Here is a 72089-nt window from a genome sequence, read left to right on the forward strand (position 1 = left end):
CGTCTAAAAATTGCAAATGGTCTGCTTTACAAAAACAAAATACGTGGCCGTCCTATCGGAAACATTACAAAGCCACCAAACAAAATAAAGAATCCGGTAAAAGCCAGGCCGGATGATGAGAAGTCCGGTTTGATAACTTTTTTATTTTTTTTTCCGGACATTTTCCGGAACATAAAGAAAAAGGAAGATGCCGACTATGCAATTCTGGACAAACGTCTGTATTTTGCATAAAATGTGGCCTAAGGCTTTGTTTTACTGATAAGAGAAATTGCTTCATATCATATCACACAAAATAATAGTTTTAATTAGCTTTTAAGACATAATTTTTCATTTTCCATAGTAATTTTTTTTTAATTTTGATTTGTAACAACCTGGCAATGTATCCTATAGGATACAACTCCAAATAAACTATATAAAAAACAATAAAAATATTTTTCATTTGTTTTTGTGAATCTGAAGCCTAACAGACTTCAAATATGTAAAAAAATATTTTTTGTGATGCTTAATTCTATCGGTGCCAAGAAGAGGGTTAAGAATTTGGTTCTTCTAAAAAAACACCACGGCCGAAAATCAAACCCCGACCAACTGGTTGGGAGGCAACTTTGCTGACCACCTCGACCATTAAGAACTTATTTAAAAACTATGATATAAAGATCAGCTCACTTATAATTATTGTCGATAGATATCTTCATAGTTACCATTGATTTATCAATAGATCGATTATAATTATTGTCGATAGATGTCTCCATAGTTACCATTGATTTATCAATAGATGGGTTATAATTATTGTCGATAGATGTCTCCGTAGTTACCATTGATTTATCAATAGATCGATTATAATTAATTCCTGTATTACCAAAGGAACCACAATGTTTCCTTATTTATGATGGATAACCGCAAAGTTATGGCTGCTTTAAAAGTATATATTAAGAACCCCTTCAAATTATTCGTAATCCGGGAAACGGGATTGCAGGCCCTTAACGAATGAATTGATAGGTTTTCTGATAAACTTTTAGTAAAATACGAATGTATTATCACGATGTCGGAACACGTGTTCATTTCGTCGTTATTGATAATATTATCAAGGCAAATACAGGTGCATGAACACGTGTTCCGATATATTTGGAATTTATTAAAAGTTTATCAGGAAATGGCCTGCAATCGAGTTTTTAACCGGATTACTTTTAATTTGAAGAGATTCTTAATACAAAGCAATACACATTTTTCTCTGGGTAAAATAGAATTTAAGGCATGGGAATCGAGAAAAAAATTTATTTACTGTTTATTTATTTATCTTTCACTCTAATTTGATCGATTTTAGGAACAACTCGTATGGCCTCACGGAAATGTTTGTGTCTTCTTTACTCTTGTAGCTAGAAATATGATCTAAACGATGTTAGAAAGAGAAAGGACCACGCTTTGTATCCTTTAAATCCAATTAGAAGAAGTTAACCGCAGAAAATTTAAAATGTTCACCTTTATAAAACCAACAGAATCGAATGCAATTTGAAAAATACTTATCAGACTTTGTGATTTTTTATGAAATATATTTTTATGAAATGAAAAAAAATTTAGGTGAAAATACCGTTTGTAATACATTTGGCTAAAAAAAAGTATGTTTTTTTTCCTTATTGGTAATTTTAGTTACAAAAAACGTAATGTAAATCATTTTTATTATGTTTGTATTAAAAATCTTAATATTTCTAAAATATATGTATATTTCAAATAATAAAATATGAGAGAGTATTTTATCACCTTTCAAAAAACGTTTTTAGTTTTTGGATATGTTCTGAAATATTTCATATATTTGGATTTTATTGCTCAGCGGAGGACTGAAAAGGTAATTTTTTTTTCAAATTTTCTAAATATATTCAGTTGCATTATTGAATATTTATTTTATGTGTAAGATTTGGTTCGGCTTTTGAAAAAAATACAGATTAATATTTTTAATGGTTAACTAATGTTTTATGCAAGACAAGGTTTTATGCATAGCACAAAGGATAACAAATTATTATCAGCAATAATCAGTCGCCTTAAATATCAATACAAATTGAAAATATCTTAACGTCGGCGGCATTTAGTTTTACTCGGCAGATATTTTCAATTTGTATTGATATTTCAGGCGACTAATAATTGTTGCTTATAATAATTTGAAAACATAGGTACATTTTATAAGATCTTCAACTAACTTCGTCTATAAATGAAAGCTTCGTCTGCAGGTGTTTCTGTAATGAGAAACCTGGCAATTTCCCTATTTGGTTAGCCTGTTATTTGCATCATTGATTGTTGTTGCGGGAGCCATTTCCTGGATTTGAAATCCACAGGACGCCCCGTCGGGAGAGTTGCTCACCACTACCACCAGCACCGTCGCTATAACCCGATCAGGGTGTGATGGGCCCGCCCATGAAATAACAGTGCAAAGGTACTATCACCAGTGCCAGTACGACTTACAACGAAGTGACATCATCGTTCTAGTATCTTCTGTCTTTTTTGTTTTATTTTTCTTTCACAATAATTCATTCAATAATATATATCTATACAGGGTGTATCGGCACGTACCCGACAAACTTTAACCAGCTATTCCTCAGCACATTTGGAGTAAAAAATGTTATGGGCACTTTGCTGTCCGGTGACATTTTTTTCCAAAAAAAAAAATCCACACTCCGTCACTGTCATTGACATTGTTTCTCGTGTTCAACAGCTGTTATTAGCAAGTGTGTCAAAAAGCGTCCTCGCTCTTTCATACACACCAAATAATAATAGTTAAAAATGAGACGAATGGTGCCATGCCATTTCATTGTGATTGCAAAAGCGCGCCAATGTAGGTACGTACGTACATTATTTAACGAAACTTGAATAAAATATTGCCAGATGGGTTTTCAAACTTTGACAAAGGATAAAGCATTGTTGGCATGTGGTGAAATATGATTTTTTTATTAAAAAAAATGTTACCGGACAGCAAAGTGCCCATAACATTTTTTACTACAAATGTGCTAAGGAATACCTAGCTGGTTAAAGTTTGTCGGGTACGTGCCGAAACACCCTGTATATATATGCTAAACATAATCATGTATTAATAAAATAAAAATAATACATAGTATACTTGCAACACGAGTATTTTTATCTTCTTTTTTATCACGCTGAAATACATTTTTTTTTTGACCTAAGAACGAGAAATAACAATAATTTACAGTTTGCCTCAAATATTTATACTGGATGCCATTAATAAAAACCTAAGAATAGACAAAATGAATAATTCATATTTCGTAACAATCGGTTTTAAACTTTAAAAAATATTTTTTATTATATAAACGAGATAAATGTGAAGTTACAGTTTTCTTTCACATTCCCCAAACAAAACGAATGTATTTTCGAAATATCGAGTTCTCTCAATTTTTCTACGATTGGAGTAAAACATTAAGTAAAAATGTGGTTAGTGTTTTTGACAACATTTGACGTTTGATATAAATATTTTGTTCTTTAGAAATAGTAATGCGTACACCGGAAAGATATTTTTTTATCTAGTTTCCAAAATAGTATTTGTTTTTACGGAAAATTAAAATAAAAAAATGTATAAAGCGCATTTGAAATATACAGAAAACATTGCATATTGAACAAAAGTGTTGAAAGGGTTAAATTAAGAGAATTTTATGATTATTAATATTTATTACAGATATAAAGTAGAAATACATTAGATACCTTGAAAATTAATATAAAAATGAATTAATCGTAAGTTAGCATTTTAGAGGTGCTGCAAAATTTATTCGATCCTGCAATAGTTTTGTGGACGCTAGTATACGGGTGTCCTGAATTAAACTGCGCTAACTTCGAAGGACGACTTTACGTGATTTTAGAAGTAAGAATGTCATATAACTTTTTTCGACATTCCAATGTTTTAAGGGAGTTTTAGGTAAAAAAAATTAAATTGATTGTATGGGAAAATAAATATTTTTTTTCTGGAAAAATAAACATTGAAATTTCGAAAAAGTTATTTATATTTTTTACTTCTACTATCATGTAGAATCACTTTAAGAAGTTAGCGCACTTTCCTCCAGGACACCATGTAGAACCGAAAGGACATTACAGAACAAAATTCTTGACAAAATGAAATGTTAAAAATCTCAAATAAATTGCAATGACACCATCACTTTTTTTTTTTCTATCGGAAAGTTGGAAGAATTTGATTTCTGCGTGTTGCGGCTGTGTAAGGAATTGTTTTCGTGTCAAGAAAGGATATTAAATGTATCATACTTCTTCTGCAATACTTTATTTTTAGACCTCGGTAAACCCCGTAGAAAACTAGATTACGCGGAAACCGATGTTGCGTGCTCATAAAAATAAAGTGATATAGATAATAATAATATTTCCCTTCAATTTGGAAGGCGGGTTTGCGTACCGCCGCCCCGAGAACCATTTATTGGATAATCAACACTTCTGCCATTGGTCACCCCAAGTTATTCGCAACGTTTGGTGATTTAGCAGTTCATCGGGTGAGGCGTGTTCAGGGTGCGCTTGCCCATCAGCTGTGTGGCATGTCAAATCGGGAGAGACTGGTTTGGGGAGACCCTTTGACCTCTTCGACTGGTCTCTCTTGACTCATCACCTTGCGTCACAGCGGGAAGGATAGATAATTCGTCCATCACTCCTGGACATACTGATCCCTAGATTCCTACCCACCCCTCATATATTTTTACTTCCTAGAACTTTCTCTCCTTCATTACCTTAAAAAAACCCTCCACCATTCCCAAATATGTTAAAGGCTCTGAGGAAAATAATTTCCTCAGGGCCTCCCGTGAATGTTTATTGTAAAAAATCTATATAAAACAATTAGCCTGACCCCCATAGAAATTGTCAAAAAAGTAATAATAAAAATAATACTAAAAAAACCTCGAGACTTCCCCACTGAACGCTTATTCGATGAATTCAAAGTTCCTACATTCAAACACTTATTTATGAAAAATTCAATTATTCAAATTATAAAAGAAAAAGATAAATACTCATTCATAGCTGAAAATCGAACCAGACTTAAATATATATTTGCATGACCTAAAACTACACACTTCTTTTGCCTAGCACCATTACACCTACCAAAGAAAACATCTCTTAGCATTAATGATAAAAAACAAATATTGAACTTTATAAAAAAAAATATTTTAGGGAAATCGTTAACAAAAAAACTGATTCCCCTAGTTTCACTTGAAAATCTCACAAATTATACCACTATACTCTATTTATCCTACATAATATAATTTTTTTCTTCCTTCCAAATACAATAATTTGCATTGATTTTAATTTTGTAATTTTTTTAACTTTGTAAACTAGTTATATTATTTTTTTCGCAAATGTACACTCCTCTTCCATCCACAAGCACATGCTTTTAATGGAAGTGTAGTATTAATTAAAACAGTATGACTTGTAAACATTGTATATTTATTGTAAAAAAAACAAATAATAAACGAATAAACAATAAACAACATACACATGATTTCTTTATGGTCTCTCTAGCAAACTAACAAAACACACTCTTTAATCCTTCAAAGTAACGGATTATATCTACATATACGATTTTCATCAAAGCAACAGATTCCAAACATTTTAAAAACCACATAACTAAAATCCGAGGTACTTCAAGTTCTATTTAAAAGGAATTAGGCTTAAAATTAAATCTGGTTATGTTTTCCCGAAACAATGCGACGGCAACCGAGTTGGAAACTTTTCACACAATTTTGACTTTCAAATCCATTTAAATTCTGCGCAGAACAGAAAACTTCATGTCGCTTTATTCTGAAAATTGCTTTAATTAGACATTTGCTTGGCGATAGTTTCGGCCAAACTTTCAGTGAAAACTTTCAGATAAAATGCATATTCATTAAGTTTTTTTTTTGTGAAGATTCTTGAAATTTTTACGACCGGATTCAGTTTAGCAATATAAATTCATTATGTGCATGGACGTGACTTGATAAAAAATTCTCATTGAAAACGTTATTTGTTGGCTTAAAATGCAGGGAATGGATTTTAAAATGTTATTGATAGCTTCATGATCGTTTTACAAGTAAAAACTAACATCGTTCTAGTGAAGATTCAATAAAGGAAAAGTAAACGAATTTATTAGGTGGAAAAGATCTGAATTTGTTTAAAATGCTTATGAATGTATATTATAACTTGTAAATTTTATAATTTCTTAGAGTAATAAAGCGAACGGAAACACATTTTTTAGAGTAATATAGCGAACGAAACACATTTTTTAGAATAATATAGCGAACGAAACACATTTTTTAGAGTAATATAGCAAGTGCGCCCTACTGTCGAATTTGGCAGCCATCTCTGGTCTGGAGCCCCAAAATACCTGAAAAAAACCCTTGACTCTGTGCAGAAACGGGCGGTCCGTTTGATAGATTCCCCAATCTTAACAAACGGACTGCAATCTTTAGAGCACAGGCGTCAGGTAGGTATGCTGTCCTTGTTCTATCGGTATTACAATGGAAGATGCTCTGAGGAACTAGCGTCATTGATCCCTTCGGCACCGGTGCGTAGTCGGGATACACGCCAAACGCGCGCCCAACATTTGTACACAGTTGACACTTGTCACATGAGAACGGGTCGCTTCTACGATTCGTTCTTAAGTTCAACAGCTCGGCTGTGGAACGAACTGCCGGCCTCTGTGTTTCCTCCCTCCTACAACATGGGACTCTTCAAGACCCATGTTCACTCCTTCCTCTCCAAAAAAAGATCCTCCACACAGCATCCCCAAAGATGACATAGGCCCCGAGGGAAATTATTTTCTTCAGGGCCTCCTGTGTGGAGTAAATATAAAAAAAAAAAAAAAAAAACGAAACACATTTTTAGAGTAATATAGCGAACGAAACACATTTTTTAGAGTAATATAGCGAACAAAACACATTTTTTATACCGAATAAGAGTCCCAACTGCTCCCAACCGTCTGGAGCTATTGAGACTATGGCAACCCCTTATTGTGGGATGTTGCGAGGCTGAAGGAAGAATGAAGAGGGAGAAGGTGGGAAAGAAAAAGGTGGTAGAGTACCTGGACATTTAGATCTGCCCCCCAAACACGGCTAAAGACATTTCATGCGAAGTTTAAATTCTGTATGGTGGTCTGATTAAAAAACTCTATATTGCATACATTTTGTAGTTTAAAACAAAGTTTAATTTTTTTACCTACTTACCTAAACAACAGTTAGCTATTTACCTACTTACAACAGTTTGCTATTTACTTACTTACAGCGGTTACTTGTTTACCTACTTACAGTAGTTAGCTATTTACCTACTCACAGCAATTAACTATTTACTATCTTCATTTAATTTAAAAGCTATGTTTATAATTTACAGTGAATTGATTATTTTATTGTAAACATTATTTTATCATTCAGCTTTAAAATGCATTTAGGTTTAAAGATATAATCGTTTTTTTTACAAAATAAAAGTACTATAAAAAGCCTTCAAAGTTGACATTCTGTTAAAAACGAGACTGCAGGTCTTTGACGAATGAATTGACAGAGTTCACAACAAAGTAGCACTTAAAATCGAATGTTTTATGAGAACGGCGGAACACGTGTGCATACAAGTTCTGATATTGATATACTGAGATTGTCGCATTCCGTCATCAAATTTATTAGGAAAAGAACACGTGTTCTCGATATATTCTGAATGACTAATATTTTCTCAGAAAACAGAAATGCTATTAATTTTTTTAACAAGATCATTTTTCACGTAATACTTTTCTCCCTTTTAAAACTTAATATACCTCATTTTTAAGACTGAGGCAGCATGTAAGCAAAATCCTATTGATAATTATTTTTTGATAATAAAAAGGATTGTATGAAATCAAATAATGAAATCGTGACATTTTTAAATGTTGAATTGAGGTGGCTCTTAACAATGATCTTATGCATTGATTTTTTTCTGAAATTTCCAATTAGTGGTTAAAATAAATAAGGTTAGTTTTTTTTTTGATATTATAAAAACAAACGATTATTCATCAAACACCCAGAGAAAACTTACTGATATAAAATATTTATATTTTCTAAAAATCTGGTTAAATTATTCGCATTGCCGTTAAAAACGGGACTGCGGGCCTTTAACGAATGAATTGACAGATTTTCTAATAAACTATCGGTAAAACACGAATGTTTTATGAGGATGTTGGAACAAGTATACATGAAAAAATCTAATTTGCGGCTGTTTAAACACGTGTTCCGATATATTCTGAATGTACTGATAATTTCTCAGGAAATGGCGTGCTATCACGTTTTTAACAGGATTTAAAAAAAATCTGCACAACTCTTTGTTCTTCGTGTGTCTGTTAAAAATCCCATCAAACTTCATATTATATCAAAGTAAATCAAAGTATGTTTCGCTTCACATTCTGCTGACACCACAAGCAGGCACTTACAGCTATACATCAAAGCAATTAATGGATGAATGAACTACATACCATCGAGCGTTTGAGATTTCCCCAAACAATATTCAAGGTTCTAGGTATCATTCTGCTTAGCCTGAGGCGCGGAATTCCACAGCCATTTCATACCCCTGGCTAGTAGCTACCCGAACTGCAAAGGAGGGCAAATTGAACCGCTTACTCCCAAAAGAGGCGGATATCTTGCCGTAGAATATGCTAGATTGGATTGGTAATAAAAATTGCAGGTTTCTTTAATATTTACCATATGAGGAGGTCAATAAAGCAGTATAAATGCACGCGCCCTACGTGAGGCACCGTATCAAACTCAAGCAGTCAATGTCAACTAATCTGCTGATTTTTATATTTGTAATTCATTGAATTGACGGACCAACGGATGACTGTCATCTGGGAGGAAAATTTTTCCAAAACTGCTGACGAAATGGTTGAGTTCAACAGAGGGCGACGAAACTTCAACGCAGACAAATTATTCGGAGTTCAATAGAGGCCAACCTCACCAGCCGTAGAGTGGGACAACGTATTTGCATACATCGTTTTATTTTATCGTGATTTATTTTTGGGTTATTATGCCGTGTTGATATTTCTCCTTCTATAGCCGACGTTTCGGATAGCCTTACAGTGTTCATAATCAGGGCAATTAGTAACGCTGTACGAATTGTTGGCTAAAGATAGATTACTTTGATATACGTGCAACGAGGCACACCCAAAAATAAAGCAAGATAACATATTTGTTGTAGTAGGAAGGCGTAATTTTAAATCTTTCATCAACTAAAACATTTCTATACTAAATGAATAATATACCTTACCCACATCATTATATCCACCCTTGGCCACATACTAAAACACGTAACAACTTAAGTTCCGGAAGCGTCTATATGCATTCGCGACTCTTGATTTGGATGGTCCAAATCTCTTCACCTTGCTTGTTTACTGGTGTATCGTGCATGCAATATCTTGGATATTAAATGTATACCTACAATAAACCATCTTCGGAAATAGGATATGTACCAATTATTATTATTAAACACCTTTCTCAGATGTTTTATATAATATTATAAAATAGAGCTTATATATTATCTAAGCTCTACACTTCCATATATAACATAAGTCCTATTCTTCACTAAGAAGAAATAGAGGAAGCATAAAATGCAAGAAAAATAAAGGCGAATCAAGAAAGCTAAGAGAAGTCAAGAAGAACCATGAAGATTTGTCAAGAGCCTATATGAGACATGAATGGGTAAAAAGATTCAAGAAAAATAGCCAAGGAGAGTCAAGAACAACCAAAATGTGACAAGGAAAGTAAAGAAGAGCCAAGAAGAGCCAAAAAGAGGCAAGAACAAGGAAAAAACAACATTCAAACAAATCCCTTTATTATCGAAGAAAGCACTTTGTGGCTTGACATTAAACAAAATGAAATTTTTTTTTTGTTTTATTTTACTATATACGTAACTTTATATCACTTTATTTTATTACATACGTCGACCGGTTTCGGTTGTTCCCAACCTTCTTCAGGACAATAAATATAGATTGTTCCCAACCTTCTATATTTATTGTCCTGAAGAAGTGATTTAAAACAAAAAAATCCCTTTATTCCGTGGATGAAGTAGTTCGCGAACATGTATTTAGTACATTCGTAGCAAATCGTGTCGTATCTATTCTTCATATTTTAATTACATTTATTATTTATCTACGCCATTGTAGTTGATAGTTTACTAGGATTCTGATTGTCTCAGCAATATATATTTTTAAGATTCATGTATACTCATTTTACGTAAAATTTCATACGATAAAATTTACACGCGATTATTACTATCACAAAATTGGTGTGAGTTTGACCTTTTTCGATGTAAACACTTTACAATTAGTTTTCAAGAAAATGATAATGAAAACGATAATGGATTTTTTTTTAATCATTCCTTGTTTTACACCATTTGTAGGGCGAGACATATGATATGACATACATATCCTTAAGATGTGAATGGAGCTTTGAAATATTCAGTTAACAGTAAAAAATTGAACATACGTAAACGCCGCCGTTTTTATATTTACAATTACTTAAATATAATACAGTTACAATTACTTAAGAGTAGTCAGACAGATCAGTCTATTTTCGTTTTTGTATTCCCCTCAACTGTCCAGAGCCAGTGGGACTATGGCCTCTCCAATGTTATAAAGAAACGAAAGAGATGGAAAGTTTTGATTAATGTAATCAGAGTACCGCCTACTGCAAACGAATCCAATGCAAACAGGAACAATTCGCAAGCGCAAGATTACAGAATGCATTATATCGGCGGTAGTTCGGTACTGGCTAAAGCGGGCTCCCTGGTCCAACCGCACTCGGTCTTGGCCAGATGGTGTCCGCCCCTCACCTACCCCTTCTCCCTGACACCCTCAGCGCCTTGAGACCCTCCGGAGGGGCGGTTAAATGGAATATGCATCTTAGTTTTAACGGTGAAAATTACTGTTAGAGCGCTCAAATCCCGGCGTTTCAAAGTGTTTGCAACAGACTATAAGTGGACTTCATGAATGTTGTATGATTTGTGTTGGTGAGATGCAGATGTAAATGTTTCAAACTGTCTTGAAATGCTTGGTTTTATACAAAATTAATAGCAAGTTATTTGCCATCCTGGAAATCTCAGGAAAATTAAACCTAAACCAAAACATGGTAAAAATCACGCAATAATAATTCTTTTAGTAGCATCTATGGATATTGACTAAACAAATGAATAAAAAGTTTCCCTTCACTACACCTTAACTAACCTAACCTAATCTAAACTAAACCACAGTGAAATTCACGCAATTTCCTATTTTTTTAAGTAGCATTTATGGAGATTGACTAAACAAACTAGTACCAATTTTCCCTTCACTAAAATGAATTTGTTGACTATTGGGCTATGGAGTTGGTACAAAAACAGTCTTTAGAATTTCAACAGGGATACCCGATATCTCCAAAACTCCAAGTGTTTGAATGCCAAATGGCTTTTAAAATGGACTTTATGTAAAAGAAAAAAGAGAAGTTCAATCTATCATGTTAAAATCACTAAGGACGGGTTGTTTCGGAGTATTTGAACAATTCATCAAATTTCAACGTTCATTTTCAAGTTCTGTGAAAGATTTTTCAAGTTCTGTTTTTATTTAAGTTTTGTCAAGCAATTAGCCTATAATGATATAATAACAGAACTTGAATTGGACTTTCACAGATCCCAGAAATGAACGTTGAAATTTGATGAATTGTTAAAATACTGCGACGATGAGAAATGTAAAGGAAATCTTACCTTATGATGCTATTGTTTTATTTTGGGTCCTGTTTGTTTTTCGCATGGATAACTCACAGTTTATAAGTGCACAAATTATATAATTACAATTTATGTTATTTTTCCACAACACGACTCGGTTCAAACTTACCTCACGACGGTATTGAATTTGGAGATTCAATTTTCACTATTTAATGGCTTTTTCATGAGAATAATGAGATGCACTATACGACGACAAGATTACGATTAAAAACATTTGACGTATGTGTGTTAATAACTATTGAATATCATTGGCGTGGGTTTTCTTTCTTCCGTTATTTTCAGGTTAGACTTTTAGGAAAAGACAGGAACAAAGGAAATGACAATTTGAACAGGACATTAGGTTGTGGATAATTACAATACTGTTTCAATATTATACAACAGGATGAATTTAAGTAGAGACCTTAAGTTTTGGCATTTTTTGTATTCCTACAAAACCATTCGTTTTGAACAAAACCAATACAACATAATCTACAACAACAAAAAAATATCTAAAATAATCGTTTTGCGCGCTGAGACCATACCACAGTTGTTTCCACAATTATATGCGCTCAGTGACGTGCGTAATGTGCGACATTCTCACTCGCTCGCGCTTTTACAAAAAGCTGCATGTGAATTTAAGTAGAGACCTTAAGTTTTGGGATTTTTTGTATTCCTACAAAACCAATACAACATAATCTACAACAACAAAAAAATATCTAAAATAATCGTTTTGCGCGCTGAGACCATACCACAGTTGTTTCCACAATTATATGCGCTCAGTGACGTGCGTAATGTGCGACATTCTTACTCGCTCGCGCTTTTACAAAAGCTGCATGAGGTTGAGTAAGGTTACGTCACCCGCCGTTATATGTGTACAGTTTATTGTTAAATTAATTAATAATTATATTGTATGTTTGTTATTTCAGAAAAAGTGCTCTATGCCCGGACAACTCGGGGGACTACAGGCAGACTTACAGTTTCTGGAGGAACTCCCATTACTGAAGAGGAAGCCATCGTAAGTATTTTTCAGTGTAGCAAAATATATAAAAAAAATGATTTCATTTAAAATAATAAATTCTCTAATGATAAATAATGTAACTAACTTATGTGATACTAAGTATACAGAGAATTAAATATCCTCATGTTTTTAATTGGATTCATTTGGGTTGTTGGGATTGCGGAAATAACCAACGAATGAACAGGTTTTTTAATAAACTTTTAGTAAATCTGATTATTATTACTACGCCAACGTCTGGACGATTTCGACCTTCTGATTGATCAAATTCAAATCTTATGTTTCGAGTAAATTCCGCATTGCCTTCGCGCAAAATAAATAAGTCGTGCCTTATCGGCCGCGGACTTATTATTACCAAGGCAAGTGCAAATGCTTCCGCCACCAAGCTCTTGGACACATCTCATACCGTGAATCCGGGCACCATGCTGGGTCGACCAACGTGGTGCACTAATTAGGGTGACTATGGAAGTGGTGTGATCTAATAAACAGTTCCCGGGGCGGTGGCACCGGAACACGCCTCCCGAATTGAATATTATTGATTAATTTTCATTATTCTTTCATATTTAAAGTGCTGCGTAGATTTATTTGATTTACCATATGTACTTAGAACGACGGAAAATAGATTTTAATACCATTTCGTTCTCACGCGGAAAATCATCACAATACCGACATGTCATGATAGAACTCAAGTCATTATACTCCTTGGAGATGGCTTTTTGAAGGCCTCTATGGTCAAGGGGTAAAGCTGTCGACTAGAAAGCTGAAATTCGCGGGTTCAAATTTTATTTAATTAATTTGTTTTAATTCGCATTTTTTTAATTTAAAATAATACATAGTATATTTGCGGCACGTTCCAGAGTGGAAGATACTCTCAAGATCGCCCTGGTGCAAGACCACCATTCAGAATTGGACGTTGCTTGAAATGGCTTTAGCCATGTTTAGTGACCAGATCTAAATAGCCAGGTACTCCCCCACCTTTCTCTTCCCATCTCCTTCCCCTCTCCACCACATTCATAACTGGATCTAGACGGTTGAGAGCAGTTGTGCGGTATCTATATAAAAAGATTACTAACTTATGTAAGACCTTTTCATCGGAAGTCAAGACGTGGAACCATTGATATCAGAAACAAATGACGAAATGGCAACTATGGGCTAACTTCACATAGCAAAGTTATGTGTTTGGTACATAGGTCGAAACAATGGCAGTGCTCAGATCCAAACTAAAAATTTACCTCTTTAGGCTCTCATTCACGTAAATTAAATACGTACACCTACCTCAGAGTAGCATTCTTAACTGACTTACCATCACACCGTTTAATCGCAGGGGTAGGCAGAGAGGACGGACCGCCAAACCACTTGGTCTTGGCACACATTCCTTGCCTCAAATATTCATTCATGCTCTTCTATTATTCTGACTCTTGACATGGCCCGACTCAAGTATCTGATTCACTTGATAGTTACATGGCTTTCTCGGGCGTCCCGACCATTCAAATTTACGTCATATATTCTCCTTATAATCCTTCCTTTGTTCATTTGCTCTGCATGTCCAAACCATCTAAGCGTCGCATTATTAATATTTCTCGTTACGCTTACATAAGCCTTGCATTCTTTGCGGATCTTAGTATTTCTCAAACGATCGTACATGGTTTTACACACCTACGCCCCGGGGATCTCAATTCTACAGCATCCAATCTACTGCCTAAAATTTATCCGAATCACAGTTTTGTCATTTCACATTATTCAAATTTACATTTTCGAATTTACATTATTCAAAGCCTTACTCCTCAATCTGTTTCATACCGAGGGACAAATCACATTTAGGAGATAAATCCTAATCAAATCCTTGTAATGTTGTACAACCCATTACACAATTTGCTTTACTCTCCTAAACACGCTCTTAGAACATACACATATATTATTAAAATAAATACCAGAATTAATTATAGCATTTCCAATTACATGTGCTCCCAATTATGTCCTCTGCGTGCGAGCCGTATCTAAATTTCTCTAATAAGAGTATTGATTAATTGGTGTCTCAAGTGACCTCCCAGGTAAGTATGGTCCCATATATTTTCTGCCTGTATATAACATAAATATAAACGTTCAAATGCAGAATCAGGTTCATTAGTCAAATACATTGTATGTATAGTTTTGTATTGGTGTTCAACGAACCGGTGGATGCAATCTGTTAATGTTAACATAAGTGTAAAATAGTTAGTCTGGCCTATAGTTTGCTCCAAACCGTCTGGAGCCACTAAGACTATGGCATCCCCAATTAGGGTATGGTCTGAGGCTGAAGTTTGTAGTTAGGGGAAGAGGATGTGGTAGAGAAAGGTGGGCGAGTACCTGGATATTTAGATCTTGTTACCAAGCACGGTTAAAGCCATTTCAAGTAACGTTTCAAATCTGAATGGTGGCCAGGGCGATACTTAGAATATCTTCCACTCTGGAACGTGCCGCAAGTATACTATACAGGGTGTATCGGCACTAACCCGACAAACTTTAACCAGCTATTCCTTAGCACATTTGGAGTAAAAAATGTTATGGGCACTTTGCTGTCCGGTAGCATTTTTTTCAATTAAAAACAAAAAAAAATAAAATTTCCACACTACATCACTGTCATTTGCATTGCGTTTCGTATTCAACAGCTGTTATAAGCAAGTATGTCAAAAAGCGTCCTCGCTCTTTCGCATACACTAAATAATAATAGTTAAAAATGAGACGAATGGTGCCGTGCCATTTCGTTGTGATTGTAAAAGTGCGCCAATATAGGTACACACGTGCATTATTCAACGGAATTCGAATAAAATATTTGCCAGATGGGTTTTCAAACTTTGACAAAGGATAAAACAGTGGTGACATGTGGTGAAAATATGAATAGTAATTTTTTTATTAAAAAAAACGTTACCGGACAGCAAAGTGCACATAAGATTTTTTACTCCAAATATGCTAAGGAAAAGCTGGTTAAAGTTTGTCGGGTACGTGCCGATACACCCTGTATACTAAAAGTCAAGTCAGCATTTATTTAAGTGCAGAAATTCTGGGACTAATTACCATATGTATTCCTCTTCGTCCAGAATACTAATAGAGGGAAACAATTACACCAAGTCAGTGGACATCTTCAATTTATCTTTAAACAAATATAAAATATTGTTAATTAAGCAATTCAGTTATGTTCAATAAATAATGTAAATTTCTTAATATTCATATGTAAAACCCCCGAAAAAGGACGTAATAATAAAAAATAAATAATTTACCCCTCGACCACTGATGCCGAGCCATGTTAGTTTTATGCGCTAGGTTTCATGCTAAAAATGGTTTATTTACCTCGCTGTCTAATTCTCTTCGCTGCCTATTTCAACTTAAGGTGATGCACTACGTCGCGTCGTGTAATATTTTAAATCGAGCCGCTATCAATAACACCCCTTACGTAGATGGCGATAAGGTTTAAATTCCCGTTTAACACCATCCGCCTGTTTTGATGTATGCAAGAAAAAAACATGGCCAAAAAGTGCCTTTTATTTTATTTTGTGGATATTCAGGCATAAATATTTAATTTTTTTCCTATCATTTTATAAATAATTTAATTTGCCACATTACTCAATAAAATCATAACCGAAAATGGGTTCGTAAGTAGGAAATTTTGAACTTTAAAAAAGTTTTCATAGGCCTTATACATTATTTTTTTTCTGGGCTTATAAAAAGACTTATCTAAAAAAAAATCGATTATTTTAAAGGCCAAGATGTATTCTACTCGTAGTATTTAATTAAAGCATATGAAACATTTCTAGGCGACCAAATTTTCAAACCAAAAATACACGATTTTGCATTACTACACCTCGCCTTAAAATGATATTTTGTTCCAGGATCTTCGTAATGTCACTTTCGGGTCGGCAAACTGCCCCCCTCGCGGTGAATGGGTGCGCACCCCGCTAGCGCTGTGCCCCTCCGGACAACCGCAGGCCTACGGGCTGAGCGCGCCCCGGAACGGCACCAGGGGACTGCTGACCGCACTGGGGGCCCACGTGCTGAAACACCTGCTTTTCGGGACTGATAAACCGAGAGACGCTACGGGGAAGTACCTCACAGTTGATCTGTAAGAAACTGTCTCACCTGTTCTTTAGTTTTCTTATATTATTTAATTGATTATTTTTAATCTCTTACTACCATCACAATGAGCGGAAATATTGGTTGTGTAAGGATAGAAGACTTAACTAGCCGAGGATTTTTTTTTTACTGGAAATTTTTTTGATACATACAGGAAATATATATAATTATACAAACGTAAGGTAGTTACAAAAAAATCCTACAAAGGCGAAGCCTGTGCGTGGGCATTATAAGGTATGTATTCAAAACAGTAGTGGTTACATTATCTATGGTTTAAATTAAAAAATAAATATGAATAAAGAAAAAATTATATATATAGTACATATAGTTATTTAAATATGATTTTACTGGGGTTTTTTCGTTTTAAAAAAAAACAGTTTGAAATAAGTTAACTTTTTTTTCCAACCCTCCGTCGGGCGCAGCCGGCCTCAGAGGCCAGCGAAAGACATTTTTTCCCTCTCCAATTCTCAAAGGCGGCCCCCTGCCCCTTCCCTCATTTTACTTGCCTAACTTTAGGAACCTCACACGGGCCCGTCTTCAGTCAGTCGTCGGTCTTTACGCATCTCACTTACACCTTCCCTGGCTTCACAGGCCGCATGCGCCCGATTATGTCACAATTTTGAAGGTGGGTTTTTTAAGGATATTTTTATGTGCAGTTGTTCATTATACTCAATTATGCTTGTTCTGTATGAGAATTATCAGTATCTTGAGAAATAAGTGCTGTATTGGACCCTGGCCTTTCAGGCAGGGTGCGCCCAATTGAATTATAATTTCAGTTTATCTCTTTTCTGGCATTTTATATACATATGTTTCTGCCGAAATGGCTAGAAAATATGATCTCTCTCAACGCAATGATGTTGATGATATGGTGAAGTTTCTTCTCGATGATGATGCTTCTGAAGATCCAGCTTTGGTTGAAGATTTAAGCGATGAGAGCGATATCGGACAACTAGTTCGGCGAAGTCTGAATACAAGTGGAATGCCGATTCAGTTGAAAATTCGCTTGAAAAGGTTTTTCCTCACGAGAAAAAAAAACCCACATCCCCTACAACACCTCCCAAAAGGCGAAAGTGTGGAATATGCGTATTTGAATTAGGATTTAGGAAGATTCACGAATTACGAATGTTTAGGTTGTCATCAACCGATTTGTTTACTCCACGTAAACGCGCTGTGCCAAACTTGTTTTTCGGCTGCTGATTTGGGAACTTCATCGTCCGTATCTGGCTACGACTGTAGTCAATAGAGACTACCACCTACCTTACCTTTAAATTTTTATTACTTTAAAACTTTTATTACTTTTATGGAGCTCGGTTTGACCAATTATTTTGAACAGTGTTTTCGAAAAATTGTTTGGTTTCTTTATTTTAGTTTATGGTTGGTAATGTTCAATAAACTGATTATTCTGTGTTATATTTGGTTTAATTCCATTCTATAGATCATAGTAAAGACTACCCGACAAGTATTTTGTATTAGAATTAATATAGTAGAAGGTGGGGCCTAAAAATATATGGGTGGCCTCTCAGGCCGGGTGCGCCCGATTTCGGTTCGCCCATAGGTGCGCCTGACGGAGGGTTAAATGTATATGGTAATGGCATATTTTAAGTATCACATTCGTAGTATAAATTATAGAAAAAATTCTCTTACTTCCAGATATTTTTTTACCCAGCTTTAAAATGTCTTTTATACGAGTTTAGGTTTTGGCACATCTTGATGGAACTCGGCAAGGAATTAAACAATTTTGGGCCAATATAGTTAATGTGTCTTTGTGCTAGCCTAGTTTTGCAGTGAGGCACTGTGTACACGCATATGTTGTGTCTTTGGATAGAACGATTTTTACAGAAATTATACGGATGAGTGTATATAAATTTAAGACATTGGACACAGTAGATCCACCTTAGTTCCATAATGTCAGTTTCCTGAAACAATTGATCGGTGGGATATGTCTTGGTCTTCTGGTGCATTATCTCAATTGAACTCACGACGCCTTTGAATTCACGTTCCCTTTCCACATTCAGCCACTGAGCGGTAAATCTTCCTCTTTATGGTTTTTGCTTTCTTCTTATCATCCACGTCTTTTAAAAAATGACATTATTTTATTCTTCTCTTCTTCTTCATCTCGTGATCTTCAGATCGAAGAATTATTTCCGTTTTAATGTTCATCCAAACATTGTTTCTGGTGGTAAAGACTGCCCTGATTTAAATTCAACTTATTGATTTCATATACCTAAGAGAGCCACTCGTTACAAAATCCTGTTTAAATCTTATAATACCTGAATTAAGCATTTCTAACTCTCGCTTGTACCTAGATTACATGAAGTCTGTAATTGATACAGATGTTACAACGAATCTATTTGATTGCTCAAAAGGTGGGTACTAGAACGCTATATTATATAAGGCATATCTTTTCAATCAATATTAATTTTACAAATGTCTACTAAAATGTTTTATGTGTACTTGCATGGAAAGAAAATGAGAATTGATAATTTATTAAGAAACTCTTCGTATTATTAGTAATGCGGTTAAAAAGGGATTGCAGGCGGTTTCCTGATAAACATAAATTCCTTACGCATCGGAACATGTATTCATTCATCTGCATTTGCCTTGATAATAAATAATGACGAAATGCTCAAATATTAGGATTATTAACACGTGTTCCGAAATTATGATTATACATTACTCTTTTACTTAAAGTCAGGAAACCTATCGATTCATTCGTTAAGGGCCTGCAATCTGATAATTTGAATAAATTCTTAATAAATTAGCAATATTCATTTTTCTCAGTGTGAATCCCTTTTATATGCTTCTGGAGTTTGTATTAATTTTAAACTTTAACGATTTCATTGAACATTCAGGACGGGTTTTTTTACAGAATTTGAAAAATTCATCAAATTTCATAGTTACTTTTCAAGTTCCGTTATTATTTCAATTTTGTGAAGCAACTGGCCCATTATTATAGAATAACAGAACTTGAATTGGACTTTCACAGAACTTGAAAATGAATGATGAAGTTTGGTAAATTGTTTAAATTCTGTGAAACAATCCGTCCTTAATTGTTATTTAAAAAAATAATTTCTACTATTTTCTTACGCTTGTATTTAACTGTGTGATTAATATCTGTAACGAGAATTGGGGTGCGATGTTTTAAACCGTTACAATCGTAATGTTAATGTCTTTTTTTCCTCCTTCCTCGAGTTCATCTTCACCTTCTTCTCTATTTTGAAAGCAGTCTATGATATTTTAATTAGCTATGACCTCTATATTCTTACCTATTCAAGACTGCTGAAGCCTGATGAACAACGCCAGCAAGAAGCCTTGAACCTAGCCATCGCAGAGGTGATTTGGAAGTGCGCCGGGGAGCAGAAGAAGGCGCTGGTAGCCTTACCACAGGACTTGTCTCACGTACAGCACTCACACACCTACTACCAGGACTCCGTCACTGAGAAGGTGAACTTTATTTTCATTCACATACTATTTCAATCTTTGGAGAAATAAAATTATTTTTTTGCTTATGATAACACATCTTTTTAGATGTGTGTTTTGTAATAATAGTAAATACAAAAAGATAATATTACAAATATGAAATCTTTCTAAAAATATTTGTTATGTAATTAACAGAAAAATACATGTTTACTTAGATAAAATATATTTTGAACGTAAACAACCCCACTAGGCCTAGCTTGTTCCGAGATGGCAAAGTTAACTAACTATAGTAATTTACTATTGAGATTGATAAATGTAATGTATACATGAATACAATAAATAAAAATAGGCACTTAGTGCCAAAAAAACCGAAGTTGTAATGTGGTGGATTTAGTCTATAGTTAATTAACCGACAATTTTTCATGTAAACTCTTGTTTTTATCTTCTTATTTTATTAATTTACAATAAATCACCACTTTTACGATATATTTTATCAATATAATAAAACGCAGAACATTCGTTGTCAGCCATATACATAAATAACCGTTGTATTCAATGGTATTTGATGCCGATTTTAAAAGAAAACATGCTAGCTTTTGTGCACTGAGCAATATTTCGTTGATGTTGCAATAATTTTGAGACACCTGGGAATTTATTTAGGTTATTTGGTGATGGCACATAAAACAATTCTGCATATTCAGAATATAATAATTTTTGACACTTAGTGCCTTTTTTATTTCGTGTATTCATTCAAATAACGGATAATAAATTATGTAATATATAATGGAGTTATGCCTGTTAGTTTCATCTCCAGAAAAGTTCCCACGGAAAAAACTCAACATATAAACACGCTACAAGGTTCACAGAAAACTTATTAATCCCAAAAGCAAACAAAACTATATTTCAAAAAAGACCACACTACATGGTCATTAAAGTATATAACAACCTTCTACGTAGCATCAAACAAATAACCGACATACTCAAGTTTAAATCATCACTAAAAACATTTCTTTTAAACAAATATCACCACACCTTACATAAATTAAATATCTCTGTTTTTTATTTACATACATTATTTGTTAACATGTAATTGTTGGGTTATGTAATATAATGTGTATTTGTTGGGTTAGCTGGAAGAAATAGGATGTAACCTATAAGCCATACCCTTTGTACTCTGTATTTTTGTGCAATAAATATTTTTTTTGAATATTAACGTCTGTATTTTTTAAAGCTGCACCTGTTCGAATTTCATGATTTGGACGATTTGCAAATATTTATCAAGAGATATCTGTATGTGGTAAGTAATATAAAATATAATATTAAATTAAGATATTCATTTTATTTAATACTATAACCAATTTCGTTACGTTAATTTTTTTGTCATATAAATATTTTTAATGCTGGCAAATTGATCTTGTAAAATATCACCGCTTCGTTTTAATGAAAAACTAACTAACCATCACGTCGTTTCCTCGCAATGGGTAGGCAGATACGGACGGACCGCCAAACAACTCGGTCTTGGCACGCACTCCTTGTCTCATTCACATTCATACTTCGTCTCATAAATACTCTTCTATTATTCTGACTCTTGACATGGCCCGACTCGAGTATCTGATTCACTTGATCGTGCCATGTCTTCCTCGGGGGTCCCTGACTTCAGCTACATTAAATTTTGTAAAATCATACCACCATTTTTAAATTAATCAATTCAAGCAAGCGTGATATACCATTTGCTAATATAATATTTATTTAGGTTTTATTGGTCGGATGTTACCAATTTATTCGGTTTACCGTGTAATAATTTTAATAATACGTTTATATTTAATGATTTCGCTCGTCCAATGTGTTATTTATTTATGTCCTCGGGGTTTTTACATGAAACAAGTTTTAATTACATTTGGGTATTCAAATTAACAAAATAATAGTAATACTAATAATAATGAAGCTTCCCACTACACGAATGGGGTGTTTCACTATAGCAAATACAAAAAAATAAAATGGGATCAAAAAAATTTCAACGTATATACGTACAATAAAATAAATTCCAAAAACATTACAGATACCTATGTACAGTAAATAGCAAAGTGAAGTTTAAAAATCAACGGAAAAGTGAGTTAAAGATTAAATTTGGAATTAACTCCTTACAATACATTGCACATAAACAATATAACGCATTACCTAGTGATCTAAAACTTCCGGCAACGAACAAAAAAACTTTGGAAAAAGCTCTTAAAAGCTATTTCCTCAGCAGTTTTATTAATAATAATAAGACTGATACATTATTTCTTTGGAACTCCAAAATAACTTCTGCGCTTATTTATTTATTTATCTATGTTGTCTTGTCTTTAATCTTATGTTGTCTTTCCCGAAATGAGTTTTGTAAGCTCACTGGGAATTATACATTCTAACTTATTATTTTTAATAAATAAATTTAAAAAAAATAATGTTATATTAGTGAAACAAATTGTCTATTTTAATTTTTAATTTACTTGTATATTAAACATCAAAAAAGTAATTAGGAACCAAAATTTTTTACTCAAAATAATGTCAGGAATCATTGGTTGAAGTATGTCAAGTGCGTCCTATATTATTTCCACCTTGAAAATAAACCCAGTTTTCAGGGACACTAGAATTCACAATCTCAAAACCATTCATAACCCAAGCAACGCCGGGTGACGTCAGCTTGTATGGAATAAATGAGAATATCAACGCAACTGAATTGAATTCCAAGCATAATTATACTTTGCACTGAGGAATCCATGCAATTTTTTGTCTCCGAAGAAAAAACAAAGAACAACTCGGGAAGTCTCGTGATACGATTTGGTACTCGAAAAGTTATTAGCTTTGTTGTCAAGTGCATCCATTGAACCATTATTTATATTATCTGAAAAGCTGGGATTCTGTTGGCTTTAGTTTATTTGAAAAACATTTAGGTTTCAGTGTAATTGTTAATCATTAATTTTGTGGCGTATTAACTTTTTTGTTATGAAGCGCTTTTACTGTTTGAAGAGTTATTTGAAAAATTGATATATTATCAAAATATTGGACGTTGATCAAAAACAGAAATAATCCCTATCATAATAACATCAAATCATATTACTGTAACAAATAAAATACAGGAAGCTTAAAACGTACTGTTCATATTCATTAAAAAGGACAACAGTAGGTACGTTAATTAACTAACCATCAGCTTTCCCATCTCTCGTAAACATACTTCCAAAATACACTAAACTCTCCCACCTGCTCAAAGTATTCACCATTCACAACTTTATTTCACACTCTTTTCGTACTCTTTCTTTCAAACACTATGACATTATACTTACTTACATTCATCATTAACTCATTCTTCATACATGCATACTTCATTCATCCTAGACACGAGATGCTGTAGATATTCCATACAATCAGCACCGCATCATCAGTTTATAACAGGCAACATACTTTCACAGTACGATAGCACGTCATTTCAGCAATGAACACCTTTAAATATATTTATTTTGTTGTTGAAAATGGATGAAAAAACATGGTGACCGTATAACTCATCGAAATCACGATTTAAAAAGTGATGAGAAATGATGACACAAAAACTTACATAGGTTAGGTATATGGTTAGTTTTTTCATCGCTTGACTTAATGTAACTTTTTAAAGGTGTGTTGAATTGTCATTATTTTGAGTAATCATGGAACCAAAAAATAGATACCAAACCTAAACAAACTGGACACTAATATAAAAATAATTTGTACATATTTTTTTTGTTTCATCTTCATTTCTTTCACTAGCTTTATGCTCTCTTTGTGTATGCTCTTTTTTCTTGTTTACTTACATAATCTAGCATTTTTCTCCCTTTTTTTTCCGTATTGTATTATGACCGTCAATAACTATCATGTATGTAAATGGAACTTTTGCCGTTAATCCTAAATAAATATTTAACTTTTATTTGGCCTACACACTAAAATATTTCTCATATAGTCAAGGTTGATCTTTGAGATGTTTACGAAACAAAAAAGCATAAATTCTGCTAATATTAATAGAGGCTATGCCTAGTAATAGTTAATAGTATGTCGGCTACACCAAAACTAATCGCCGAAAACCACATTAATTTAACTTATTATTATTCTGAATTATCAATCCTAAGAGGATCGACGTGCGCAATATGGCACCACTTCTATTTCCTTAAACCACAAATTAAAACCACTTAATGAAATAATTAAAATAATAATTATTTACTTAATTCAGAATTTAGAATAATTACCTTCCATATGCCAACTAGAAATACTCGATCTTTTTAATAACATTTTAATTATTTTTAATTGCAACTACAATGTCAGTACCGAGTCATTTAGATATTCGCTTTTGTACCAAGATTACACGAAGTTGGCAATACTTTCTCACAAATGGTATATGTATTCAACTAAGGAATTTTAGTAACAAGAAGGCTATTTTATATAGCTCATTAATAATTCTTAAGTTTAGCGTTTATTATTCTTTTGCATGTGTTCTATTTTAAAATTTCATTACGATAACATTTATGAATTGTAATCCATTCCCTCAGTATCATCACATTCTACAGCTATATGTAACAATTGGGCTTTTATATAAACTTTTCTTGTGTTTGCAAAGTACTACCACCTATCTGATGATGGCCTCTGTAGTGGTTGTCAATATAGATGTAGTTTCAAAGCCACTCAACAGATGTCGTTAGAGTGTGTATTCTAAGGTTAGGATATATAGTTTATGTAGTTTTAAGGTGTCTTCATAGGTGTCATTAGTAGTACCACGTGATAGAAACAACTGTTGAGTCTGTCAACGTTTGGGTTTAAGATCCGTATGTTCACGATTTTTTTTTAATAATTATTTTATTAAATAAATTTAAAAATTATAATCAACAATGTTGACTTAAATAATTCATACAATTAGTTTTCACTACTTTTGATTTTTGAATGTTCCTCTTCTATAGAAGCTGGCGCTTGTGTCTAGAATAATGGTGAGCATCAAGATGAAGAATATTTAGTGTTTGTAATTATGAATATTAAAATTTATAATTAATAAAAAAGATAGTTTCATCATTTTGGTATTTTTACATTGAATTTCTCTTTACTTGCTTTTAGAAGGTGTTTATCATTTTCTATTGTTCTGATATTTTTGGTTAGGCTGTTGGAGTATTTTTGATGCTGAGCAAAAGTGGTGTTACATTTTTGTGTTGGAAATAAATGTTTTTGAAGAGTACGACTTTCAGTTAAAAAGCTGTGATTTTTTTTCTTTTATTATTTGAGTTATTATGTTTTTTTGGACAAGATCATTAAATTTTAATACTTTAAATTCTTAAAAATTTAGGTGTGTTGGATAATCTCTTGGGTTTTCAATATTATTTTTATAATTAGACGTTGTACAATTTCAACAGTAGATTTGAATATAGACGATGTTAGCAAATCTACAGGTGAGCATGTTCCGTGACCGATTCTCCCGCTTCAGAATAACTTAGAGTATTATTTAGAACACACGTAAGTCCAATTAGATATACATTAAGCATACCCTTAATCTCAGAACGAACTTGAAGTATTATTGAAATCTCCCGATCATCCAAGGGTATTACTAATATGAGAAAATTAAGAGTGCATTACAGCCTCCATGGCGTAGACCTAGATTAATATGTATTTAAATTCATGCAAGTGCAAAAATTGCAAAAGTGTACAGTGCCTCAGCAGCGCACAAGTTTGTACCGGTGTGGCAATGTTTTATCCTGTTGCTATCTCTTCCTCTCTCTTGTTGCCAGGCGTTAACCCAAGAGTATTGAAATGAATATTCTGTCAGTCGTTGAACGTCTCATAAATTTGATATGTTTCTACAAATATTTCAAGTTTGAAGAGGACCCAGGATGCGGGGCTTTACTACTTTTGTATGCAGTCACACTCTCCAGGGGCTTACAGAAGTAAGTATAAAACTAAACTTACCTTATTTATTCTGGTTTATAAGAAAACCACATTAACGAAATGTTGTTTAGTATTAAATAGATGTTAATTAACATCCTAAAATCACTCGCATCATAACAATCTTAACATCATGTCAATTAAGCAACTCTATTTTAAAACAACACTCCTTTATATTCATAAATACAAACTCAAGAAATAACAAATTGTTCCCACAAACAGTTCTCCAACTCGTCGTGGAAGGAGATTATAAATAAATGGGTCTTTGTGATAAATCAAGGATTTATTAATACTTCGCGTATTACAATGATGACTCGATAGTCGACCTAACTAGAAGCTGGCTAATTGAGATCTGAGAACAGTAAGTTTGTCTGTTGGCATTCTCACTGGCCCTGGCGACTACTGGTCACTAGCTGCCATCTTACGGACTTCCACGCAAGCTCTATGCACTGCCCTCTATGAGTACTTCCCAACAACACACAAATCTTAGAGCCGAAAACAAATCCAACAAGTAACTACAAAAAAATTTGTGCAAAATAGCTTCCTGTACTATGGGTACTAAACTTTATAAAAAACATCCCACTCTCATCCAAAACTTACGACAATATTATAATAGTTAAATCTCAAATAAAAAGCTGGATATAAAACATGGGAGATCAAAAATAGTAAATATACAGGCTTAAACAGAAACCACTCAAGTTGAATTTTCGATTGCATTTTCACCCTTTTTCCAATTGATTGCCAGCATCAAGAATGATCTAGACGACAAGAGCTCTTATCTGGTGACATCGCAGATGGAAGGTTCATTGAATGTTGTGATGCTGCTCTTGACTGGAAGAGCAACTCCCTACCTTCACAACGGAGTCATCTACGTAGGAGACGAGGATCATTATGTAAGTAACCGCATGCAGCGCTAATTCAGCGACCTGTCTTCTCTTTGACAGTATCTAGAGTTGTTGTTCCCAACAACAGACGTCTTCTCAAAATAGCAACACTCTAGCACTAGCAAGTGGGGTTCTATTCCAAAACTTTTTACTGAATGAATGAATGAAATGCAATCTTGGAAGTGCAAATAAATTAATCCACTTCCCAACATCTGATCGGGCTGCAAATTGGCAGACAGACTCGTTGTCGATGACAAAAATCATTTTATCTATTCAATTAATTCTAGTCTATTCTATGCACGCGCACACACACGCATTTCTCTGAAATTAGATGACATTATAAAAATTTACAGCAGTTAATATACTACCATTGGTTACATCCAATTAGGACTTGGCTTAAGTGATAGCGAGGTTTACTCAATTGATCAAGTCCATGGGGAGGAAGTTCAACCCTCAATCAAACAAATTTATTTATTTTTAAGTTTTAAAACTTCACATCAGTTAAGAACCGGTACCAGGGGAAGAAAGTTCAATTCTCAATCAAACCAAAAAATAAAAATGGTTGCTAAGTTTGGTGACTTAGTAGGGGTGCCCGAGAGGGAGACCCTTTGACGTCTCTAACCGGCCTTTCTCAACACATCGCCTTGCACCGCAGTGGAAGGAATGGATTCATATGTGATTGTCACAATCACCCCCATATTCCTACTTATCCCTCACATATGTTTTCCTTACCTTGAAAGACACCTCAAACAGCATCCTCAAAGATTGACCCTGAGGGAAACTTTTTTTCTTATGGTCGCCTGTGTGGAGTTAATGTTAAAAAGCGTTTCTAGTGTTGTTCTTTCCATTGCGTTTTGTTTGATGTCGGTTACTTTTGAATTACTAAAACTAGTAACCTTTTGACACTCTGTTATATTTTAGGCACTTCCACAATACGGCGTTCTGTCTCGCAGTTCCATCGGACTTGTGGTCTGGAGAGGCAGCGACGTGGACCAAAATGATTTGCAGAATGATCGCCAGCCACCTGGCTCCAGACTGAAGACTCCAGCTCTTCCTATTTGGGTGAATATTACCTACTACAAAATTTCATTACTTCGCCCCGTAGATTACTCAAACATTGGAGATGATCTAGGTAAAAAAAAAAACAATTGATAAAAAAGAGAATCGTTTACGGTGAATGTGCGTAAATAATAGAAACACAGTGAGATATGGCTAATTTAAATACCTCCGAATATTAATAAGGAAACATAAATTGCTTACTGTGGTTTAAATTGATTGAATCTTCCAATATTGCATTGTTTACCATATTCGTTGGTTTTCATTGGGATAATTCAGCTATTCGCGAAAAAATCGTCAACCTAAATTTAGGCAGCTTATGTAGAGCGATTAGACCTAAATACATCGTTCGACTGCTGAAGATAGACTTTTCTGAATGTCGAAAAAAGCTTTCAATGCCATATTTTGAGTCAGTAGAGAAAATTTCAAAACGTTCATGTGTTTATTTTTCCATAGATTTAGTAGTAAATTTTCTATATAAGTAGCAGATTGTTTTTAAATTCGTGTTAATCATTTAAGCCGCGGATATACATGCGACAAGCATGCTTTTGGCTAGTAGTTGGCATGCTAATTACTCGCGTGCTTGAAGGTTAGTATACCTACACACGCTAGATACAGGCAAGCTGGCTACTCACATTTTTAGTTTCAGCGGTTAGCTAGCTGAGATGAGACTTTATTATTTTCTCTGGTAGATGAGATAATTCAAAATGACGAGTATTTTCATCGCCTCACCGAGTAATTTTAATCATCGACCCCCCACCTCTTGACTGAATTACATATGAACTATAGGCTGTAGGATGATACACATGCCACTAGCACACCGAAAACCGCTAGTGGCATGCGTTTGAGCGAGTTTATTACCATGTGTCTTCGGCCTAAATGACTCCAACATTTTAAATCGATGTGTTTTTTTTTCCGGACATCAGTACTTACTTAACATATTATAACAGAACATGAAAACATATCTGTATTGTATGATAATACATGATTAAATACTTCCTTGATTATAGGTCTCGCTCTGCGCTGGTCACTTCGGCATTATGTTTAACACGAATAGAGAACTTCTCAGGAACTATCACGCTGAAAGAAGGTATATTAGAATTATTATTTTATAAAATAAAACACAAACACTTTGTATTTAACCACGAATTTATTATTTCATATATCGACCGGTTTCACTTCGACCAAGCTTCTTCAGGATATAATAATAACTAAATGCTAAGACAGAGTTATGGCTTATATATAAGAGTGACAGAGGGAGAAAGAACAAAATTATAAAAATTGGACCTGTGTACTGTGTAAGACCCATGTTATCTTTGAAGATGCTGTGTGGATGGTCTTGTTGAGTATAGTATTGATTGAGATGAAGTTATTATAGTCAATCCGAATCAAAAGTTTTCAGATTTACTGAAAATAAAAAATTATTTATTACGTAGAATAACTAATTTTACGAATTTTTCAAACAATACATCAATCTGGTAAGTTTTTAGATTCTCACGGCCAAAAGCATTTTTGTTGTTTGTTTTTGGGGTGTTATGCCGTGTTGCGCTAACTCCTTCTTTAGCCGACGTTTCGGACAGCGTTGCAGTGTCCATCATCAGGGCAGATCCCATCAGGGAGGATCTGCCCTGATGATGGACACTGCAACGCTGTCCGAAACGTCGGCTAAAGAAGGAGTTAGCGCAACACGGCATAACACCCCAAAAACAAACAACAAAAATACATCAATCTGATAGTTTTTCCTTCAAAAAACTTCCTTTTGATCTTAAGCTCTTTATTTCGACGAAGTATACCAAGAACTCTTGAATAAGTACTGATTTCTTTCAGGTTTGACTTGACCTACTACACATGTGGTGGCTGCCACGTGGCCTTATCTGTGGATACACGTGGCGTAGATGAAGGAGGCTCAGGGGTCAAGGACGATATCAACGCTACGCCACTGGAGAAACTTATCCACACTAAGTAAGTTATTCAGAAGATCTATGAACTACTATTTTCCTTTTATGATACAGAATGTGTCGAACCTCTATCTAATTCTTAATGCGTGATGAAGGATCTTGAGATGAAATAATAATATAAGAGTAATATTATTTATTAAAGAAGGTTTTTTTACGTCCTTCACACTTATCAATATTTTATTTAGACAGTTTATCTATTCGTATTTGTGTGGTTTTTGACAGGAAAGAATTATAACTCTTGAACAATATTTATTAAAAAAAATGATCATAAATTTGTAATGTGTTTAATTTGAACTTGTCAATTTGTCAATTTAACAAATTAAAGGCTATGTGATTATTACTATGCGTGATAGCTGTTTCGCCTTCAGAAGGCATTTTCAAATAGTTTGATACAACTGTTTAAAATATCGAAATATTTTTAACAGTTTAAAAATGCTTTGGAGGATTGTGATTATCGCCAATTTAAATAAGTTGTTGGCTGAATGATTCTGTGGTTCTCCAATCCGCAGAATCCAAGGTTGCGTGACTACTCTCGATGTGCAAAAATGAGAATTCAGATATCTTCAATTTAGTTTTTATTTTATTTAATTATCGATATGAAAATACATTACGATGTTGATTGGACTGACCACCGACCCCTCGAAATAACTTTAAATACGAATGGAATAGTAACATCGGAAGTATTTTCATCTATATTAAGGGATCCAGCATTATGGAATCTGAAAAATATACGTGATATCGGAATTTACAACTCATGTTCGCAAACTTATCTAGCTAAAATCAACCCAAAAAATACATCTCTTGAGGACGGTGGCAACCCTGAACGTGCCAAAATAAAACACCTCTACGGATGTATAGTACAAGCATTACGAGACAGTGCCGCTAGTATATTTAGAAATACTACTACACCAAAATATAAGCAAGTTTGTGGATGGAATGAATTTGTCGCAGACAAATACGAAAAATCAAGACAAGCGATGCTCACCTGGATTGATAATGGGAGACCGCACAATGGTCCCATCGCCGAGGATAGAAGGACAAAGCGTGCCGCCTTCAAAACAGCTCTAAAACAATGCCAAAAGAATTCGACACAACTCCAGATGGATAAAATAGCAGCGGACTTAGATAATCGGGACTTCAAATCATTTTGGAACAAGTCTAATAAAATGTTGAACATGCGTTCGAAAGTTTCGTGCAACATAAACGGAGAAACAAATCCTGAAGTAATTGCCAATATTTTCAAAAAACATTTCGCGTCTACTACGCCGACCATCTCCTCAAACGAAACGCATTTGAACGCCTATGATGATATTGACCCCATAGTCACTGCAAACATGGTGAAAACCGCCATTAAAAACATGAAATCCGGAACATCAGCAGGACATGACGGCTTAAGTATCGAACACGTCAAACATGCAGGGGTAGCGATTCTGAAACTACTGGCAACATTGTTTACCGATATCATAAAGAGTGGTTATCTACTCAAAGACATGACAAAGACAATCATAATACCGATAGTAAAATCTAAACTGACAGACATAACTTTACAGGAAAATTACAGACCGATATCCATCGCCACAGCGACCGCCAGAATATTTGAACGAGTTCTCTTAGACCAAGTCGGACCCCAATTGAAAACGAAAGACAATCAGATGGGTTTCAAAACAGATTGCTCCACGGACTCAGCCATATTCTGCGTAAAACGGACGCTGGAATACTACAGGAAAAGAAAAACAACAACTTACGCATGCTTTTTGGATCTTAGTAAGGCATTCGACAGAGTTTCCCACCCCCTACTATGAAAAAAACTAAAGGAAAGAGGGATACCATGGAAAGTGGTAAAAATTCTCGAATCATGGCATCGTCAACAGGAAAACCTTGTAAAGTGGAAAGATGGATTCTCAGAACCCTATTTCTTGAAAAGCGGGGTCAGACAGGGTGGATGTATGTCCCCAGTACTGTTCAACTTATACATGGACGAATTAACCCACAGTTTAAACAATGCTGGAGTGGGCTGCCACATCGGAGGTCTATGTGTTAACAATATGAGCTACGCAGATGATATGGTTCTGATGGCACCGTCAATACGGGGATTAAGAATTCTCCTGAAAATCTGTGAGGAATTTGCTCACGAAACCAACATGATCTATAATGCGAAAAAAACAGCACTGTTGGTCATAAAACACGGGGAAGGCCCAAAAAACATTCCCCCAGTCTTTTTGAATGGTGAGATTCTGAAAACAGTAGAAACCACAAAATATCTAGGACATATCATCAACAACAAGTTAACGGATGATGAAGATATTGACAGGCAGAGGCGTGTACTGAGTATAAAATGTAACATGCTCAGTAGAAGATTCCGGCTCTGTAGTCCACGAGTGAAAAGGACGCTCTTCTTAGCCTTTTGCACCACCCTGTACACATGCGAGCTCTGGGCTAATTTCAAGAAAAGAACAATGGAAAGGCTTCGGGTTCAATATAATAACGCTTACCGATTGATGTTCGGACTCCCTAGGCACTGCAGTGCCTCCTCGATGTTAACAGAAGGGCGAGTTCCAGGATTTACAGCTCTGTTAAGAACCAGGATTGCAGGACTGAGGGAAAGGATAAACCATTCCAGAAACACTATTATCATAGAATCGCGTCTGACTTCAGGATCTAGCATTGAAGACCATTGGAGAAAGATACTTGCTCCCACAATCTTAGATCCGTTGGATTCCCGTGCTTCTCTGCTTTAACTTAATTTCATTTTTAATTTTTTAATCTCTTTTTATTTATTTTATTTATGTTACTCTATGTAAATATTATTTGTACTTATCTCATCTATGGGATGTGTGGGATTGCACTAACCTCCCCACATCCTGGAATAAAGAATTTATTATTATTATTATTATTTAACAAAACTCACGTTACAATAATTTTATGAACAAAACAGATCGCGTACGTTAGAGGAGATTTAGGGCTAAACCGACAGCTAGACCACTGGAGAGGGAATGAATTATTTGCCGCGTGAGGTATCGCGTGCAGGTTTACAGTGATACCAGCCTCACAAGAATGTGGGTAAAAGTAATTTTGTCATTATTTTCGGGAGATGTAAACTCCCTATAATTTACCCTAAAATACTTTTGGACGGTGAAACAGCTTTCATACGTAATAGTATACAGCAACAACGTTCAACATGACGAGAATTCAGAATAAATTTAGGACATGCAAAATAATAATAGTTTTTGGATGAATGAAATGAAGGATTCTCTTTGAAAATTTACGAGTAGATGCTAGGGCACTCACTACTTTTCTGAACCGTTTCAAGGATTATATCTGTCCCTCTATGTGTTCTCAAGTCAAGACTCTACTCTTTTTTAAAACGGTTTAGTAGTTTTACTATTTAATTATTCTTAGGCTAGCTTTACACTTGTAAGTTTTTTCGTAAATTTACAAGTCTAAAGCTAGCCTTAAAGCCCCAGACTGTCCTTACACGGCAAAACATGTATTTATACATACCAAAAATGTTATAAAAAAGATAACCTAATAATGCGGTGTGGAATAAGTGTACCTGCCGTAATTTTTTGAAGAAAACCAATTTTTTTGTACAAGTTGATAACAATGAATTTAAAAAAAAAAAACATTGAGCCTTCAAGGAAGGTTTAGGAAAAACTTAATAAATTACTATATTAATTTTCACAATAAAAAAGGTGTTAAGGGACGTACCTGACTTACTGTAACCAGTGATTTCTGATATGGAAAGGTGTTAAAGAACGTAACTGACTTACTTTAACTAGTGATTTCTGATATTTAAAGGTGTTAAGGGACGTACTTGACTTATTTTAACCAGTGATTGCTGACATTAAAAGGTATTAAGGGACGTACTTGAATTATTTTAACCAGTATTTTTTGACATTAAAAGGTGTTAAGGGACGTACTTCAATTATTTTAACTGAAATGAATGAATTTGAAATTTAATTGTCCGGTGACGTTTTTGATGTACTATCTGATAGTATTAATACGCTTGCGTCTGGACGATGTAGGCCCTCTGATTGGTCAAATTAAAATTGTGTGATTCTGATAAATTCTGCATAGTGGGTCTGCAGGCAAAAAATACCAATCTGCCCCTCAATTTTAAGCAACCGTAAGGTTCATTTCGGTTTGCAGGCGACTGGATACAAAAAAAATAAGACATTAAAAATTAAGACACGATTTCATACTGAAAAAGAATCGCCACATGTAATACGATATTTCTTCAAAAATATCGTTTCTGCTCATACAATTTTTGGATAATATCAAAGAAAATATGTTTTAGAAAGTTCTTAAATCCATTTGATTAATTACATTACAGTGAAAATTATCCACAATTACGTGATTACGTTTGACGTTTGACGAAAAAAGCACGCGTTCATTCAATATGGCCGCGGAAATAGCTGGCTGACAGAGCGGACCTCTGGCGGTGTAAGAACTAACCAAATAACTGGCGCAAATATTTAAATATGCAAAAATACTTGACCACTAAGCGATTTCTTCTGTAAGTTTATTCAAACTTTGCAATGGCATTTTTCATTATTATTTATAATTTTTTTTGCTTATTAATTATATCTGACATATTGACATGTTTTCTTATTTCTAAAATTTAAAAATTATTTATTTGCGATGCTTTAATCCTGATTGTTTATTTATATCTTAAGAGATAGGGTAAAAATACCGTTTGAAGAGAATATGTTTAATTTTTTATTTAGTATTTCAACTATCAATTTATTAGAATAACCGTTATTAAATGTTATTTGTCTTATAAATATATTGTTTTATGGTTAAATGCTATTTTTTTTCAGGTCTTAAAATACTTCACACAGGATATAAAGCATCGCAAATAAATAATTTAGAAATTTTAGAAATAAGAGAACATGTTTATAAAAGCAGATATAATTAACAAGAATTTTTTTTATAAACTATCTTTTAAATATTTTCCCACTTAACTGGTCTTTCATATTGTAATTCCTAATTCTTATAAACCCAGCCTACTCTTACCCCTCCCCCCCTCCTTCCACTTCTTTTTTCCAATTGTAATCTATATTTAATTTTTGACTTCGGTGTATACTTCGTTCATGAAACATGTATTGGTTGTATATATGATTTTTAAAAAGTTATTTGTTTTTTAATAAAATAAAATTTAATCGGATAACATTATTTTATCTATTTCCGTTGTATATCAATGCATACGTACATAATAAAATGTAAACATTATATTTATTTATTAATTGGACAATTTGCATAGCGCCGCTTTTGTGAGATATCACCTCAGGGGTGCTATATTGTAACAGTCTACCTTTATATATATATATAGATTTTTACTCTCCTGATGAAGGTGTATATATAATCAAACTTTAAACTTTATTAGATACAGTAACAGTTGTAGGTAAAGAATTACCACCAGTTGGAGTAAAATTAACACCTTTTAATTAAACCGCCTGCTAATATCATCGCACAATTACCCTAATTTTATTCATAAACACGGGTACAATTAATCAATATGTAATAATCTATTATTTAAGTCAACTTTGTTATAACTATCTTTAATTGTGACAAACCAAACGATATTGATTCAACTTATAGACATTGACGGTTGTAACACATATTTAAGCACTGCAAGTCTCCTATGAGATAATTATATTAGGTAATAATAGTGTTTCATTTGAAATAATTGATCACAAATACGTAAAATTTCATTTATTCAAACAACTCATTTCTTCAGTGTTATTATGCGTAAATTTAGCATGTTATTATTAATTAACTCCTTCCTGTTCCGTGTTTTAACTATATATACTGACCCTCTCTCTGTGAATGACCTGATATCTATCTATTATGTAACTGTTGTTAATATCACTTAAAATGGGCGAATTGTAAATAAGTGCCGCCCGCAGGGCCTAGCAGAAAAAAACCCGCGGAGCGGGTTTTTAACTGCTAGTTATATTATATTTTTCAATTTTTTTTTACACAAAAAGTTCAAAAAAAATAAAATCGTCCACATGTTGACTGTGAGTGATTTGATTGAAAAACAAAACAAAACTTTAAAAATGTCACCGGAGAAAAACAAATAATGTTAGGAATCACTGGTTAAAGTTAGTCAAGTACGTCCCTTCACATCCTGTATGTACGATTAGTTGGCGATTTATCATGTGAATCATCAAGTGAATGAACCGTATTAAGTTCACATATATTTAATAATTATTGAATTTATCTTTCGATTATCACCCTTATATTTCTGACTCAGTCAAGGAATTAATTTGTAAGTAGGTAATTTATTAGGAGGAGTTAAAAATATATACTAATCAATTTAAAAATTTCTGTTTTACAGATGGCAGGATGCTAAGGTAACATGGACTGGACAAACTCCATATGTGGGAGAAGTGACGGCAAAATAAATCAAAAACAAATAACTTCTTACTACCACCAGCTTACTGGCTAAGGCAGCTGAAATGATTATATATTTTCAAAAAAAATTAGAGTATTATAATATATTATATTTTATAATATCTCCGTAGCGCAAAATAAAATAATATTTGTTCGAATGACGCAGATACATTGTGATGTGTCATTATAATTTAAAATAAAACAATAACTTAGTTAGCACCATCTTCATCTTTATACTCAAATGTCGACCGAGTTCGCTATAATCGTAGCTTCTTCAGGGCAGTATAACGATGTACTTAAACATAAAATCTACATGTAACATACCTATTCCGTTTTTATGAAATAAACTGACATTTGTGTTTTTGTTACGTATTTTACATCATAGAAACAGAGAGGGATTAGACTGGAAAATTTGGAGGCACTAGAGTTACAGAAAGGAAACAATAATAATAGCCAAGTCATCAACAACTAAGACAACCTTAATAAAGGTTCGATACTTAGGTTGTTCCCTATTGACAAAAAGCACTCACTTCATAATCCCCCTCTACCTCTACCACCTCCACCACTGGAGCTGAGCCCAATTTTTTGCAACCCTATGTGAAAGCTTAATATATAAATAACGCATGTTATTTGTACATACTGTTATGTTACTTGTACATTTTAAATTTAAGTACAGTATTATACTACCCTGAAGAAGCTCCATATTTAATGAAACCAGGTATATAACCAAGTGTACAAATATAAGTGGTGCTTACAAAGTTATTGTTTAATTTTAAATTAAAAAATAAAATATTACCCTATAATGCTCTAACCACCTACTTCATGTGCAATATTTTTTCTAGTCCGTATTCAAATAATGTTTGCAACAATTAATTAAGTTTTGCCTTATATCAGGCTTACAAAAATACATTGAGCACATATGAAGCAATTTCTTAAGCTACTAAAATTTAATGTTCTTAATTCATTCGGCCTTCAGCTTTCCGTTTCATGACCAAATATTTGAGGGTTGCACAAATACATTACAAAGAAGAAAAATATACAAAATATAATAATTACACACAGATAAATTTTTTCAAGGAGTCAATTATTACGGGCGAAAAATACACGCTTCCTTCATATTTAACGTTTTGGACTGCGTTTCATAATCATCATTCCATAATCAGGGCAGATGATGGAAACTGTACTTTGGTCGTGAAAATCTCAAATCATGTTCTACTTGTGCTATTTTTGGTTTTTGTTTTTCACTTGAACGACCCCTTAGAATGACAGGGTTCTTCCTTAGATAGCACTGTAGAAAGTCAGTGAGCTTCAAAATTGCTTCTTCTAGCTCTAGAGAATTATATTAGATTTGCTGTGTCACATGAGATCTTGGCAATCTAAGAGGTCCATTTGTTTTGGAATACGAAATATTTTTTTAAGAATTGATTGGGAAGCAAAAGAATTCTTAAAAATTATGATTTTAGAGGTTTTATACAAAAACAAAAATATTATTATTTTAAATGTATATATGTAATTATGTTTAAGGATAACAAATTATTATAAGAAATAATTATTCGCCTTAAATCTAATAAGCAATAATTGTTGAATGAAATATTAGTACCTACATATTGAATTATTTGGCGGGTTTGAAAGAAGCCGAAGAAGATTTGTGGCTTAGCTGACCAGCAATTAGAAGGCTGCTGGTTAAATTCCAATTAGCAACATTTATTTTTATTCGGCAGATATTTTCAATTTGTATGGATGTTTCAGGCTAATAATTATTTCTTATAAAAACAAAAATGGCATCAAATACATATAACTTTATTTTTAACTTCAACATTTTTAAAACATGTGTAAAATCGTGGAGCTCCTAATTTATTCCATTTGTAATTTACGCTTTGCAATTTCATCAAGTGTAACATTATTTCATAGTGAAACCAAATTTCAGTACGTAAGGTGACATAATACTCTAATAACATGGGTTTGCCCGAGGCTAACATTTTAATTAATTCCGACGTATTCGTAAATATAACATCTATTTTTACAGACGAATGCCGACGGGATGAAAGTTATTTACATTTGAGTTTAATAAAAACAGTACCTTACGATAAAAATATTTTACGTAAAACGGTTTGAACAAAATTTATTAATCGTTTTTTAACCGATTTTATTTTTCTTGGCTATGAATTTGTAACTTTCTGAGCTATTAATTTAGAAATAACTGAGATTTAGTAATACGCTAATCAGAATTAATTAAAATAAACCCCGCGGAAATTTTTTTTAAGCCTGCTACGGCACATTCGACTGTAGGTCCCCCCAATACTAATGGGCCGCGCGTCGGATATTTTTGTAGACGCCTTCTTCACTTACGTCGTTTCGTTTCAGACGTTATTTTTTGGGTACTCTGTCATCTGTTAACTCTGAACACGTGTTGTTTTATTATGTAAGGATGGAATGTGATACGGCTATTGTGGTGTAAAGTTGAGTATTTAAGCTATAGATGGCGCTAGTCATAAAGCTTACTCCAGAGAGTTAAGCGACAGATGTCGCTAGAGTGTAACAATTACTTGTGAGATGAGATTGACAGGGAACAAGATTCTCGAACAAGAGTATTTACCAACCCTCGGGTAATGAAAAGTGTAGCTAAATCCAGACCTATTATTTGTAAAGTTAATAAACACAATTATAAGTAGAACCTTTACTTTTTTTAACAAAAAGTTCCCAACACTTATCTGCAAAGTAAGGCAGATATAACAGCTATTTAGATCAGGGTTATGACATTTTTATTTTAATAATACATTTTAGGAGCTGCTAAAATCTACTTCTCGATTTTTCTTTGCATCTACTCGTTTATAACCTATTCTCAGTAGTACTTAAAGTAATATTTCAGAAATATTTCAATAAAGGAAATTTGGTTAATGCTCTATTTTACATACCCATTCCCTTTCATTACTTATGCACTTATACATATCGTCACCTTAAAGCAATAGTGGGATATCTTAAAAAATGCTGTTCTGAGATAATAGGACTTTTAGGTTTGCGTGAGCTCTAGCAGCATCAAATTAACTAATCTTGCAGATTAATGATATGGTATAAGAAAGGTCAATTATTTAACATCAACACAAAATTGTAATAATAGAAAAATAATTAATTTTTTCATACTAATTTTGACAAAGTATACGTAAATCTGGAAATATCTCACTGTTGCGTGGAGTGTTTGGTAATCATCTCAAATTATCTCAGTGAAGCATAGTAATAATATTACGAGTTTAGATGGATAAATGAATTAATAATTGTTTCTCGGGAGATTTTTTCAATGTGGACGACTGTTTCAGACTAATTGCTATTAACTATTGCTTAAAATAATTAATAATTCTTATTTCTGCATGTTTTTCCATGCTGTTTATAATCATAAATACATTTTCAACAGTACTCACCCACTCACTCCTATAGTTTGTCAATACGACAATTGTATGGGAGTAAGGTGGAATAAAAATGAAAAAAATATATATTTGTGCTTATAAATTTATTTATGAGAAGCGTGATATAATATATATAACAAAAATAACAGAAAACCTTAAGAATAAAAGTATGTAACAAAATTAACAGAAAACCAAGAGTAAAAAGTAGGTAAGTAACAAAATTAACAGAAAACCAAGAGTAAAAAGTAGGTAAGTATCAAAAATAACAGAAAACCTTTTGAATAAAAGTATTTAATTTTTTTTACAGAAATCTAGAACAAAAAAATAAAACAAATATGTGTTGATTCCCTGGAAACCTACAATGAACCTTCATCGTTATTTTCTTGTACATCGCGGTCTGTATTGGCAGTTAAATTAATTCAAAAAAATTATGAGGTTTTTTTGGTATAACACCACTTTGGCAAAGAAATAAGAAATCACGATTTTTATTCGGCGGAATTGTAGGTGGAACTGTATAAGCTGGTCCTACAATTATACTATTCTCATTCCAAACATTCTTTAGTCGCTCTCTCACATTAATACTCTGATTGAATGGATCCTCGGTGTTGGTGCTTTTGTATTTGATAACTGACGGTTCATCTTTAGTGATCTGGAAAATCTTAACTTTATTCCAAATACATTTATTTTTGTCCGTGATTATTGAGAAATTTTTTCCAGTCTTCTCACATACCTTCTTCCAGTCAATGAAGTCCGTTGTTTCCATTTCTGTTAACTTATAACGAGGTTCATTGTCTTCTTGGAACACGATCATCGCTAATTCCGTTGGAATAAATATTAGGCCTTGTTTTAAAACCCTGACCTTTTCTCTGTCGATGCAATAATGAATGGAGTCTCTTTCGTTCTCTGAGTGCCCACAAATTAGATATTTATAGGTAATGATTTGAATATCAAGTATTCATAGTGCATTCATGTACATGGAAAATAAAAATTTGTTTTTATTATGTGCCACACAGTTATCAGAATAAAAGATCACTTCCCATTTCCCTCGGCATAGGTCTTTTAAAAATGTGTACACGCAGGTAGACATTTCAATTGCGCCTCTTTTAGCTACACCCTCATGCCGCATGTAACAATGGCCCTGTCGTGTTTTGGTATTATAAATACAGAAGTTATAACGTTTAACTTGCTCTTATAAAAAAATAGATAAATTGCCATTCGGCAACGGCACAACAGCTTGAAAGTCATAAATGGCAACTACAGGATCATCAGTGGTCTTGGTAATGTTTTTATCTTTTTCTTGTCGAGATAGCTTTACATTCTGAATGTGTTCAGAATATTATTATTTTTTCTAATTTCTCATTTGCAGTACTATAGTTGTAATATACACAAAATGCGCAAAGGTTCTTTTTTGATTTAAAAAAATAAATATTGAATTTGGTATTGAATATTTTCCTGTATGTAGAGTGTGTAACATAGAGATTACCTACCGAGACACACTTTTGTACAAATTGTACATCTTTTGGATATTTGGAGATCCGAGCTGATCTTGCACTACAATAGTGTGATTCCACTCTATTAAAGCTGTTGATGTGATTCATAACACCATCAACTAAATCATCCCTTTGAAGGAAGCTGTCTGTTTTCTTTTTTAATGCAGTGCTTATGGTATTATTGCTTATATCTAAGGTTGCCATAAAAAATCTTACGTACACGTATGTTATGTCCATCTCTCTCAAAAAAATAACCACTACTAGCTAGGATTCATGGAATCATAAATATTAAAATATTTTAATCGATCAACTTCCAAAAAGATTCAGAACATTTGTATTTACAATTAGTACACAGTACAGGCTTAATTTGTTTTGCTCTGCATACCTTTCCTGACTTTGCTACATCCTCCTGAACAGTATTCACCTTCAGTTTCTTTATGTTTCTCTTCCAAGATCACCCAACTTGTTGAAAACTATAGAGCTACAGTGAGACAATGAATTTATTTCAGTATTTTAAACGACCTTTTGAAAGCAACAGTGGGACAACATCAATATCTCAGTGTTGCTCTGAGTGACCGAACATTTCAATACTGAGATTTTACTTGTAACACTGGCATTTTTTTTTTACAAAATATCCCAGTAATGCATCATGTAGAGCTCACAATTTTACATCGAACTGCATACTTATCTCAAAAGTGTATTTTTCGAAGATATCCCACTATTGCTTTAAGGTGACGATATAAATAATAATGTGCCTGTAAATAAAAGTACAAGTACCTTCTAGCACCTGTCAACTATTTTTATATTTCTATTTTTAATGCAGTGAATATAATATATTTTTTTATATTTTCGCCAAATATTATATTTTAATACCTAAAAAAATATAAAAACATAGTTTTTGATATCAATTTGCGAAGGTTCTAATTTTTGCTAAATTTTAACAAACGCTAAAATAATTTGAAAGTTTACTGCTGTAATAATTATTAAACAAAGTTATTACAAGTTTTCAAAATATTAAAGCTTAATAAAAATAATGCTTGATGTATTTTAAAGATACTAAATTTGTGAAAGTTCAAATTTTTGCAAAATTTTAACAAAAGGCAAAAATAATTTGAAAGTTTCCACTGCTGTTATAATTATCAAACAGAGTTATTACAAGTTTTCAAAATATTAAAGCTTAGTAAAAATAATGCTTTTAAAGATAATTGTATGTACATGTTGAATCATATATTTTTTTAGATTAGATGAATTTTATAAAAAAAATCAGAAAACAAAAAACGCAATATTGAGTTTAAAAACGCCTTAAATTTTTTACTTGATTTTCAAATAAAACGTTTTGTTACCAAATCGGGCAGAATATTTTTTTGTATATTTGTGAATTCAAATATTAGCTACCAAATAATGCAATTTACAAGATGAATTCGTGGTCCTGCTGCTGAAAACTGTTTTAATGTACCTTTCCTTTAGAAAGAGGGAGATGTATGTATTAACGATCAGTGGTTTAATTATTTATGTTCTCTATTTAATTTATAAATTTGCTATTCGTTTTGAAAATCGCATAATTTCATCACATTTATTTATTAACTACTAGCTGTACCCCACCACGCATTGCTGTGGCTCAGAACAATAGCGCGTATTGCTTTTACGTCCAACAGATGGCGCTTTTTATTTAATTAAACATGTGTATCCAACAGATTGAACTGTTTTTCAAAAAGCACGTTTTTAACTTTTAATGATGTTATCTATATAATATTAGTATATAAAAACATAAGCGTATTAGAATGCAACATTGTGTCAAAATTTCAAAGCAATCGGTAAAGAACCTTCGGAGATTTAAGATTTTTAACAAATGAAACTTTTCATTTTCATTTATATAGATATTCGTAGATAGATTATTTACCGAAAATCCTAAAATACAAAAAAATATTTAAGTATTAAAAATGTCTTTCAACATGGGGTTATCTTTGTCCGCACAGCGGAAGAAATTAATTTGATAAATGTGTATTGTACGGTTATAAGTAAAATAGTGGGATTCTTTTCTTGAATTATTATTTTTTTTTTAAATTTTTTATATATTTTTTTTATTTATTTAAAAATCAAAATTCATCAAAAGAAATTATAGATTTGTTTAAATACAGATATATTTAATTATTGTTTTCTTTTGATGAAATTCATTTGTTTCCTGTGTTTCGTGTTTGTTTTCTTTTGATGAAATTCATTTGTTTCCTGTGTTTCGTGTTTGTTTTCTTTTGATGAAATTCATTTGTTTCCTGTGTTTCGTGTTTGTTTTCTTTTGATGAAATTTATTTGTTTCCTGTGTTTCGTGTTTATTTTCTTTGGATTATTATGGCTGAGTATCAATCCCAGAAATCAAATCAAATAAAATAAAATAAACTATCGTAACTTATGTCATGATCTTATGATGTTATGTTATGATCGTAAGCAAATGATCTTATATATTGAACAGTTTTCTTAAATGGTGTACTGCCGTCATAATCAAAAAGGTAGCTGGAAATTTTCTGTAGTCACATTCTGATATAATTTTTATTATACTAGGTGGATTAATATGGAATGTCCCGTACATCAGAATGTGACAATTGGAAATATCCAGTTGCCTTTTTGCTAATGACGGCAGAATAGATATCATATCTAGGAATCATTTTGGGTTTAAATAAGAGATTAATAAATAATTTAACTAATAAGCCATCTCGTCGTGTCACCGATGGAGTAGGCAGAGAGGATAGAACGCCACACAATTATGTCTCTGCTTTGAAATCCTGGCTTTATTCACATTCATATATCGTTTCATAAATACTCTTCTGTTCTTCTCATCATGTTGCCTTTTCGCATCTCAATAAAAAATATAGTGATGCTTTCACCAAAATATGAATCAAGAATAGTGTAAAAATGCTTTCATGCCAATATTTTGACGATAATAAAATAATACAAAACGAAGAAATGTTTGATTTCATTATTATTTATATCATTAAAGAAGAACATCAAAAGGTAACGGTCTCAACTGGGCATCGAACCCAAGAACTCGGTCTTACCGGTACAACGTATTTAACCACTCGAATAATTATTTACGTCACTTTTGTCGATCTCATATTTCAAATTCAGAATCAATAATATTATCTGTCGCTTAATTTTTTCCATATTTTGTTTGGCATTCATCGTTTTGAATGATTAAAAAGTTGTAAAGAAATGGTTTGTAATCTAGATATTGTCTCAGATAAAAAAAATTCAAGTTACGTTCATTATATTATTCTTTTCATTGGTTAACTTGCCCACAAAATGTACATTTCAGACTCGATTGAAATTAACGATATTGGTATCGGACCGAGCAAATTATCGTTATCATGATGACGAATGATTTTGGAACGATGAATGTTGACTGTTGTAATGCAGAGGTCTTCAATGTATGGAAAATTTGTATTTTTTCTTGATACTGCTCATGATGACCAAATTACCGTAATGGTTGTCAACTGGCTAATCAAAATGGTTAAATCAACATACATTATCTCATTATTTTATTGAACTGCGGTAATATGTACCAAATTTTGACGCAACAATAATATGCATCTCCTTCTAAAATATCATGTTCCTGCATTCCCCCACCAAACCTGTTAACCAATTAGCTGTCCTTTTCTGACAGTGCGGAGTATCTACATTAGTGAATTTTGCAACAATTAATTTATACAGCGTTAGTCTGTTAAGAAAACTGGAAAAGTGAACATGTTCTCTCAGTGAGTATAATATCGGATCGATTACGAAAACCTTGTGCAATGATTAATCCCTCAGGGCCAGAATAATGATTCGCAACAGGACGTGTTTTAGAAGTCCAGGGGTAAGTCAGTTAGGAAGTAGAAAATTCGTCATCCTAATCACCTTCCAGTGTTTAGTTTTACGGGATTTGGTCAATCGGGTAGTTTGTAATTTTGTTTTTTTTTTAATTTTTAAATTCTTAAAGTGAAACCGCAAAAAAGTCCCAATTGCTCCCAACCTTCGGGGGCCAGTGAGACTATAGCATTTCCAATTGGAGTATGCTCTGAGGCTGAAGGCAGCGGGAAGGGAAGGGAAGAAGATGGGGGAGAGGAAGGTGGGGAAGTACCTGACTCTTCAGATCTAGTCACCAAACACGGCCTAAGCTACTGGCCACGTCAAAGCAATGTTTCTATCCTGAATGGTGGTCTTACACCGGGGTGATAATGAGAGTATCTTCCACTTTGTAACGTACCGCAAATAAGTAATATATAATTTTTTTATATATTACTTACCAGGATTTTAACCCGCGACCTTTGGATTTTCAAGTCGAGAGGCGTACATATCTGACACAATGATACAACAGTGGTAATTTGGTAGGTTGGTCATTCTAGAAGTTGGTAATTTGAAATGTCGATCATTTGATAAGTTGGCCAATCAGGGTTTTGACAATTAAGACATCAGTAATTTCGTAATATGGTCATTGGAGAAGTAATTCTTCCGAGAAGTTAGCCAGTTGATCACCTGAGAAGTTTATCATTCATAATGCTAGTAAATCAAAAAGTTGGTCGTGAGAAAAGTTGATCAATTATTTGGAAGCCAGAATGTTAATGATTCGAAATGTTTATTATACGGAAAGGTTGTAATATGGGATATAGACCAATCAAATTATTGTTTTGCACATTTACTACACTTAAAACATAGAAGAAAAAATACTAAAACAATTAAGTGTAACGATCAATTGAGAAGCTGGTCATTCTGGATATCAATTTTGGACTTCTGCAAGTCCACTGCTTAACATTGAAAGGTTAACATGTAGTACCTACTGAAAATGCTTACAAACATATATCTTTTCCATTTAGTGCAACGATCCCATGATTGAGAACGAGTTATAGTTAGTTAGTTACCTGTGCCAAATGGCATCGATCCACCGGAAGAGGAGATTTGTCCGGAGCCCGGATACTCGGTTTGTTTCCCCGTTTGGCCGTCGTTTCCGGGCCGAAATGTCAATTGATGTGTTCAATTACGCGCCAAATTGGTGCATCGCCATTGGTCGATGCTATCGAAGGTAATTAACCAGATGATGTTATTTTATTCAAGTATTTAGGCTGTGCAATCGAATGGGCCAATATTAAAATGATGGTTTTTTTACCGCAGGACAAACGAGTTGGCAAATTTTCATTTGAATGGCACCATTTAAATATATGCTTTATTAGTTCCTTTATAGTTCACAGGGGAGCCATTTTCATTAATTTCGTCTGAACCACAGATGATAGAAACAAAGCTGTATATGCCATGGAAGTGTGTCAACTGTCGCAGAGCTAAGCCCAAATGACACGTACTAACAACGCGACGGCGGAGTCAGTGAAAATTATTCGATTGGTGTATTATATGTAAAACACAGGTAGGTACAGTTACAGATATCGGTGTACATGTTTCCATAATTTAAATAAAAATGTCATAATTTTTTTATATGTAAGCACTGAAAGTAAAATTAACGATATTTACGAACAAATTATTATCTCACAAACCGAGTTCCATGTGCCATCTAGCGGAATAACCGCGAAGTTTCAAACACTTTTAAAGCTTATCTGAAGGCATATTAATTAAGAATTTTAAATTTCCCTCGAGGCCTGAGATTGATTAGACGAGAATATTTCTTGCAAACTTATTTTGCCTTTATTAAATTAAGTTTGCCGACAAACCCATAAAAAAGGCATTTTAAGATTTTAAAAGGTGTTGTCTAAGATTCTGATTATTTAAAAAAAAATTGTATTCTCAAGTTAATTGTTAGATGTTAACTTGTTTTTCAAGTTGTGGATAAAATTGGTGATGATAATGATCATCATACCATTTATTTTATTTTTATCATCTAAGTTATATTTTATTTTATTTAATATTATTTTTTTGCAGTGAATATTATTAAATTGTAAGACGTGGGCCTTTTCATGGGTGAAGCTCTATGAGAGAGGCCCATATTACCGAAAAAAATTCAAATATGTGTAAAGTTATTGTATGTTAAAATATCTTTTTTCCCCTTCAAGACCCGCATGAGACTCCTCCAATTCTATTCTCCTTCAAGACCCCTAACCTAAAACCAACCGGGTGTTGACATAACCCTGTCTTTATATCGTACATATAAAAACGATCTCGTGAGGTGTCTTAAAAAATTGTATAGTATCACGGCAGCTAGATTATTTTTTGTACATTTATAATACGTGTATCGAACATCATATTATACAACTATTAGCGACAATGCTATCCACTGTATCAAGAATTTGTGAACACCTGCAAGTTTGATGACCCCCTTTTTTCCAAATCACAATATTTACCAGTTGAAAATGCCAATAATACTCGATTTATGCATAAAAACATTCTGTTACCACGCGACAGGCCAAGTCGACTATATGAAACATGATATTGTTGCATTTAATATCAATTGCACACCTGCGAGTATGATGACCCTATTTTTAAAAACGAAATATTTACAAAGGATGTTTGTTACCATTGATATTATTGATACAGAAACTGTAACATGTTTTTGCAAGCTGACGTCGCACAAACAACTGTGGAAGATTATAAATACTTCACCAACAATATATTTATCTTTTCATCTCGTCAGTCTATTGCATAAAAACGGAATAGGCCTTAGGTTGGATAACTTAGAGGCGCTAGAGTTAAGGAAAGCCAAAAACGTCAATAGCAAAGTCATCAACAACCAAATAAACCTAAATAAAAGCCCTATACTCAGATTGTTCCCTATTGACAAAGAGCACTCGCATCCCAATCTCCCACCTATCCCTACCTCTTCCACTGTAGCTCAGACCGCCTACTTACCGTGATATCAACACATGTTAATTTATATTTTAGATGTTTAGGTTTAGTATTATACTGTCCTGATGAAGCTACGGTTGTAGCAAAACCCGGTCGACATTAAGTATTTACCTATAAGTGATGTTTACAAAGTTATTGTTTAATTTTAAAATATATTTATCATTCAATTTTTACAACTCATCGAAGCAACACCTGATAACTTGAATTACCATTCCTTATTCTCACTGAAAGCTGCCACACCTGCCACAACCAACACTGCCGTCCTGGATAGCTGAGCCAAGCCCGACCGCTACTTGACCATCTTTATCAAGATATTATAATTATCTGGCGTCTCCGTGTACCGGTCCTTACTGAAAGCTGCGACACCTGCCACAACCAACACTGCCGTTCTTGATAACTGATCCAGCCCGCCCGCTGCTTGACCATCTCTATCAAGATATAACAATAATCTGATTTTCTGTGTGCCGGCCTTCGTAACTTTAGTTACGCTTTTCTTGTGCGTGTCTCATCGTACCGTACAATACGTATTTATTGTTGTCAAGTATAAATTGAAAAACTCAATTTCATTTTTAAGTTTGACAATTTTGAGTCACGGTTCATCCATTCTTCTCAAGAAAAAGGCCCAATAACCCCAAATTTGGAAGATGCACACCACACTGTCACTTTTGGGAGTGAAGAGGTCTTCCATGAAGATGCCTTAGAATAGACATTTTCCATGGAAATCAGTAAGGGCATAGGTAATAAAACAAAAAAAAAATTCCATTATTATATAACAAAATAAACATACCTACGTCTATAATTGGTCTAACTACAGTTTGATAATGCCATCGGAAACAGCTAAATTTAAATTTTAAATAAACAGTGTTTTTTTATTTGTAAATTGTAAAGTAATTTTGTTGAATATATAAAAGAAACACTGAAAATGATGTTAGTACTTTATAATTACATCTTAGTTTAATATTATTATTTTTTATATAATACACAAAGACATCCTCGACCATACACTGTATACACTGCATACTTGGCTCCTTTCTAAGCATCAATAAAATTTTTATATTTGAACCACTACATTATGGCATGTGTAAGATCTCATGTCAAATTTTAATTTTTCATTTGGAATCCTGCATAAGAATTTTGAACACGCTGTTTCTGTATAAGATTGTGAATAGTTATATTAGAGAGGATTGCATTTTGTTGCCCTGAACGCAATATCAGATCGGATAATTTATTTCAAACTCAAATCTAAATATCATTGAAGAAGAAGATAAAACTGATAAATTTAAACGAAACATGAAACAGAACAAGGACACAAAAAATTTAAAAAAGTTAACGGTAACAACTAGGAATCGAACCCAGGATCTCTTGTCTTTCCGTTAAGATTTAATAATAATAATATTTTGATGATTTGTATAGCGCTGCTTTTGTGCAAAATCACCTCAAGGGCGCTGTACAAATATATAATATATTTCTACAATGATCTATGTTATTACTAACTATTTATGGAGATAATAGACAGTACAATACTTACCTGGTATGCCACTTGAGATAAACACTTAATTAACTAATTGTTTACTAGCGAAATTTAGATACAGGATGTAGGACATAATTGGGAATTGGATTTAACTGGACTTTCTCTCAGGAATGATATATTTAATTTAAGAGTATTACAGCTAAAAAAGGTAAATTTTTTCGTTTAAGCCTCAATTCTGTTGGACTTGTTATTGATCTTAGTTCCGGAGGGAGTTTGTTCCAAGCCTTCGGCCCAGATACTTCGAAAGCGCGATCATCAAACTTAGTATTTGGCTTGCGCTTATAGTCTGACTACAGCTGCTGATGTTGCTGATCTAAGAGTTAACTGCCTCAGACCATTGTATTCCGGGACGCATAGTTCAGAGATGTAGAGTGGGGCCATTTTATTGATGGATTTAAACACCATCCAGCATAATTTGTACTGGATTCTTTCAGGGCACTTGAGCCAGTGAAGGTTACGAAGGTGTTCTGAAATGTGCGAATATTTTGAAACCCCGGTTATGAGCCGTGCTGCTACATTAAACACTGTTTGAAGTTTGTCAATTTGATATTTTTGAAAGCTGGCATAAATGTCGTTGCAGTAATCAAGACGTGAGACTACGTAAGAGTTGATAAGTAATTTTTGTTGCTTCTGTAGGAAGATTTCTTAGGTGAAAAAAACCGGTGCTTACAGTCCTATTCATTGACTTTTAAACGAAAAGTCTGAATCTAAATTGACGCCTTATTTATTTATGACACCTTTTAATTTATTGGTATTATCTTCATCTTTAATAATATGCTACATTGATGGGTATAAACTTCACAATAAGTTAAAAGAAAAAGTGGTTCCTGAACAAATCTAAGTTCCCACAAATCTTACAATAACAAGAGATATTGATTTTGTCCACTGTCTCTTAAAACATTTAAAATCTTGCAATGTGCAAATCAAATAATTACAGGGTTTTCCAATAAGAGGTGTTATTTTGATATTCAATCGTAAAAGATCAATGGTTTCGTTGATTGTGTGGCACGTAGCGCCGTCTTGTTAAAAGTAAAGGTTGTCCAGATCAATACCATCTAATTCCGGCCATGAAAAATCATTAAACATTTCTCGATAGCGCAATCCATTCACCGTAACTGTTGTTCCAGCCACATTTTCGACAAAGTAAGGTTCAATTACTCTGCTGGACCATAAACCGCGCCAAACAGTCACACGTTGAGGAAAAAGAGCCTTTCAAAAATAAAAAAAATTATTCTTGGGTTTTCTGAGCCCCAGATGCGACAATTTTGCTCGTTGACGAAGCCACCGAGATGGAAATGGGCCTCATCACTCGAGATGATTTGCATTTGATTCACTCAAGTGAATTTGAATAATTTAAATGCGTTCTTAAAGCGTGTATCGTTCCATTTTTATTAAAAGCGTAGTTTCTACTTGTCAAATGTCAAAAAATGACAGCTTCAAAAGTAACATCTACCGAAATAGCGGGCTATTCAAAATAACACCCCTTATTTGAAAACCCTGTATTTCTTTATTTTTATCTATTCGTTTCATTCATTTTTTACTAATAGTTTAGGTACCGCCAAACCATTTATTGGATAACCAACTCATCTGCCATAAGTCACCCCAAGTGGTTCGTTACGTTTGCTGATTTAACAACTGTGCCCGGGTTCATCGGGTGAAGTGTGTTAAAGATGCGCCTGCCCACCAGGTGCGTGGCATGCCAGATCGGGAGAGGCTGGTTTGGGGAGACCCTTTGACTTCTCCAACTGTTCATTCGATCCATCGCCTTGCGCTGCAGTGAGAGGGATATATTTATATGTCCTTCACTGCTGGACACACTGATCCCTAGATTCCTACCCAACCCTCCATACCCTTTACTTTCCCAGAACGCAGCAGCATTCCAAAAGATGACATAGGCTCTGAGAAAAGCTTAGGGCTTCCTTATGTGGGGTTTATGTAAAAAAACATTTAAAAAAGATTGTAAATGGAGCTTAATTGGTTTATTTAATTTTCGCCATCCTAAATATGTAAAAATTTTAATAAAAATTATTTACTAAAAAAAAACACTATAATTTCATGGACCACTTTTCGGTAAACGCCTTTTTTGGTTGATGAATATATACAAAATATTAAAAAGGTGTGTGTCTTAATACTGAAAGGATTTACTATGATTTTCACGGCCAAAATTATTAAAATTATTTTTGGTGTATTTTTTCCGTGTTATGCTACATCCTTCTGTAGCCAACAATAAGTATAGTGATGAGTACATACAGTGTTCATCATCAAACACTGCAATTTAACGTAAGAAAGTGGTAGCGCAACACGGAAAAATACACAAAAAATAAATCACTTTGAAAGAATCTAATTTATTATTCCAAATTGATATCGGAACATCTCCATTCTTTTGGCTTATGAAATTTCAAAGTCAATTGGAAACTTTTCATTTGGCATATTCCGTGGATTCTTTGGGAACTTTACAAGTTTAAACTTGGAAAGTTTACATTCTGTATCTCGCATAGGAGTATATTATGGTAATTGTAAGCTTCAAACACGTGTGAGAAAGAACTTTTATTCTTTTCCTGGAAAATTGGGAGATCTCTCTATGTAAAATTTTGTTGAATTAATTAATTAAATTTATCAAAACTTTTATCTCAACATCGCACAGTAATAATTAATTTGATTTTCATATCAAGATAAAAAATGTTATTATTTAATTTTTACCAAAAATTATATTTCGATGTTAAAAAAAAACTAATACAGCTTTCAGAAAAAAATGGTATCCAAGTTTATTGTGACAATTGTCATATAGGTATGACATTGGCAGAGAAAAATAGTGGAATGAGTGCAGAAATATCAATATTACACTGCCAGAATTACACAGACAGAGTTATGGACGAAATTACACTTGAAGTGAATTACACTTGAAGTGAGGGGCAACGCTCTCGACTAGCAATCCGTAGGTTAAGGGTTCCCAGCGTGCGCCATTAAATTTTGTTAGTAAATTTGGTTTATTTCATAATTTATTCATTTAAAATAAAATCGTCGTCGTCCATTCCAGAGTGGAAGATTCTCACAGTGTCGCCTTGGGGTAAGCCCACTATTCAGTATTTTAAACGGTACTGTAAATAGCTTTACACGTGTTTGGTGAACATATCTGAATAGCCAGATACTCCCCCAGCTTCCTCACCCCCATCTCTTTCCCCTCTTCACTACGTTTAGCTTCCCAACATGCCCGATTAAGGATGCCATAGTCTCACTGGCTCTAGAGCTCTAGAACTTTTCCTAACCGTCGTTGTTACTGTATTTAATAGCTATTGACTAGGTTTTTTTTCTTGGTTAGAAATACCTGCTGGAATTCCAATAGGTGTGATTCTCTGTATGAGTAATTTGGTCCATGTGAATTTTGGCATTGTCATATTGGTATATGCATGAAATTCACATCCGTTTATTTTATGTAATTATGCTGTGTAATTAATTAACTATTTTCTTAAATTTATTTATTATTGTTACAAAATAATGAAAATGAAGTCTCGCTAAGCTGCTTGATAGCAGCTTATTAAAGGGTTATTATCGGTGGCAGTTTTCTCTAAAGTGCGTTTGTGTAGTGAAACCCCATAAAAAATATAAGATTATTACTCAAACATCAATTATAATAATATTAGCACATTATAAACACATTCAAATTCTGGCTTTAAAACCAACTCGACTGAAAAATCCGGTCAAAGAGCAACCCGATATTCCGGTGCCGTGCGTTATAGAATCAGCACAAAAGTACTTCATACAAAATAAATATAAACAATACTGTCTCCTGATGGTGAAATCTTATGACCTTCGCCAAACCAAGACGATTTTTGTGCGCCGCGATACAAAATGTTTGATCCATCTCACGATGGATCAAACCCTCCGGAATTTGACAAGTGTAACCTTATATTATATTATTATCTCCTTTGGTTCACTATTATTACGGATAACATGGGGGAAAGCTCATACAAACACCCGCTGGTACACAAAGATACCACAAGATTTAAAGAAGGAAAGGGTCTAATAACTCCTCGAATATTAAATAAATATGGAAGCCGCACTCTTGAATATATAATTCCAGTATGCCCTTAAAGGGTAAAGCTGTGGCTAATGTATAAAAATTTCATGTACCCTTAAATTTTTTTGATGTATCTACCTATATAAATTGTTTTTAGTATAATGTTTAATTGGTAGGACCTACAGACAAGCTGCCATATGACAGTTTTGTGGGACTACCCTAAATTTGTACAAATTGTTTCAATTTACTTAATAAATATTAAAAAAAAAAAACCGAGATTGGCCGAGCCATCACTCGCCGGACTGAACTTTGAACAGCACAGATATTAGTTAAATGTTATTTTATTTTGTAGTTTATATTAAATTGTTTTTCTTTTTTTTTATTTTCTTGTTCAGAAATATCTTCAACCATTTACTTTAAATGTCATTTGTAAACTTACTAATAAAACAGATTTTGTAATGATTGTTTAAAGTAGCTAGTTATGCAGATTTTCACAGTTATTTTGGTTAGGTATACCTAATGTATAATGGCAAAATAATTTGATGCTTACACAAAAAAGGGGATTTGAAATATAAAATGAGAAGTCTGTAAACATTGATAAAAATAGGGATACAATTATAAAAAATTGATATTCCGAACCCCCAGTGAAAAAGACCACGAACCACCAATGGTACTTATTGACAGTCAACTTCATATTTTTAAATTTGAGATCTATACATATTATATTCCATGTATAATTACAAGTGGATCCCAGCTATTCCTAACGCCTCCAACTTCTTCCACAATTCACTATTATACACCACAATGTTATGTTACAAAAGTACATTAAATCGACTCCGTATCTCATTACGGTGCAGAGATATTGCGTTAAGTATTTCTTAACTCATTTAAACATCTGTAAACACTCCTGGCACTAAAACAACAAATTTTGACATTAGGCAATATCAGTCGACCACTGAACATTCCACATTCCATCAGGATCAACCTGATAGTATTTAGATGAACCTGATTCAAGTCCAAAATTATTTATATCACCACATCGCAGTAATAATATTACAGTTACGAACTAATATATGTTATTGAAATCTTTTTTTATGGCAAACGCATAAATTTCGCTCTTGCACAGGTAAAACACGCTTAATCACGAACCAACCATAATAAAATAAATGAACCAATGCATCACTGACCCTCTTAGCGTAAATTACCAAATTGCCCCGCTACCGTTCTGATAAATCTCCTTGTACCCGGATAACAGATGCGGGAGAAGGTATCGAGTTATACCATCAACGAGTACTCGGCCCCGGGCTACGCTAAAATAGCTCCAGATGCATTAATCTGTGTCACTCTTCAACCACTCTGCGCTACGGGTTACCTAATTATGTAATAGGAGAGGGAAAATAATCTTTACTGCTAAATAAAGATATTGAATACAAAATTATATTATAATAAAAACACATAAATTTGTTTTTGACCACGTAAAATATATTATTATATTATTAAAATTATATTATTAAAATTATATTATTAAAATTAAAATTATCATAAATTATATTATTTTCTACCCCGATTGACAAGAGCAATCTAACCTAAATAATAATAATAATAATAATAATTGGATAATTTGTAGAGCGCCGTTATTGTGAAAAATCACCTCAAAGGCGCTGTACAGTTTATTTCCTAGGATCTACATTTGTTATTTAGACCAACTGTGCCAGCACGAGGTTCGTCATCCGTTCAGGCATGTGTCTGCCGCCAATATAGCGCTGACATGTGTCTGCTGCCGATAAAGAGTGCCGACACAACATCCTCACATAGACAACAAACCTTGGCAGCACCGCTGTGACGCTCCACAAAGACAGAAGATGGAGACTCTGCTGCAAGAGTCCTAGGTAGCGAAGGAACTGTACCAGCTGCTGTAGGGAGAGAGACTACCCCGTCCACCAACTGTGCCAGCACGAGGCTCGTCATCCGCTCAGGCATGTGTCCGCCGCTAATATAGCGCTGACAAGTGTCTGCTGCCAATAAAGAGCGCCGACACAACATCCTCAAATAGATAACAGACCTTGGCAGCACCGGTGTGCAAAATCACTTCATCCTAGTCTTCCCTAGTCTCTCCAGTCACCTCCCAGCCTTTCATGCCACCAAGTGCATCCTCTCGACCCTTTCAGACTCCTTCCTGGCTCCAATACCTAAATAAAATCCAGCAAAATAAATAAATAAAATTCTTTCTCTTGTCGTGATCCGACGATTTCACACCTCACACCTCTGTGTCAGACCCTTAGGGCTCGCTTATCGCAGGCTATCACAAGCAAAATCTCAAACCAAAGTCAAAATGAAGTTTATGTGTGTCATCTGTAATAAAATACATAAACAAAAAACAGAAAATAAAAACAAAAACTTTAAACAAAATATGGCTTATCTGTCCTCCAGGCAGACATCCTCGGTTGAAAAGGTCCCGTAAATCCCGACACCACTTGACACTTGAGTCAGGTATAAAATCTTCGACTGCACTGAGAATCTTTGTTCTAGGTTCACTTTCAAAATTTAATCGGTTTAAAATGCTATAATAATTGCAAATTCCGGCTAAACGGTAGAAGTTACGCGCATTTCGTGAAATAAGAAGGTAAGCACTATATAAAACACGGATGCTGAACATTTTTCAGCGATCTCTTAACAAGGGAAACCTTCTGAAAGGATTAAACAAACTGGAGCGGTTGAAGCTGAATTGATCACAATAAACATGACTTCGATGTATTTTGAAATAAAAACAAATTTTGCAAATGACTTTTTTTTTAAAGTAAACTCAACATAGGAGGCCCTGAAGAATCATAAACATGAGGGCCTATGACATCTTTGAGGATGCTGTGTGGAAGGACTTGAGGGAAAGGAAGAAGAAGTTCTGGGAAAGGTAAAGGTATAAGTGGTACAAATGCAAGATTTGGGTTTGAATATTCAACGCCGTTTTTTAAGGATCTTAGTTAGCGTATTTATTGAAATCTTTGAAACGTGCTCAGAATTATTGTCTGAAATTTATTCAGTGACAAAAACCGAAGAAAAAAGCATTTGAGAAAATATCTTAACTTAAGGGCCTAAAAAACCTGGGTTCGAAATTTCAAAGACATTTTCTCTGCATCTAAATATCCGTATGGACTGTAATTTCAGATACGCGACTCAGAATCATGGTCTGAAGTTGAATCAATTACAATAAGAAAATAGCATTTGATTGAAAATCATCACTCTTACGGTCCTCTTTGTTAGACCTGGCTTCGATATACTTAGCCGTTTTCTCGGGAAATACCTATCCAAATGAACTGAAATTTTAGATACGTACTCAAAATCATGATCTAAAGTTGAAGGAATGAAAAAATCGGAAGAAAATAGCATCTGATAAAAAATAATCACCTTACGGGCATCTTTATCAGACTTGCGTTTGAAATTTCAAAGCCGTTTTCTCGGGAACTACCTATCCGTATGAACTCAAATTTCAGACACGTATTCAGAATCATGGTCATAAGTTGTTTCAATGACCAAATTTGTATAAAATAGCATTTCAGAAAAAATCATCACTTTTACATGCATAAAAGTAAGACTTAGGTTTGAAATTTCAAAAACATATTCTCTGGAACTACTTCTCCGAATGGACCGAAATTAATTATACGTACTCAGAATAATAGAATCAATTGTAGCCATCGACAAAAGCTGAATAAAAAAAAAATGAGAAAAAATCATCACTTTTACTGGGACAAAATGTAAGACTTCAAAATGTAAGGGTTCGAAATTTCAAAGCCTTTTTTTCCGGGAACTACTTATCCGTATGAACTGAAATTTGAAATACGTACTCCGAACCATGATCTGAAGTTGAATCAATGACAAAATAGGAAGAAAATAGAATGTGAGAAAAAAATCATCACTATTACCGGCCTAAATGTAAGAATTGGGATCGAACTTTCAGAGCCCATTTCTCGGGAACTACCTATCCGTATGAACTAAAATTTCGGATACGAGCTAAAAATCATGGTGTGAAGTTAAATAAATGACAAAATCGGAAGAGAATAGCATTTGAGAAAAAATCATCACTTTAACGGGCCTAAATGTAAGGCTTGGGTTCGAAATTTATAAAAATTTTCTATGGGAATACTTCTGCAAATGGACCGAAATTTTTTATAAATACTCAAAATCATGGTTTCAATAGTAGTCATTGAGGAAAACTGAAGAAAAAAGCATTGGAGAAAATATCATCACTCTTATGGGGCTCTTTTTTAGACTTGGGTTCGAACTATCAAAGACATTTCCTCCGGAACAACCTATCCGAATGAACTGAAATTTCAGAAACGTACTCAGAACCATGGTCTGAGGTAGAATCGATTACAAAATGTGAAGAAAAATGCATTTGAGAACAAATCACCACTTTTATGTGCTTAATGTAAGACTTTGGTTCGAAATTTTAAAGCCGTTTTCTCGGGAACTACCTATCCAAATGAACTGAAATTTCAGATATGTACTCAAAATCATGGTATAAAGTTTTTTTTTCCATTATTTCTGGCTTTCACCCTTCAAGGGTGTTCTTGGCCATCATTTAAAATTATTGAGAAATGAAAGGTGAATTTAAATATTAATTTTATTTAAATAGGCAAATTTAAATATTAATTTTATTTAAATAGGCAAATTTCAAAATTATAATAAAAATTAAAGTCGAGTTCAGACTTAGAAGACATGAGATGTTGAATGGAGGGGAGGCAATTTTAGATAAGGCTTGATAGAAGAGAAGATATTTGTTTAGAGAGGGACAGCCAAAAAATATGTGATCTAAAGTTCCCACTTCTAGACCACAGAATGTACAATCTGGGGAGTCAACAACGTGAATTTTAAAAAGATGGGAAGGAACGGAACAATGTCCGATCCTCATTCGAATGAGTGAAGAAATTTCTTTTTTGGAAAAATGAGGGAATTGCTGAAACCACGGTTTTGATGGAATAGTCCTTTGTATTGAGGCATAGCAGGTTCCCTTGGATTGACTAGCAATGTGCCAATACTCCGACCAAACATTGCGGGATCTATCTTTGATGATGGAAAAAATGTCAGATAGGGGAATGTGGTTTACGAGGGTAACAACAGGGTTGGACGCTCCTTGTTTTGCCAAGGCATCCGCAATATCATTACCCATGATACCAACATGTCCAGGAATCCAAATCAGAGTTACAGTTTTACCAAAACTTTGAATGGAGGCTATCATCTCTCGAATAAGGCATACAAAGTGATCATCAGGATGAAGAAGAGGATTGGATTTAAGTTTTGGGAGGGAACTGAGAGAGTCGGAGAGAACGAGGGAATGTTCAAAATTATTTTTGATTATATATTTGAGAGATTCTATTATTGCAATACACTCGGCTGAAAATATTGAAAATTGATTTGAAATTGAATGAAATATTCTGTCATTAGAATTATTGTGGTAAACGTTAATACCTATACCATAGTTAGGAGAGTCGGGAGATTTGGATCCATCAGTAAATAAAAGAGAAAAGTTGGGCCATTTAGATGAAATAATGTCATTGAACATATTATTGACAGTTCGGGCCGGGAGATTGAAATGACTTTTAAGGATTTCGATCCCTTCTATTATTGTTGGGGATAGGGTGACGTGACTATATTTTAATTTGTATAAGGGAAGTAGATCATTTTGGATGATGTGAAGCTCTGAGAGAGACTTAAAATTTTTACAGATGTCAGGAAGAGGTTTAGTTGAAGCTCTGATTGTAGATGAATGGGTTGAGTCAATGAACAACGAGACGCTGGGGATAACCTGATGACATTTAGAATTTAAACATTTAAGTACAAATTTGTCAGCAAATAGTTGACGCCTTAAATAAAGAGGAGGATCAGAACATTCTACTTGAAGGGAATTGATGGGTGATGATTGAATCGCTCCAGTTATAATTCGCAAAGATTTCGATTGAATTTTGTCTAATTTATCAAGTACATTTTTTGAGGCAGTACTAAAAAGTGGGCAGGCATAGTCAAGATGGCTTCGAATAAGTGCGTTGTAAAGCAACTTAATGCAAGTAGGGTGAGCTCCCCACCAAACGCCAGATAATGATCTGATGATATTTATATTTTTTTCGCATTTAGTAACTAAATTATTAATATGGGAAGACCATTTAAGTTTCCTATCAAATGTTACTCCCAAAAATTTTACTTCAGAAGCGTTGGGGATTGGAGAATTTTTAAATAAAATTTGAACGGGGGGGTTTTTATGGCGGTTTGAGAAGGTGACACACTGAGTCTTTTGGATTGAAAGTTCAAGACCATTTAACGTGAGCCATGTGCAAAGGGCATTCATGGCTTCGTTAAGATATTTGACGGCGAGAGGGATGATTTTGGATAATAAGAAGAAAGCTATGTCATCTGCGAACTCAATAACTTTTACTTGTGGGGGAATAGCGACATGCATATCATATGTGTATATATTATACAGTAAGGGGGACAATACATCGCCTTGTGGTAAACCCTTCCAAATAGACCTACTTTGAGGAGAAATATCTGAAAGTTCAATGAAAATTTTTCTGTCTAGAAATAGATTAATAATAGATTGGACAAACATGGGGGGAAGTCCAAGGCCTAGAAGTTTTTTTTTCAAGATTGGGATGGAAACATTGTCAAAGGCGCCTTCTGTATCTATAAAGACGGCAAGACAAACTTCCTGTTTAGAAATTGATAAATTAATATCAGTACTGATGATGGCAAGGTTATCTTGAGTGGATTTTTTTTTCCTAAATCCAAATTGAGATGGAGAGAGAAGCTGTTTACTCTCGACAAAAAATTCTAATCGGTTTTTAATTAATTTTTCATAAAGTTTACTGAGGGTGGATGAAAGAGCGATTGGCCTGTAGTTGGATCCAGAATTTGGTGATTTGTTTGTTTTTAAAATAGGGATGATTATTTGACAACTCCAGTCATCAGGCATTATACCAGTCTGGAAGATTTCATTTAAGATGCTTAAGAAGTAGTTTAGAACATTATCATTAATATTTTTGATTATGCTGTAAGGTATACCATCTCTGCCTGGAGATGAGTCTTTGACTGTTGTTAAACAATTTTTTAGCTCAATTAAGGTGAACGGAGAGTCTAGCCAATGATTAGACATAGGAGTATTATAGATGGGCGTTATTTCATCTAAGTTAGGTACAGAAGGGGGGGCAATTTTGTCCAAGAATTCATCGATCCATTTAGAATGAGACGCTCGAGGAGATGGTGAACTGAAGGAGGATCGAAATCTTCGGATCATAGACCAAACTTCCGAAATTGGAGTGTTCGGAGATACTGAACTGCAAAAGTTGTACCACCCGGATCTTTTTTTTGACCTCAATACCCTTTTGGCATTGGATTCAGCGTTTTTGTATATAAGATAGTTCTCCATAGTCATATTGTAACGATAGGAAAGAGGTTTAGCTTTCCGAATTCTTACTACTTTGGAACATTCCTCATCCCACCAGGGAGTTGGAGGGAGTTTTTTGAGAGATTTAGTTTTAGGGGGAGGATTTGATTTATTTATTGCAGTTATGAGCATTGATTTGAAGTTATTATAATCATCTTTGACGGAAAATGTATCGGTGGCGGGTAAATTGAGTAGGAACTTGTCCATATGAGAGTTAAATTCATCCCATTTGGTGTGTTTTGTTTTAACCTTTGTCGAAATATGAGACTTGTCTGATTGGAAAGAAGTTTGATAAGTAATGGTGATCGGGAAATGATCACTGGAGCAAGAGTCGGTGGACAGCACCCACGAGGTGAGAGAAGCTAGACTAGTAGAGCATATCGAGAGATCCACTGCACTGGGGTTTGTGCTGGGGCGTGAGATCCTAGTAGGAGATCCGTCATTCAAAAGGAAAAGGTTGGATTGATCTAGGAAATCCATCACACTTCGACCATCTCGGTCGGAGAAAGCAGAACCCCAGACGGGGGAATGGGCATTAAAATCGCCTAATATAAAGAAAGGAGGGCTTAGTTGACTTACAATTTGCAACCAAATTTGTTTATTGAAGTGGGCTGTTGGGGGAAGATAGACTGAAATAAAGGATGTATCCTTTATTTTAGCTGCAACCATTTGGAAGTCAGCATTGGGGGTTTGATATTATTTATTGGGGAAAATGATATTGATTTTTTAATAAAAAAAAGGCAGCACCGCCGCCCGTACCTCCTGGGCGGTCGTCGCGGAGACAGGAATACCCTCCCACATTAAAGTGGGTGGATGGAGTAAACCAAGTCTCCGAGATAGCAGCAAAAGAAATAAAGTTGGAATTTAATAGGTTAAGGAGATCAGATTTGTTAGAAATAGCACTTCGGCTATTCCACTGAAGTATTCTGACATCCTGAAGAGTCATTTTGAATAAATGATTTCAATGTGGAAATAATAGTAGCAGCGTTGGACGGTAGATTAGTTTGAGAAGAAATGAGGTCAATTAGAAGCATAATTAGAGTTTGGATAAATGAAGAATTGTCTTGAGAGAGTTTTTCAGAAAGTTTATGAGAGTTCATTGAGGAGGGATTATAATTATTTGCACACCCATTTGTGGCATTTGAAAGAGATGAACCATTGGGATTTAAGAGCAGTGAGTTGTGTTATTGCTGATCGTATCCAGGAGCCGGTTTAGAGATAGCATTTTTGTATGTGAATTTAGTTGAACGAGAAGAAGTTGTTGTAGAGGAGGGAAGAGGGTTGGATGAGGAGTTTCTGGATAAAGCCTCAGCAAATGATTTTTTGACAGGCGGGAATAGTTTAGAAGCCTGCAGAAAAGACAAGTTCTGAGAGGCCATAGAAATTTTGATATTTTTTTGGCGAGATTGTTCTGGGCAAGAAGTGTTGATGGCTGTATGTGAGCCTGAGCAGTTAAAACATTTAGGTGAGGAGGAAGAAGGAAATTGGTCAGCTGCATGGTTTTCTCCACATTTACAACATCTGGGTTGAGATCTGCATGCAGCTTTTGTATGACCAAAACGGCAGCAATTGAAGCATTGAGTGGTGGGATAAGTATACATTTCAACTGGTAATGAGTTGAAGAATAAATATATATGGGAGGGAAGAGATTGACCTTCAAAGGTGATAACGACAGATTGGGAGGACTTCCAAGAAATTATACCCTCAGAGGAGTCCTTGTAATTTAGCCTCCTGGCTTTTATGGGATTGCCAATGTGTTGGGGGGTTGAAAGTGAAGACAGAATTTCTGCGCTGGACAGATCGGTCGAAATACCTCTGACCAGGCCCATGCGAGTGACATTGAAAGTAGGGATATATGCCTTGAACTTTGAATTAGATGAAATGAAGATATTTTTAATGAAACTGTTGGCAGCTGACCCTGAGAGGAATTCGACGGAGATTCGGAAGCGACCCTCGGCTTTTACACCTCCAGGCTTGATTGAAAGATTCTTGCTATTTGATAGAAATTTGCCTAATTCAAGAGGGTGGATGGTTTTTCCTTGCTCAGTTTTTTGGGCGTATACTATGAATGGGCCACGGGAATGAGGAGAATAAAAGTTTGTTGGAGGAAGTTGAGAAAGTGCTGGTGGGGACTGTGAAGTCGAAGGCGAGTCAAGTTTTATTGGGGAAGAAGGAGTAAATTTCCTTTTTTTTGTAGAAGTCAAAATTACAGAATCACTGTCAGAAATTTCTACATTTTCCCCGTCTGGGGGGTCCGGAGAGGGATCTGGGGGCTTTGTTGGGGGTCCAGGAGGGAAATCTTCCTCCATTATTCAAAACAGTAAACAACTACAACAATAGTATGGAAAATGACAGAAGTAAAAAAGTTTATAAATATCTGGAAATCAGCAGCGAAAAGTGACTCCTGGAAGATCAGGAGGGAGAAGAAACCTCAAGGCACAACACACTACACTTTTTTTTGCCAGAAAGCAAAATAGAATGGTATAAAATTATTTTTAGATAGAGCAAAACAAAACAACTGATGACAGCCAAATGTTATTGTTGCAATCTGGTATAAAGTTTATTCAATGAAAAAAATGTGAAGAAAATAGCATTTGGAAAAAAATCATCACTTTTACGGGCCCCTTTGTTAGTCATGGTTTCGAACTTTCAAATCCTTTTTTCCATGAAATACTAAACCGTATGAACTGAAATTTGAGATATGTACTCAGAATCATAGTCTGAAGTTAAATCAATGACAAATTTAGAAGAAAATAGCATTTGAGAAAAAATCATATCTTTTACGGGCTTAAATGTAAGACTTGGGTTCGAACTTTCAAAGACATTCTCTCTGTAACTACTTCTCCGAATGAACCAAATTTTTGATGCGTACTCGGAATCATGGTCGGAATTGTTGTCACTGACAAAAGCTGAAGAAATAAGCGCTTGAGAAAATATCATCACTCTTACGGGCCTCTTCGTTAGCCTTGGGTTGGAACCTTCAAAGACATTTTTTCTGGGGCTACCTCTCCGAATGGACCGAAATTTTTAATACGTACTCAGAATCATGGTTTAATTGTATTTATTGACAAAAACTGAAGAAAAAAACATTTGAGAAAATAATTGAATCAGTGAGAAAATTTGCAAATCATAGCATTTGTGAAAATTTCATCACTTTTATGGACATAAATATTACACTTGGGTTCGAAATTTCAATACCGTTTTCTCGGGAACTACCTCTTCGTATCATGTGAAATTTCAGATACGTACTCAGAATCAAGGTTTGAAGTTGAATCAATGAGAAAATTTGCAAATAATATATTTGCAAAAATTATATCACTCTTACGGCCCCTTTGTTAGACTTGGGTTCGAACTTTCAAAGCCGTTTTCTCGGAAACTACCTATCCGTACGAACTTCAATTTCTGACACGTGCTCAGAATCATGGTCTGAAATTAAATCAATGAGAAAATCGGAAGAAAATAGCATCTTAGAAAATTTCATCACTAAAACCTAAACGGCCTAAACGTTAGACTTGGGTTTGAACTTTCAAAGCCGTTTTCTCGGGAACTGCATGTACAAATAGACCTAATTTTTCATACCTACTCAGAATTATACTCTGAGTTGTCGCGATAATAAGGTATATATCATTTCGAATTTTGTTTGCATGGATTATGGAAAGAAATCAGGTATAATCATAGTTCTGGGCTGTCAAGTTCTGTCTTTATGTTTATGTTAAAACTGGTTAAGTTACAGCATTTTAAACTTTTGTTTGTTCGTTGATATGTTTCTATATAAAAATTGTTACTCATTATAGTTGTTCACTTACACTTGGTGATAGTGTTTTACCAACGGGCCCCCGTGTAAGGATCCTGTGCATTATATGAAATGAAAATAATAAGATGAAAAAACAGTACTTAAATACCTACCTACTTAATTATAAACCATTCATTTAACTATACGTCACTGTATCTATCACAATTCCATTTTCAAACATTCTTCAGGTGGGTAGGTACCGTGATATTGTAAAAATGCCGAAAATAAAGCACAAATTAACACTACGATATCACATTTGAAAAAAATAATTTAACTGTACCATACAAATGGTCACATCTTGAAATGGAAACGAAATTTACAAACAAAATTACAAACAGACGAAACGCAAGACGTTCGATTTAAAACAGGACTTCGCTACGCTCTGTTAATAAAATTACGTTTTATGTGAAATTCGAATCTTTTTTTTGTTTATTATTCAAATCTGTACGCCTTCCTTACAAATGAGGTTATAATTTTTTAGTAAAGACCAATATTATGGTTAATTGATAAAGTGTCATTAAATAAACCTAACTAGGTAAATGCTTTGTACTTGAAGACATTAGAACCGTAGTTCTAATCTTGTAAAGTGTTCTTGTAAAATATTCCAAAAAATGGCTCAACATTTATCTCGTCGAAAAAAATGCTTACTTACCAACATGTTTCCTCAGAATCTTCTTTATAAGAACAAGGCCAAAGCTTCTTTACGGTAGTATTAAGGGTCCTTTTGGGTTTATTTTAATCAATTAACTTTTGTTCCCCTATAGAACCTTTTCTTCTAAAGTTGTTCCCCAGAAAATCCTGTCACTTCCAATACAGAAATATTAAGCTTTTAAAATTATTTAATCTTGCATTCATCTGTTGAAGAATTGTGATTATGTTAGTCAATCTGGATGTCCTTCAATTACAAGATTAAATAATGATTCCCGTGAATTATTTGGTCCTGTAATAAAGCTCTGCTGGAAGTACCACAAGATAATTGCTTGAAAATATTAGCTAAAGTCGTGAATAGAACGAAATTAACTTGAAAATTTCATCAAAATTTATTCTCGAGTTGTCATTGAAAATTATTAATTTCGGGATAATTTTCTTGGTAATGTTGAGATTTTTTAATGAAAAAAAAACTTTTGTGTTGTTGACTGTGTACATATAGCCTCAATCTTATATCTTCGTCGAACATCACAGCGGTGCTGCCAAGGTCTGGTATCTGTGAGAGGATAGTGTGTCAGCACTTTATTAGCTGCCGTCACATACCTGGATGGATGACGAACCTCGTGCTGGCAATGCTGGTGGACTCTTTCGCTGCAGCAGCTGGTCCAGTTTCCTCACCACCTAGGATTCTTTCTGCAGAGTCTTTATCTCCTATTTTTGTGTCACCTGTTCCTGTTCTTCATTTTACTTAATTTAAGTACACTTTATTTTTGTAACATTTATATTTTTTGTAATACCTACATCAACTGTAAAGCGTCCCTGAGGTCTCACAAAAGCGGCGCTATCCAAATTGTCCAATAAATAAAATAAAGGGTGTTGTATTCAAATTCTACACTAAGATGGTATTTAATAATCCTCTTGATGGCTTAGCTATAGGATAACGTATAGTAATTATTAAAACTTATTAAATATTTGGGTTTAACTATAGATTTTCAACTTAAATGGACCAGCCATATTGAAAAAACTGTTAACAAATTGAGATACCAAAAATATATTTTTAAAGAATGAGTAATGTAGTAAAAATAAAAACCATGAAACTAGTTTATGACACACTAGTTCATTCATTTCCAATGGAATAATTGGCTGGGGCGGAACTTTCAACAATCATGTAAAACCAGAAAAAATTGCCCAAAAATCAATTATAAAGATAATGTACCAAAAATCTAAATCCTATCCCTTTAAACAATTGTTCCAAGAAACTGAAATTTTGGACCTTAAGCAGACCTATAGTGCTCAATATCTTAAATTTATTTACACGCGACCAAACAACTTTATTAAAAATTCAAATCGTGCCAGCCAAAGACATGGCGCTTGTGAATATGCTGTGCCTCACTGCAAAACCAGGTTAGCCTAAAGGCATATTAGTTTTATTGCTCCAAAAATGTATAATTCTTTATGTACAACCTTTAAAAGGGACACGTGTGTAAACCTTCAATCTTTTAAAAAGTACATCAAATCTTGGCTAAAAAACACTGAACTAGATATTTTTTTCTTCTAAGTTTTAGCAAAGCTATCTGTAACATTTATATGTTTGTAATGCTTTGTCTGCAAATTCACTTTTTAAGATGTCTTCTTTAAAAACTAGTATTTACCTTATTTTTGTGTTATTTTAAAACTTTTACATATTTCATGATTTAGTTTCTTGTATTGCATCTCTACAGTAACTCTTTTAAAATAATTTAAATTTATATTTGATACTGTATCTCCACTTCAACCATAGAAATAAGATAAAAATACGTATAATACCCACACTCAGGATTCGCCTTCGTGGGATTTTTTTTTATAATTATGTACATTTATTTCGATATTTTTTATACATTTTTCAATATTTTATGTAACCATGTATGTATAAAAAAAAATTCAATAATAAATAATAAATAAAAATAATAATAATTAAAGAAATAATTCCAGACTTTACGCACTGGCGTCTGAATATATAGATAAGCTCTGAAATTAAATTTGTGTACAATTTCGGCGGCCTGGAAGCAACCTATTTTGGCACCAACATCTCATCAAGTAACTTCAATCATAGTATTAATGTTGCGGTTTTACTTGGCGAGTAGCGTTACTCAGCGGTGGTAAGGCATTTTAATGTTATACGCTACTCGATGATTGTTAATTTACTCGTGGGGTGATGAAATACCTCCTTACCAGATAGTTTTTAGTAACATTACAAAAAGAGCAGACTGCTTTACAATATTCTAAAACGAACAACATAACAATAAGAACTCAAACTGTTCTCTCCAAATTGGATTTTCGTGTTCTGTCAAACTATCACAGGCCCCGGGACATTCGTGGACCTAAAATGTTAAAAAGTTTGGGAACACGTTGCAAAACTGTGTTCTTTTAGAAACGAACTTTTGAGTCGAATTTAAATTTTCAGCATCCAATTTACCAACTATTAGATTAATATGGTTCTAGGTGTACATGTAGTACTTAACTAACGATTGATAATTGAAACAATGGTGATATTTCACTTATGTATTTTAATTTCTTATATATGTGTCGAGAACATTGTTCATCCATTTAATATCACCCAATACTACAAGTCGCATCTACAGACAAAACGCATAACTGTAATTTCTCAGCCACTTTGACAGTCCGTGCAGTTTGGTCATAGTTTGACGACAGCTGTCACGCTTTCATGCTAAATCTCCTTTTCATCATATTGATAATATAATCTATGGTAATTTGATTACACAGAAAAGTTTATAAAATTGTACTTGTTTGTTTTCGATTTAAATTTATGCATTAAAAAAAATTGTTTTGATCTTTAATGAGTTTCTATATTCGACTGACTATTCGAATAACCACAATCACCTAAACCCAGGCTAAGATAATAAATCAAGTTTCACTGTTATTTATAAAAGATTCTCTTTTATACACGGAGTGACGCGAAATGATATTGCTAATTTATTCAGAATCTCTTCAAATTATTGGTAATCCGGTTTAACATGGGATTGCATTCTTAAAAAAAAACGAAGGCATCATCACGATGTCGGAACACGTGTTCGAAAAATCCTAATACTACATTTCCGCATTTCGTCATTTTATATTATTTATTTATTTTATGTCTATTAAGGCTTTAATATAGATATATAACAATATTCAAGAAATTATACTCGTAAATAGTGCAGAAAATTACTGTTTAAAACACATATAAATAAAAATATCGTTGAATTTGATACCCACAGTATGTAGGTACAAAATATAAAAATAAAAAATCCAAAATATTTTTTTTCTTTCAGCCAACAAATTACTGTTAATACGAAATACTGTAATACTGTCAATTTAAATAGCTTTATCAAAATATTCCCCTAGTTGATGAAACAAACTTCAATATGGTATGATTATATATTGAAATTGATGTACTAAATATATAAAAAAAACATTTGTTTCATAGCTGTTGAATCCGTCGTAAAGGAGTGTGATATTGGGACGTTGAAATAGAATTGCTACAATAATATGGTAGGTACTGTCTTGTAACTGACCTGCTTGGAGTATGAAAAGAGATTACATATAATAAATCAGGGGTATCAAACATTGAATTAATGGTTTTATACAAACAGGTTAAATCGGAAATGATTCTACGGTCAGATAATTTTAATAAATTTAATGAATAAAGTACATTATCGTAATTTAGGCATTCTCTAGGAATACTCATTTTAAATTTTACATATCTTTAAAATTTATTTTGGATTCTTTCAATCGCATGTTAATGAACCTCATAACTTGGGGACCAAAACTTGGAATTGTATTCTACATGACTCCTTACTAGTGACATACATAATGTTTTTACAGTATTGACATTATTGAAATCACTAGATACGCTTAAAATAAATCCCAAAATTTGCAAAGTTTTATTGGTTATTATTTCTATATCTATGCTTGATAAAGTTGAGTTTCGTGTCAAACCAAATATAAGTCATTAATTTCCGAGACAGATACTAACGGCATATTGTTAATGGAATAATCAAAAAATATTGGATCCTTTATTTGATAAAACCTCATAATATGACATTTGCTTGTGTTAAGTTGCAAGCGGTTATCACAAAATAACCACTTGCTTTGAATAATTTCAGGTTTATTTATAAAGGTTATATAATAAAGGTTAATTTTAATAATTTATCAAGGAAAATGAAGGTGCACGAACAAGTGATCAGCACAAATAGTTAGATATTGGAAATTTACTAAGAATTTGACAGGAAATGGCCTAATCTCCCGTTTTCAACAAGATTACCAATAATTTTGAGAAAATTTTAATAAATTAGTAATACTGATTTTTCTTCGTCCGGTATTTTTTTCGGTTGCTTTTATAATTTTTTTTATAATATATTAGCGCCACTGCAGAAATTAACACAAACAATTCTACGACATTTTTGCGCTCCAGGTATTTTGTTCCTGTCGACAGTTTAATATTTTTTCATATTTGATATTTATACTTAGAGCAGACCCCCGAAAAGTCAAGGACAGTCTGAATTTTTTACAAACAAATATTACCAATTTTTCAAAAAATATTACATTACAGGTAAGTAAATACTTTATCCTTTCATCTGAATTCTCCAAACAAACACTTCCAATTTAAAAAAATATGACAGTTAAATTCTAAACAAATCGAAGAGTTCATTGAAGAAGAATTATAGACCGGCGGAGTCACAACCGAAATTAATATTTTAAATTCTGTCCATTTCTTCGTTTAAAATTTTCTTACCGAAGTATTGATGAATTTGTGCTATGTCACAATTTCTTAAAGCGATGCACTACATCGTGTAATATTTTAAATTGAGCCGCTATCAATAACAACCCTTACGTAGGTGGTGATAAGGTTTTAATTCCCGCTTAAAACCATCCGCCTGCTATGATTTATGCACGAAAAAAATATTATTTTGTGGATGTTCAGGCATAAATATTTAATTTTTTTTCGATCATTTAATAAATAACTTAATTTGCCACATTATACAATAAAACCATAACCGAAAATGGGTTCGAAGCAGTTCGTTAAAGCAGTTTTCATAGGCCTATGCATTATTTTTTTCTGGGCTTATAAAAAGACTTATCTAAAAAATACTCCATTATTTCAAAGGCCAAGATATATTCTTAAAATAATAATAGTATATTTGTGGCACGTTCAGTAGAAGACACTTTCAGTATTACTCTCGTGTAAGACCACCATTCAGAATTGAAACTTCGCTTGAGATGGCTTTGGCCATGTTTGGTGACCAAATCTGTTTATTCACCTTCCTCCTACCCATATCCTCCCCCTCCCCACTATCTTCAGCTGCACAATATACCCTAATTGAGAATGCCATAATCTCACGGGCTCCAGAAGGTTGGGCACAGTTAGGACTCGGTATAAATATATTTATATATATCGCGCAAAAAATGAAGAAGGGTTTTGCAGGCGAAAAACGCTCCGCCCCACAATTTTAACAGACCGCAAGGTTCACATTCAGTCGCAAGGTACTGTGCTGGAGTTGTATGGGAAATTCAGCACAATTAGTTAGCCCATTAAAGCAAAGTGTTGGCACACACTCCTTGCTTCATCCACGTGCAAACATACATATTTTAATATATTTGTATGCACAAACTCCTTGCCTCATCCATATTCAATACCAAAACACATTTTTAACAACAGTTTGCTCAAATATTATTAACCTATTAATTGCCAGCAATGGGCAAAAAGCTAGTATATAATTATATTAGCTCGATCTTAAATAATTGTAACGCTTACACGATTTAGCGTCCTGGCCATATTATACGTTTATTTCACATTTTCTCATCATACAGTCAACTCATTACGTTGTCGTAAAGGTCATAATGACTTTTGAAAATCTGGTCGTTTGGCGTACGTTTGAACAGTAAAATGGCACCGACGCGTCGCGACGTCTCTCTCTCTTGGCTCAGACACGTATTCAGCCAAAGTGTCTTACGGTATAAAGCTAATATCAAAGAACATAAACGCAAACAATTTATTTTCCTTTGAAGTTGTTATTTTGTTTGTATATTGTTTTTTAGCTAAGTAAATGTGATAGAAAACTGGGTAATTTTATTAAGGGTTCTTCTCGCAGTAAAAATCATGTAAAAGCTTAAATCTTCAATGTATGAATACATTGAAGATTTTGGCTACGACTCTTCCACCTTCATACTAGTAAAATTTTATATCAATTTCTATTTTCTAAATTGGAATCTATTTTATGATTTTTGTAAAAGTTTTTTATTTGTATTTTTTGAAATACATACTGGGTTCTTTACTTATAAACAATCTACTAACAAGTGAAATTTTGGGCTTCGGTACATTTAAAAAAATATATATATATATTTACACCAATAAGCCATTGAAAAAAAATTGGTTACATCTTGGTTTTCGTGAAACTTATTAGTACCAAAAAGTATCTGTTAAAATTTGGTATTTTTTATTATTCCT

General features: G+C 33.7%; 1 protein-coding gene across 1 annotated transcript; it reads left to right on the forward strand.

The window, feature by feature from the left end:
• The first annotated feature begins 12500 nt into the window (after positions 1-12500).
• Positions 12501-36487, forward strand: LOC149411017 (inactive ubiquitin carboxyl-terminal hydrolase MINDY-4B). The gene is made up of 11 exons (XM_089647617.1): positions 12501-12552; positions 12636-12724; positions 16591-16820; positions 20107-20275; positions 21483-21548; positions 26111-26181; positions 26925-27072; positions 27985-28125; positions 29130-29209; positions 29947-30081; positions 36421-36487. The coding sequence occupies exons 1-11, from the start codon at positions 12501-12503 to the stop codon at positions 36485-36487; spliced, it is 1248 nt and encodes a 415-aa protein (XP_089503743.1).
• The last annotated feature ends 35602 nt before the right edge of the window (positions 36488-72089 follow it).

The sequence above is a fragment of the Hesperophylax consimilis genome, chromosome 26 (genome assembly GCF_061612785.1).
Source record: "Hesperophylax consimilis isolate HC1 chromosome 26, BYU_Hcon_1.0, whole genome shotgun sequence".
Classification (NCBI taxonomy): domain Eukaryota; kingdom Metazoa; phylum Arthropoda; class Insecta; order Trichoptera; family Limnephilidae; genus Hesperophylax; species Hesperophylax consimilis.

Bases quoted from the DNA above. Each gene is read 5' to 3' on its own strand.
- LOC149411017 (XM_089647617.1), top strand. From the start codon at position 12,501: ATGTGCGACATTCTTACTCGCTCGCGCTTTTACAAAAGCTGCATGAGG. The intron at 12,553-12,635 runs GTAAGGTTACGT...TTGTTATTTCAG, and splicing joins CAAAAGCTGCATGAGGTTGA to AAAAAGTGCTCTATGCCCGG. The intron at 27,073-27,984 runs GTAAGTAACCGC...GTTATATTTTAG, and splicing joins TAGGAGACGAGGATCATTAT to GCACTTCCACAATACGGCGT.